Here is a 60277-nt window from a genome sequence, read left to right on the forward strand (position 1 = left end):
ATCTTAAATGTTTCCATTTTATGCCTTGTAAGTTTGTTTCGTAACGGAAGAAATGTAAATATATTTATAAAACTGACAAGTCAAATCAAGCAATCTGATTGGTCGATAGCGTTTTTGCAGACCTCTTTGATTACAGATTTGAAAACATCGTTGCTTGCTTTAAAAGTAGCACAATTCATTATGTTAAACCTTCAAAAGTATCTAGATATCCCTGCCCTAATGCCAAAGGAACTGCACACTGAATATGCCCTAATGCCAAAGGAACTGCACACTGAATATGTTTTGCCGTTTGATGTCTATGTCTGGGCCGCTGCGTAAAAAGGAGGGTTTCTGCCCCGTTACTTCTCCGCTGCTTTCTTGTTCCAGTCTGAAAAGCAAACTGCAGCAAGCAGTTTGCTTTTCAGCCCAACGGTATACTGTTTTTCTCAGACGCGGAGGGATACTGACTTGTTGTGAAAAGTAACTTACAATTCTACCCGTGGTATACGCTCAGTATATCACGGCTAAGAACCAATCAGATTGCTTGTTTTGACTTGTCCGTTTTATAAATATATATATACAATGACAAAACAGAACACTCACCGCAGAACTAGTCATGGAACAAGACGAACCGACCAAGACAGACAGAAAACCCAGAACTTAAATACACACAAGACTAATCACACAACAAGACACAGGTGAGGAGGGAGGAGAAAACACAGGGGCCCAGGTGAACATAATCAGACAATTAGACACACCAGGGAAACTAATGACAAGAGGAAAAACACAGGGAAAAGGACCAGACAATAACCCAGAGGAAAACATGACAGGGAAAACAGCAAAAACACCCAAACCTACGAAACTATAAACGTGACTGTGAGCCTCTCCGCTCATACAGGGTTCAAATCAGGACGGAAAGAGCAGGTTGGTGAAACACAGGCGTTTATTAACTCCAAACAATAATATGCGCGGGTCTCAAACGTTGCCCGGGTGGGAAACTTCACAGGTCCTTTGGCGACCTTCCAGGATCCCGCCTACTGCATAACAGAACAGAACCAGGTTACGACATGCTTTTCTTCCTGCACTGATTACCTGATTCCGATCAGCTGTCTGGCCTCCGGCCGAGCCACTCCCTTCACTCCAGCAGCCAGCGCCCAAACCACACCCCGCTGCCACAGTGACATAACATGAGAATCGTGACACAGTCCAGAGTGGAACAGTATTTTAAAACAGAGGGCAGCATTTCAGCTGAAGAAGTTCAATATGACATTGGTCAAAGTAATCTTGATTATGATTTGGCCGTAATTATACCGCCTGAAACCACTTGGTGATCAGTCAAAGAAATGACAGCAGGTACCTGCAACTGTGACCCATTTATACTAAAAGCATAGATCAGATTAAATAGAAAAGGTGAATGTATGAATACTGGTCCCTTAACAGCCTCTGTCTAATCTTTTCATCTTCCTCCCATCACTTATCATATTATTCAGTGACATGAAGAGCTTTTTTATCCGCCTGTCTTTTGAATATCAACAAAATGGAGGATACTTTTCATGTTGCATCAACTTGTCTTGTTTTTATTGGAAGGTGTCCTCAAGTGCTGTATTCCTATGCTGCTTGGCCTGCGAACCAATTACTGCTTTTTTAACATCACAAAGCACTAATTGGAGGACTCATACCAGGACGAGCTGCCTGTGACAGCTCGTGTAGCACAGTCAGCTCAAACAGGTGCCGACTGCATCTGTTGCCACTTCACCCACTCATCATTGAAGCGTAACATATAGTGAGATTGTGTTCATGGTGTCTTAAGACGAACCTGTGTGTGTTCTTACTGTTAAGTTGTCATTTGATAAGGTTTGAACATGTAAAGAGTAGGTTATAAAGGGGTGCAGCAAACATGTGTTGTCGTAGGCCCCCAACAATTTAGCATTGCATGGGAACCCTTGACTAAAAGCAATGATGTTTTTACCTTGTAGATTTTTAAATATTGCAGAAAATAAGTTCTATTGACATTTACAAGTGGGGTATAACTGACATAGTTCATGTTGTAGAAAAAAACGTGAAAACCTTTTAAGCTTGTGTTAAGTACAGACATTAATACAGGTATCTAACCAAAAACACTTTTTACAGCTGCTCCACCACATAATTATACATACTACGTAACATGTAATGCCCTCTGAATAACAAAACTAATTACAGTGATTATAAAGCTCTTTTATTAATTCCATGTTTTATAGCAGTTTATTTGCAGGTGCTAAGTAGGTCCACATTGCATTTCCTCTTCTTGCCATTATCCACTATAAAAGCCTCCTTAATTGGAGTGCACAGTGTAAACCAAAACTAGATTACTTTTTATGGAATGGCCTATAATTGTTTACCATGTGTACAGTATGTCTTAGGAAATTGGATCCAAGGTCAGTTTGAGAGCTTCCATTACATGCACATAACACAGACAGACACGATCACTCTCAACCGTACACACCATTGTTATTAAATCCTTCTTTTTTTTAACCCCTGTGGCCTCAAAACCAATTTGCCATATATCAATCAATCAATCAATCAATGTTTATTTATATAGCCCAATATCACAAATGTTACATTTGTCTCAGTGGACTTCACAGTTTGTACAGAATATCAGTATGACAATACGACACCCTCTGTCCTTAGACCTTCACATCGTACAAGGAAAAACTTCCAGAGAAAACCCACAGTTTAAAGGGTAACCCAGCTTCCCCAAATTTCTTTCTTTTTGGTGTCTATATACGCCGGGATCCGGAGTCATGGATGATCCTGCGGTCCTGTGTCATGGATTGCGAGTCCTGGATCTTGAGCCGTGGCTGTGGTCCTGGATCATAAGTCCTGGATGGATATACTCGTGGATTCATCTTCCTATTATACACACATGCATTTCCAAACATTTGGACTACCTATGTTGCAAATGTATTATCTTTTCAATTTACACACGGCATCTATTGCACGTCTGTCCGTCCTGGGAGAGGGATCCCTCCTCTGTTGCTCTCCCTGAGGTTGCTCCCATTTTTCCCTTTAAACTGTGGGTTTTCTCTGGAAGTTTTTCCTTGTACGATGTGAAGGTCTAAGGACAGAGGGTGTCGTATTGTCATACTGATATTCTGTACAAACNACATGTTTCATATGCAGATCTTATTTTCCTGTTCCATGTTAAAATAAACCATTTTCAGTGGTACCGCTGAGAAAGAGTAATTTTTTTGGTCATGGAAAATTAGGTAAAGGTCATGGAGAAGTCATTGAAAATCATTGGTGAAAAATTGTATGAACCCTGGATTAAGAAAAAGCAAGTGAAGCTAGGTTTAGGTGACTCAACAAACAGTGAACAAATAAGACACAATTACATTTCTAAAGCATCGAATAAAAACAGGCGTGTCCTTCTTGTCCAGTGGGATTTTGAGTCATTGGTTCACATGATATACAAATAAATGAATGACTCTTCCTTTTAAAACTTATAAAATTCAACAAGTGTAGTAATAATATCTGGTAAGTATCTGGAGACACTGGGTCGCATGATATTAAAGCATTTGATAAAATCAAGACTTTTCTATTAAAATGCAGACGTAAAACCTTTTTTTTTAAAGAAGCACTACAATCCAATAGTGAAAGGGGTTTTCATTTTGTAAGTGTACTAATTATATATGGTAAGGATTTGGAATCTTGGGGTAACATGGCATGGAAGCCGATTAAAAAAACCTGAAATTATGTTGATCACTAATTCAACATAAGTGATCAAAAACGTTGTGCGATAGTTCACATTTATATACAGTTGCAAGAAAAAGTATGTGAACCCTTTGGAACTACCTGGATTTCTGCATAAATTGGTCATAAAATGTGTTCTGATCTTCATCTAAGTCACAACAATAGACAAACACAGTCTGCTTAAGCTTAAACCACACAAACAATATGTTCTTATTGAAAACACCATGTAAACATTCACAGTGGAGGGTGGAAAAAGTATGTGAACCCTTGGATTTAATAACTGGTTGACCCTCCTTTGGCAGCAATAACCTCAACCAAACGTTTCCTATAGTTGCATATCAGACCTGCACAATGGTCAGGAGGAATTTTGGACCATTCCTCTTTACAAAACTGTTTCAGTTCAGCAATATTCTTGGGATGTCTGGTGTGAATCGCTCTCTTGAGGTCATGCCACAGCATCTCAATTGGGTTGAGGTCAGGACTCTGACTGGGCCACTCCAGAAGGCGTATTTTCTTCTGTTGAAGCCATTCTGTTGTTGATTTACTTCTGTACTTTGGGTCGTTGTCCTGTTGCATCACCCATCTTCTGTTGAGCTTCAGTTGGTGGACCGATGGCCTTAAGTTCTCCAGCAAAATGTCTTGATAAACTTGAGAAATCATTTTTCCTTCGATGATGGCAATCTGTCCAGGCCCTGAGGCAGCAAAGCAGCCCCAAACCATGATGCTCCCTCCACCATACTTCACAGTTGGGATGAGGTTTTGATGTTGGTGTGCTGTGCCTTTTTTTCTCCACACATAGCGTTGTGTGTTCCTTCCAAACAACTCAACTTTGGTTTCATCTGTCCACAGAATATTTTGCCAGTAGTGCTGTGGAACAGCCATGTGCTCTTTTGCAAACTTCAAACGTGCAGCAATGTTTTTTCTGGACAGCAGTGGCTTCCTCCATTTTATGACCAATTTATGCAGAAATCCAGGTAATTCCAAAGGGTTCACATACTTTTTCTTGCAACTGTACATAATTTTTTTTTGTTGCATTCTTTCCACCAGAAGGCGCAAGTTAAATGTATTTAAAATAATATTGGTGTTGTGGTCATTGATGGTGACTAAATTAAACCCTGTGGTCTGATTGCAGTGCAGAAGCTGGAGCAGCGCGAACCTGAAACGTACTTCACCGCGGTATTCAAAATTAGCCATGAGCGGGCACACTTAAAAGTCTCTACAAAGCACCAGCGCATAATGTGGACTAAGGTTAGATAAATCCACGATGTCGATGACAGCGCTATTCAAACCCATTGACGTTAGAGCCCATCCAATCTTGTTTTGAGAAACATTTACTTGCTCTGCCGTTCCAACTAGTTCACTTACGCTTAGTTTCACGAAGCAATTCAGCTTATTAGTTAGAGTTAGGGTTTGCTGGCGAGCTTTGTATCTACGCACTTACTTAGAGTTGCAATTGCTAAAAGATGTATATTTACCTCTTTAAACTTGTCCATAACAAGGTATTTCTTCACTGAAATCCAGTGCAACCTCAATACCTCAATACACGTGACTGACATCCACTGCTAAGGAGGGGCATTACAGCTCTGCTTTATAACCAAAGCATTAACGCTACCACTTTTTTAGAGTTTACACTTTAGGCTAATTGTATGAAGTGTTTAGTAGAAATAAGACCAATAACTTTCCACATACAAAAAGAAATGTATTTATTAAAAAAGGGTGAGAATGTGACATTCATTCACGTCATAACAATCAGACAATTAATTAACATTCTGAAAAATATTTGGCAGTATTTCAGATCTGAAGGGTTGCTGTGTATCTGGAACAAAGGAGTCCTCTTCAGCTTGGCCACAATTACCGGAGTTATAGTTCATCCTTCGCCTGAAAAACAGACACAAAGATTCATGTTGGGATCAATCTTTCCCTAAATCAATCTTGAACATTCACTTTGTAAAATTGTGTAACTTCACATAATTTCCAGCATAAAAACACCGGTATGTGCAGGGCTATATAGTATACATAAGTACATTACTGTCATTTTATGTTCACCCTGCATTTCATTTAGCAAGGTGTAGTGACAGAATGTAAACACCAGAGGGAGCCACACTCTGTACATTCATATTGTCCTTCATGAGGATGAGTGGTAACAAAGATTACATATTAATAGTTACCAGTATTTTTCCAATAAATGTGTTTTGTATTGAATGCCTTTACCAACCAATGCATTTGTTTGAAGCTATTGTGGTTTGCTCTGCTACACGCGTTTCCTCCTTTTATGTCCAGTGGTGTCTTAATTTCCCTCTTGATAATATACAGGCATTGATATCAAAGAGCTTGTAGCTAGAGACCCTTAATATATAGAGGTTAACTGCATCACTTGACATAACACTTGCAAACCAAATAATTTTTTTAAGAAGACATTTTTTCACAGTCGGGAGAGCACAGTTAAACATAATTCATGATAGCTGAATTCCATTTAGCTGTTTAATGTTCAGGGTTCTGCTTGTGTGTGCTTGCTGGCTCACTGTATGGCTTAGTCACTAAGCCTTAGTGGAACACTTGAAAAAACAGATCCTTGTCAATGTGATTAATAACATCTGTGCTTTTCCTACTATGACAAGCCAACATCGCTGCTGTGAGAGAGGCCTTTAACAGAACAGAACAACCATAATGATACACTTAAATATCTTTGTCTAGCCGGTTTGACCATTTAGATGGCCAGTACATATTGTAATGTTCTGGCTCTCATGAGGAATATGAATTTAAGTAATAACTAAAAACAGGCTCTATATACTGTTCTGACAAGAGGAAACTCAGATTTCATATGTGAGAATAATTGCAGTTCTGTCAATATCTTCCAGATATTGCTGCATGTTCCACATTTATTGGACATCTTTTAGACACTTGTGGTCAGTGTGTTTGGACTGTTCTGGTGGTACTCACACTGTCCCTCACCCTGGTCCTGTGGCAGGAACAGGGGAACAGGTCGTCACTGGGCTGCTCTACGAGCTCCATGCCTTCACGAACCTTGGGCTCTGTGACCTGGAGTTTGGCATAGCCCTATAAGAAGATCAGTGTACTTACACAGAGGACGACGGCAGGCGGAGAAGTTCATCAAGATGACAAATATGCAGGGATTTTTTTTTTCGCATTATGTTACCTGGTAAAGTTGGTAGTAGTAACAAAATATGCTGTTTCCCATTAGATTAGTGCGGGCAAACTGCTGACCCGCCAGTCCAATTTGTTTTGCCTGAAAGACATCAAGAATTATAGATACTTGGTTATTTATTTAATCACAACGACTATAGAAAATACTCCATTATGACCAAATGTTATAGATTTATGTATCATTGAAAAGAACCCACTAAAATACTCCAACACTTGTCACAGGATTTACTGCTCAGACATACTGTGCCTATAATCCTTATCATCTTCCTTACCTCTTCATCGTGGTCTCGAGCCCACTGGATCTTCTCCAGCAGGTCTCCCATGTCCGCCCTGACTGGGATGTAGTGCTCCCAGGGCCGCAGCCCGTAGTAGAAATGCTCGTAGTAGCTAGAGTCCTGCTTCAGGACCACACTGTTTCCTGCCAGAAGGTACGGCAGCCGGTACGCTGCCACAGTGCCGTCAATGTTTATCTGGTACTTATACTGGTGGGGAATAATAACATGGAATAGAATAATAATATAAGTATTGTTTGTTAGAACACTTATATCATATTTAATTGCATAAGGAGTAAGTCTTTGCACACTACCACAAACACATTCAGTTAATGCTAATGTGATACACATCCCATAGGAGATGCAAATACTGTAGGACAAGTATTTTAAGGAAATTGAGAGCTGGTTTGGTTCATAATCTTGTGAGAAAAGTATCCTTTTGTATCTACTTTTCTTAACAGACACTATATCTTTTCTGATCTTTTTTAAGCAAAGCAAATTGGGTCAAATCTGCTGGTCTGAGCTTGTTTGCTAAAATAAACTTTCCTATGGTTGTAAAATAATTAGCTAAAAGCTGCAAGGCCCCGCAGTGCTAAGTGTTTACTCTTACTGGGCCAGACAACACTAATATAACAGCCCTAGTCTCTTCTCATCTTACGCGGTAAAGTTTCAACCCATAGTGAGGAGATGTGTTTGTGCGGAGAACTCACTTTGAAAAAGTCAAAGAAAGACACGTGTTTGACCAGAGGCCCGTAGAGGCTCTCATCGTGTTTGAAGAAGAAGAAGTTGGTGAAAGCCGCGTTGATGCTGTCGGGGTGGGCTCTGGACAGTTTGACCAGCTCCAGGCGCTCCTGCCGACTGTCCCGGCCCCTCCAGAAGGCCGTGGAGTTCTTCTCCGTCCAGGGGGGCCCCGTGTTGGCCTGCACCGACAGCATGTCCAGACTCACTCTGTACATTGGAGGGAACACATGTCGTTATCTCAGCATCTGTCGTTATGTGATTGACTCATACATTGTATATAATGAGGCAGAGAATATGTATGCAGGTCAAAAAGTGAATGATTGAGTTGTATGGAAATCTGGTCTGGTAGCTACATTTAGATGTAAAATAAAATATTTGCGAGCAAACTTATTTTTGCTGTCGCACACCAATTGGCTATCTCGCACTGCATCAAAATGCATGAGCAACACTGAGGAAATAATGAGCACCCAGGCCCAGGCTTGTTGTGGAGCCACATTATTAAGTCTGTCTGTGACAGGGTGACACTGCCTACATGTCCCCGAGCAGTGAGTAGTTACATAACATAAAGAATATTATACAAAATATAACGAAACATGTTTTGCAAGGATATTATAAATAACTGTGACAAAATATGTGCAGTATGTCTTTATTTAAAGTTGAAGAAGTTTAAAATTGGTAGAATTGCACAATAATAATAGTGCTTACTATCTACAAATCGTCTGTATTTATCTTAAATGTCAATAATAAAAAAATAAAAAATACATTGTATTTAAATAGCGCTTTTCTTGGACTGAAAGTCGCTTTGCAATATAAGGCAGGGTTGGGTGGGTGGAGAACAAAACAAGAAGGACAAACAAAGACGATGATGGGGGTGGGGGCTTTGAATAGACAGAGGAGAAGAGATTAGTTTGAGGCTGGACTGAAAGAGTGTGGAGATCTTGGGGGAGGGAATTCCAGAGCCTGGGAGCTGCCACAGAAAGGCTCTGTCCCTGAAGCTGTGTAGTTTGGACTTACCTTCCCATGGTCTCAAGCACAGACTCTGTCAGGTCATAGGTTGGCATGACAATGTCTCTGGTGTTGTTGGAGCCACACCAGGAGAAGATGGGGTGAATCCTCTCACTGGGTTTCCTCTTCTCCAACGGCCAGTCGCCCAGGTTAACAAAGAACTCCAGATCAGGGAGCCGCACCTGGACGGATAATACACATTAAAGCATGCTGGTATTGATGGAAGGCATTAGAAAATATATATTTATTTTAAAAAAAAAGACAAAACACTACACTATTGTGGCTTGCAAATTCATGGAAATGTTGTGCATTCTTGCAGTGATTAAATATCTCTATATCCTTATAACCTCAGAATAAAAAAGTACATCTCACATGGAATTGGGAACAGAAAAGCAATGTCATATAAAGTAATGTCTAAGTGACAAATGAAATGTATTAATGAACAGTTAAAGATTCAAAATCTTAAACATTTTGGGGTTTACACATTTTTACGAACGTACCTTTCTGGTGATTGACAGGAGGATGGAATCCATAAAGATTCTGAAACCCACATGCTCTCCATAAGTTTGAACGTACACCTAAAGAAAATATAATAAAGCTTTATCAATATGAACAAATACTGGGGTATTCAGGAATTCCCCTATTCTTAATTGCAAATGTATTTTGGTGATGACGACGATGTGATGTGATAAGCTCAAAGCTCTGGATGCTCATAAGTGGACCTACAGTTGGGCTGGACTTTCAGACTAGCATTTCCATTACATATAGGAAAAAAGGATGAACTTAGTCAATAGTGAACCTAAAATTACGAAATGTTGTTTGGACTCAACCTGTTTCAAAACAGAATGTATCTATTACCATTTGATATTAAATGTCTGGCAAATGATACATTTCTGGATGCTCCCAAGTAATGCTTACATTTTGGCAACAGGACTTCAGAAGTATCACTATTACAGGAACCTGGGTGGATGTCCACAGTGGTATTTTGAGAAGATTGTACCCTTACACACCTGGTTTATAAACTGTTCTTCCTACAGGTGTGTCACATTGCTCCAGGCTCTCCTGGCCTACTTTACTATATCACAAGGACTTAGTTACTATTTGGCCTAAAGGATAGTATTTGAAAGAAAAAAAGAATATTGTCCGTTTGCTAAGAATGGTCCTAATCCTACTGTTCATCATATTGCCTATTTCTTCTGTGTTCCGGGTGTCATAGGTGGAGGCACCTTGTTGTCTTTGATAGTGTAGTGGCAGAGGCTTTGTCTCTGTCCGAATCGCTTGGGGATCTCATCCGCGTTACGATCAGGGTCCACAGCAGCATAGAGGGCCAGGTCCCTCTCTATCTGAGGGAAGGACTGAGGACACTGCATGTCGGCCTCCCACACAGAGCCACTGGTCTGGGGACAGTCACAACCCTCATGGTAGACTTGGCCTGCAGAGGAAAAAAAGAGAGTTTTTAGAGAGATCCTGAAAAATCTTATCCTAAAACACACCTTGTGGGAACTTTGATTGTGTTCTACCTTTGAGAATGAACGGTGACTTGGCCACGTGTTTGTTCTTGAGCAGAACGTTGATGTGAAGGTCCGTGTAGGTGGCATACATTCTGTAGCGGACCAGGAAGGAGCCATCATGACGATCCAGGACCTGGATCCAGATCCTTGTGAACTGCTCTGCTGGAGACTCGATCTTCACTTCAAAGGTCTTCTCACCAGGTGATGTTGTTAAACTGTGGAGGAGGATACATAAAGAGAGTGAGCTCCTGTTAATGGAGCTGGACAAACACTAACATGCTGGCACACCGAGTGAAACAAGAGTAACACCACACTAACTTAAGCTGTGATAAACTAAAAACACTACATTTACACACTAAGTTGTATAAATATGACCATCTGAAAAATATTTACATTATCTAAATCTAAGCATAATACTTTTTTTCTGATACTAATTTGACAGTTGGTTTAGTGTTACTTTCCCAGGGAACAGGGACAATAGCAATAGCTATTATTTAAAGCGCTCACATATTTAATTATAAGCCAGAGATGACTTGTAATACCCTGGTTACTTGCCAACATATTTTTGTCTCCAGATAAAGGTGATACATTAAACTCTAAAGGACCAGCATCTGACATTTTAATTGTAGAATATTAGCCTAATTGCTCCGACTGTAGTTCAGAGGAGAGATACATTCTCCTGACTTCCACAGTAAAGCTGACTTTAACCTACATGATTTGTTTTACCACTACTGAAATTAAAAATGCAATAACAATTATAATCACGGTAATATTGTGTGTACTTTAACCTCATAGCCATAGTTTGATTTCCTATGTTCCAAAGAAATTACGATTTTATATATTTATACTTTATGACTGTATTGCAATTACATTTGAAAAGTTGTGCATTAAAGACATAAGGTCTGTTCAAGCTGATATCATTCTGTATTATTATATTTTATTATCTTTTGTTGTGTACCAAAAGCCAACAACAATATAGTCCTATGTTGCAGTCATGAATGTAAGTGCTAAACCATCTTGAGAGGCAAAGCATGAATGTGACGCCCACTGAGTATGGTAACTCCCCAGAGTGGGATAGTCTTCGTTGGGCCCATGGGTGCTCTTTTACAAAAGGGGTTATTGGAGGTTGTATGACTCTTTCTCCCTGAGGTGAAGACTGTCTGCTCTCAATTTTGACTGTCTGCTCTCAATTTTGACTAGCAAATATCAGCATTGCTCAAAGCAGAAGACACTGCAGTTTAGGGGGTTATGGTTTGTACTGTAGGACCTCTCAAACAGAACAATACTAACCCTAACATAAGACCATATGTTCCTAGAAATTATATTCAAACAGTAGGGGTTATCATATTTGACTACATTTATTCCTGGGTGGGAAAAATCTACATCTGGGCATTCAAGCTCAAAAAGATAATTAATATTTTATGAGTAATTTAAGACCCTCTAAGAAATAAGGTAATTATTTTAAAAACAAACATAGAAAAGTCTAAACATTGTTGGGGTGTGTATCTTTTTATAATTGCAGAGTTGTTTAGCAATGATAAATGTTACTTTTTGTCACACACTTGTAATAATACAAATAGACAAAATGGCTCTTAGCACAACCACTTGTTACATATACAAAAGGAAACAAGCTCCCCAAAGTGTTTTCTGCCCCATCATGCCACCATAGAAACTCCAAAGTATGATGCTACGTGGAGCATATGAAAGCACCATTGATAGCCATTACAATTTAACAGATAGTTGCTCATGGAAACACGTCCAGAAGCGATTAGCAGGCCTGACGTTACTCACTTTGTGCCCGATCCATCCACCGCCTGAATGAAGAAGAACCGCGCCGGGAGGACGACGTCCGTCTCGAGCCCGGGTCCCCACACTAAAGTTTGGGCTGCACTTAGCACCGAGTCTGCCTGAGCCCCGAGAAGGACTTCATGTCTGAAGATATCCAGACAGAAAAGCAGCAGCAAACACGAAAATATCCGCAGAGACATACCTGTACAGAGCCCACTGTCCTCTAACGTTTGCCGTTACTTCTCTCCCCACAAATGTTCATTGCCCAGAAGTGCCATTGTTAAAAAAAATGCCGTAACATGAAGAAAATGGATATACTGTATACAGTCTGCAAGGCTAGCTTACGTTTTAATGTTGCGTTTCCATTAGTAACAACAACAACTCAGCGGTGGCATTGCTAATGGCTTATTCTTGGCTAATACTTGTGCATTATTGTGTTATTTGAATATGTTTTAGTGATAAAACAACGTTAACGCTAGCTAACTTCGACATTCCTGCACAGTTTTGTGAACTATCTGCTGCTCAATGAATAGGGGGTGGGATGACCATGTAGGATGCAGCAGTCTCATTGGCTAGCACTTCACCATATTTGGATCTGATTGGCTGAATGTGCAAAAGACTCTTGGTCTAATTCTGATTGCACAGAAATCCGGAAGTTGAAGCCCTTGCTACATGTTGGGCGTGATCCCATGCGTGATCCACATCCATGGGCGTAATACCGGCTATTTTTCATAGGTTTATTCCATAGACTGTAAATATATTATATAAAGGTTTATTCACTGGCAATTGTTTCTGGCTAAATCAATGGATGAATGGAAATGTATGAAATGATATGCTAACACATTTTTTCTTAAACCGCCAGATTCTCTCTGAATTACAACATTTTTAATGGTAGAAGTATTCATATTTAAACGTAATTCATTTAAAGTAGCAAATTAGAAATGCAATCATTTAAACTTAGTAAGTACTGAATGTACAGTAGACAAATACCACCTTTAATAGCTATGTATAAAATCTTATATTTGTTTTTTTTATTTGCCGATACCCTTATGTGTTAGTATTATTTTTACTGTTGTAGTTGCTGCTGGTGGAGCTCATTTGATAATGATTATGATATATTGCTGCATCATTTTAATTTGCACGATCATTTTAATTTTCAAATTAACTAGTCACAATAGCTGTCAAATAATGTAATATATTTGAGAAAAAGATACAATATTTTTCCTCAGAATTCTAGTGGATTAAAATAAGATAGTGGCTTTGAATTCAATTTAATCTCAAGTAAAATACTTGAGTAAATGAGTTGCTCTTTTACTACGCAGTGGCATGAGTGGATGCATTTAGAAATGTAATGGATATAACCTGCTTAAGATTTGTCAGCCCACAATTACAATCTATGTTGGATGCATAACACATTTTGACAATTGCTATAGGTTATTTAATAGGCAGCTACAACATATGTCCTATCATGTTAATGAAACGTCTTAGATTTTTTGTGAGATCATTTGCTCACTATTTTATGCTTCTTATAGTAAAAAAGCATCAACATTACACTGAAAGTAAAATAAACCTTTATTAACAAAAAATAAACAATAATAATAGTACCACGTTCAAGCTAGCATCCTTGATATGAGGATGTCAAGATCCTTAGTAATTCATAACGTCGTACTTTGTGCAAGTCAGAAAACACAGAGCTCTCAACTGTGTACATCAATCAATGTTTATTTCAGTTTGCTTTTGCATCAACATATTTTCAGTTCTTTTTTGTCAAGTAATTTCTATTACACTAATATAATATCAATAAGAACAAAAAGTGGTAGAATCCATTTAAATAAGACAAACTTTGCTGCCATCATTGAGAAAAACAGAGAAATGCTTTTCCAGAATACTACAGTGTTAGGAACTACAGAGTCCCAGTGATTTAGACAGAGCCAGAATACCAGAATACAGTACCAGCAGTAACAGGTACAACATATACAGAGAAAAATATCCCGAAAATGTCTTTATCTTTTATCATTTTTTGTTTCACCTTCCTCCCAAGATTGAACTGTACAGGTAATATAAAAACCAAAAACATACAAACCGAAAACATACTAACAAAACACCCTGTCAGTAGAAGTCAGAATTGTTTTGTTTTTATTTCCTTTTGTTTTAGTTTTTTTGCGATTTTTTTTCTCTGCCATTGAAAGAACTGCACTGAACACAAATCTCATTAACGGTACAGAGATAGGAGAGTCATTTATTTTTTCTGACATGTTTAAGACACCTCATTCAATCAAATCATGTGTAATTTCAAAAAATCTGCATGGCACTGCTTTAGGGATTTCAGGTCGGGTGTGGTGGAAGAAAAAATGGGTTTGAAGGCAATTTAAACTGAAGAAATGCCTCAGCAGAAATGACTAGCAATGCAGATAGATTATGCTAGTAAGTAATTAAGTATTATTTTTTCAGGTTTTGAGCGTATGTGTGGCTGTGCATATTTCATGTAGGAGTGACGTCAACATGGTCAAGGCGCAACGCTTTTTAAGTGTTAATGCTCGTGTTCATAAAGGCCTGATGTGTGAGAAATGGATATCAACAATCCTCTGTTTGGTTTTTCAGATCAAGTCAAGATACAGACATATACACAAGTACAAAATATCCTCCTCAGTTAATGCTGTTTGCCCGTGTCATGTGGCTACCCATTGACATGTACAACACAATCACAATATGATACACAACCATGTATCATGAAACATTTGTTGTTTTTAACATACAAGAGCCTTCAGCTGAGAGGCCATCACTATCAAATAGGACTGCGACGAGAGGATATCATAGTCATCAAGAACAATATTGAACGAAAATAAGAACATATTTGCCTTCGGATGAAATTACCGCAAATGTTTTACACATGTACATAGTTTTTTCACTGACTCACATCTGAACATCACTGAAAACAAAATACTGTTACTTCTCCTGAATCTTTTACTGATTAACGACTCACAAGGGAGTTGGTAGCGTGTGTGATTCCAACTCCTCTTCCGTCACAAAGACACTGACAATCATTGAAATTATTGTTTGTGATCATGAGAGGAGCTCAGGTAAAAACGCATAAACCACAACTTCCAGAAGACAGAGGGATAGAGAAATGGGAGGGTGTCATTCATGTTTATGGCACCCTTTCTCTGTCTCTCTCTCTCACACACACAAACACACACACCTAATGGCTCACTTGACTCATACGTCTGACAAAGGCAGCTAAAGACTAAAATGGTGAACCAGCAAAACCCCAAAAATAAAAAACACCCTCAATTTCTTTTCATAAAGATAACTGTGAGTCTGATAAATGCCCTCCAAGTCCAACTCAATGTCTCATCTGTTCTGATCAAACAGGAAACATGATGACTTTCACATGTTAGCTCTTTGTTAGTACGTTTTCCGTGAGTGGATCCACTCATCTTGTTTTTTTATGGCACGTGAATAGTATATAGGTTCATACTATAGCTATAAACACACTGTGTACAGAATATGCTTTTAGCCTCTCTCACAACAACCTGCTCTCTGTTTCCGTACAACTGTAGTTGGGTATGTGAGATATTACTCATCATTTAATCATTTTTTTAAGTAGCAGCCGAAAAAATGATATTAGCGTGGTTACACTGTGCGGAGGTAAGTGTAAATACAACAGATTTGTGTTTGCCCTGTGCAGCCCAGAGTAAGAACAGAGCATTATTCTAAGTGTGTGTATAGAAAGCGTACTATGTGCATCTATATTGTGGCATTACATATTGGCTGAGACTAAGAAAAAATTATTAAAAAAAACCAAAATTAAAGGGAAAGGAACACAAGTTTTGGCTTAATAGCAATGCAGGTATACATTTCCCTTTTTATATATAGTTTTCTGTCAATATTTCAAAAAATATAAAGTTTTTTATAGGTTCTGTTGTTGGCTTATATCATTAAATAAAACTTTTTTTTATTTGTGTATCTCCTGTTAAAGTAGCATGCTGCTTTATTATATGGCAGTTGGATATTTTTAATAGTCATCCATTTTGTTTCATGCATTTCATGTTGGTTTCTCATCTTGAGTATCTACACAGTGAGGTCCAGAAAACCCAACCACACAGACACAGACATACACACACACACCCGCACAACCACACACACACACCCGCACACGCACAGACAGACTTGTCGGATTATTCCAGTTCCATCTTCAGACCATCAAACATCGCCATTCCTTTCTGTCCTCATCACTACATGTCTAGACAAGGAACCAACACGTCCCCGTCCTTCAACAATGTGACAGTGCCGCAGCCAGTCCAGAAGCCGTAAAGACAAAGTCACTCCTGAGTCTCTCTTTTAATTGCTCTCATTTGTAGAGTGAAAGTCTCTGTACCGGCGTTAAGCTCCCAGCAGTCCGAGCGCAGCCTCAGATCTCCTCCCTGTTTTTAGAATTGGTACCACTTCTTGTCCTTGCACTTTAGCATCAGCTGTAGAAAGGCAAAGACACAAACAGTCAAACAGTCAGTTACTGCATTATGTTAATTTAGAAAAGTACTGTTTTGCTTTTCTTTTAAGCTTCTGTATATAGCATTTTAAATATCAGTATCTATATGTAGAATTCAAAATAAATAAATGTTGGAGCCACCAGGAGCTGTTCTTCACAAATAAGATTGAATAAAATAGGATTCCTTGCCAGATTACTGTAAATTGATATGAAAATTACATTTTAGAAATGTACTGAATGATGTATTTTAATCTACAATTTCAAATCAACTGAAAAAATTGTATACATATTAAATAAAAAATGTATTCTGCAATACAAAAAACAAACGGTGCATTTTTTCCTGTATCCATATCCTCAATACAATTTAATTTCAGTTTACAACATCTTTCCAACATTAATTTTTTTATTAAATATTGAAAGATTGAAAATAAATCATCTTCCTGGTTATATTTGGTTTTGTGCCACATGAATCTTGCTTTCACCTCATGAGCGTGTTTGGAGAAGACGTCTGCACTGGTCATCATGAGGGCGGTGCGTTCCTCCAGCTCCCCCAGCCGCTGGCCTCTCTCGTCTAGAGCGATGCGCGCCCGGGCCAGGTCCCCCACCACCCCGCTCGCTGCCACCTTCATGCCCTCCATGCCCGCCTGCCCGGGGATGTGCTGGGCCAGGCTGCGCGAAGCCTTCCCAGCTGATGCCTCGCCAACTGTCAACAACATCAGGCGAAGGAAAGGTGACGGGAGGCATAGAAATAAAGATCCTCTGGGTAGTGCTTAGCTGTGGTGGAGTCATATGGTTCTTTTTAGATGTATTAGTTACATGAGACATTGTTTTAAGTGGATTAGTACACACATGAAACAAGAGAGTAAAGAGAATTAACGCACATAGCTCTTCTCTGTCGAAGTTATGAGAGTTTCCTCCGAAGAAGCCCTTTAGGAAGCCTCTATTCTGGGCCTCTGGTGTTTCTATAGGTGTAAACAGCTCCCCCAGCATCTCCTGAAATAAATGAGGAAAACAATTCTTTAATACAATGTTTCTAATTATGCACCCGACATGTATTGCTTGTTTTTTTCATCATATATTTATCATACTCGTAGGATCCTATTTTTATTCCTTTTCTCTTCCCTTTCTCAACTTCTTGACACATTTTCAGTAACGGTTGTTGCCTTTAGGTGGCACTATGGCAGCATCATGTGAGCTCCACTGAGCCGATTATCATTAGTCACAAACACTGTAAAACTATATCCACACAATCAACCCAGTGGAGTTCAAACCCCACATGTCAAGTGTGACATTTCACTTCAACGGCCTCTGTCAGCTTGCAGAGGGTGGGAATAATGAGAACCTGTTTATTTACTGCTGCTCCAATACATTTCTTTGTTCCAAACTAAAATGTGATATCAAAAAGCGAAATTGAGAGATGATGCATGTCACAGATAAAGGGATAAACACTCTTGTAGATAAAAAAGCAAGATAAGAGTGACAGATGGATAGATAGCACACTGCAGTACTAACCTGCAGGTTGTCACACATCTCCTGGCTGTATGTAATTCTCTGGATCTCTGTGGGGGAGCTGAGGTATAGAGCCTGCCCCCCGTTGGTGAAGCAAAAGGTTCTTGCAATGCGCATATCAGTCAGAGGCAGGTAATTAACATCCATCAGCGGTCTTAGGCTGGGCAAACTGCGGAAGAATAATAGACAGATTCAGGACGAGGAACACATTGTAACTACTCCACTGCGTAAATCACAAAAAAAGGAAATCCTTATTCAGTAATCTCATACCTGCATTGTATATATATCTTTAAAAGCTGTCTTTAATGTTGAAATGTACCTATTACTACTATAAGTACATCTCCTTTAGAAAACAAAAAAATCTCAAGATATTTCCGTATTAACATGACAGTCAAATATTTTCTGCATTAAAAACATTATTTCCAGAGTTGTGTTTAAATTAAATACTCATCATTTGATTACAATATGAACAGCTTACCCGTGATAAGGACGCATGTTATTAAATGCATCATCAGTGCAGGCACTCTCAACGCAAACGGTCAATATAGCAGGCAAAATAACTCTAATTAATTGTCTAAGCTAAAGTGGTGTTATCGAAGTTATTGTATTATTCATTTTTTTAGCTCCGATTCAAGCCAACGTTATAGCGGCAGAAAAAAAACATAAATAACGAGTAAGCCGTGTTCATTTCAGGTAAATTGTAGGTAATTAGACGGTTTACCTGAGAGTCATGATGTGCCCGTTGGCACAGAAGCAGGCCAGGCACACACTGTTGCTCACAGACACCACGTCGGCGCGCAGCACGAAGGACGACTCGGTGATGTTGTGGACGAAGAGGACGGACTGCGAGGGCATCAGGATAACTTTGGCCTGCCTCTCGGAGCACACCACAGCCAGATGTCCCTCTCCGCAGGAGTCCTGGGAGGACGACGGCGAGAAGTGGACCAGCTTGCGCTTCCGCACGCGGTCAGGGTCCTCGGGCCCGTTGAGGTCCCGCCAAACCTCGTAGGGGCTCTGAATGAGCGATCCCATGCAGTCCAAGAAGCCAAATCGTAAAACTGAGCCCTTCAGCATCAGCACCGTGCCTTTGGGTAGAGTCAACAGAGGGAAGGCATGAAGTAAAATACCAGTTTCAAATATCAGGCACAGGCCGAGATGGTCCCAAAGGCTAAGAAATGAAGTTAAATACAACATTTACTGCAGAAAAAACAATACACAGGAAGGGGTTCAACAATACCTGACGTTCTATTCACCTCTATTTCCTTGAAACTGAGTGTGTGACCTTCAAGTTATAAACTTTGTTCTTGCACGCTCAGTCTCAAGAGAATGGCTGCTGCTTCAAAGAGCCTGGATTTTAAGGTCTATTGATGTTTTAACTGCGATTACAAAGAGAGACCTTTTCCATCACACAGCAGGGTTTCTGGAGGACTAAGGCATGTTCGAGTGGCTCACCTTTCTCTAGTCAGATTGTTTAGTCAATGGGGCTGCAAAATGTATCCATGCAAGACCACGCATGATCAATGCCTGAAGTTCTCCATGACAACACTTCTTATCTTATCACAATAAATATGGTTTTTAGAAGCCTTTGGTATAACTAAATCAGGGTATGTTAGATGCTGCTCACACAGCTTCACAAAGTGCACTTAACTCCTGGGGAAATTACCTGCTCTTATTTTCAAAGCCTTGCATTGCATCACCACTTCTCAAATGTCCGAGTGGGTGTTTTGTGTCAAACGCACAAGTGGTGTTGAGATGAAAGGTAATGTTCCTGTACTCAGATCAGTGTAGTGTGTTTTAAAAGTGAGTGTTTCCTAGCATTGTTTGTGAAATTGCTAGTTCACATCATAGTAATATGACTTTCAAAAGTATTACACTTGCAGCAGGCAACTGATTTCAGATCAAATGAGCTTGGATAAACACATTGCTGTTCAGCAGGGAACGGAAGACAGAAGCTGTTAGCAACTAGCTGCTGAACAAAGTGGAGATTTACGCAGCCAAAGAGACTACTATCTTCCTCAGGAGCTGGCTGAGACTAAAATAGGACAAATACAACAATATGTCCATACTGTGTTTCAAAAAATAAATAAAGTAACTATGAATGCAAGGCTTAAGTTCGATGGTACAGTTATTGTTTACAAAGTACCTAAAAATGAGCCTGACAAAACTTTGGACATTTTGTGCCAGTTAAATTGATCATTATTTTGACTTTTGCCAGCAGTTACTCCATTATAATCCCTAACACACTTTGCAACAGGGAAATGTAGAACATAAAGTACAGTTTTATTATTCTATTTTTATCAGGCAAATTCAAGCATTCAAAATCTCCATTAGACTTCTTGTCCGTCATGTGGAGCTTCAAACCAATCATCACAGCTTCAAACCCACAGGAAGCATGTTTAATAAAAAAGGCCCTGAATTGAAAATGCAATACCACTGAATAGGATTATGGCTTGGTTGTATAAGTGAGTGAATAGTTTAAAGTGATCATATTTTGATTTTATTTTGAGGTCTTTCTTCCTAACGTGTGATTTATTGTGTCTTGTCTTTTTTTTTACAAGACCTAAATCAGTTTTAAGTGGTTCAATGTATAATGTAGGCCAATGATTTGATGTTTTGTTGATATATTTGATTATTATCACAACTAATTACCAAGCCCAAAGTTTAGCCAGATCATTCAAATCTCATCATTTTGTGGAAAACCGTCTTCAGCCCCCTTACCTTTGTCAGTCCAGTTGTAGGGGGGGGGCTGTGATGCTCGTCATGGGAGTACACAGTGACTCTGTGAAACTGCTGAAGCATTGCCCTCCTGGACGCATAACCTACTACAACAGGTATCCCTGTTGTTGCATGAAATAGTGCGACTAAGAGCCGTACAGGTAAAAACACCCTTTGGATGAAATCTCGTCTCACTGGGACTTACCGCTGGGGCCCATGGTCACTGGTACCTCCATCCTCTCCTCGTGGTCTGTGGGAATGGACATTGGGATGACCAGGGCCACGCCTAAGCTGGTGCCCACCCACAGACATGGGTTGGGCAGGGCGTCGTTCTTGCGCCCGTAGGACTCTCCAAACTGCAGCGTGGTGATCGCCTCTTTGGTGTCCCGGTCGATGCTCGACACGCTGGAACTGCGTGAGCGGCTGAAGGAGTTTTCACGACTCTCTGTAGCGGCAGCGGACAAACACAGAGGCACGGCACAGGTGGACAAGATGCAAAAAGAGGAGGAGAGGGTCGTAAGGGCAAGAGGAAGGGGGAACGAGAGAGGAAACAGGAGAGAGAAAGGTCGATTTATGGAAGGGAACAGCAATGTGGGGGGAGAAGAAGAAAGAATGTAGGTATGAGAGGACAAGCCGTTAAAAGAAAAACATAGTAAGGAGGAGTAATAACAAGCGTGGAAGACAGATATTCTGAAGGTCACATTTATCTGCAAATTGTATCAAATGTGAAACACTGGAACACATAGGAAAAGGCCACTGAAACAATTTCATACACTGATAAGCAAAATGATTTTCATTACAAAGAGACCACTCAACAGAAACATATTTTCACAGCAGATCCTGCAAATACACACACACACACACACACACACACACACCAGATTATTGCACACACATACAACACGTTCAAAGAGTCCTTTAGCTCTGTTAGAGTGCTACCCATTCAGGTCCTCTATTGTGTACTTCAAGCCTCCATCATAAAAGTATTTCTGTATTGCTGCATTTCTGAATTATTCAGAGCCAGGCAATGTGCAGTACTGCATGCCCAGCCTAATGTTACACAGAGTGCAGACTTTACGTAACGACAAACTACAGATGGGTGCAAAGCCCGGCGAGCACACGTCAGGCAAAAAGGAAACCAGATGAGACGGATGTTCGATGTATGCTTTTCCCAGAAGAATTTGCACAGGCTTAAAAAAGACATCCACTTTTTATTGGGGGGAGCGTACTCCATCTGTCTGAACATTGTACACTTAACACTGCTGTATAAGATGGATTTACACCCCTGCTACTTTCTGGTACAAGCACTTTAGACGGAAAAGGGCCACAGGACGGACTGACATACTGACGGACGGACGGACTGACGTGGAATCATTAGCAGGACAGCAGTTGATGGTTTTTGGGCCGAAGCCCCCTTACCTTTGTCAGTCCAGCTGTAGGGGGGGGTGCTGTGATGCTCGTCATGGGAGTACATAGTGACTCCGTGAAACTGCTGAAGCATTGCCCTCCTGGACGCATAACCTACTAGTACCCCACAACATGAACCGACATATATAACAGACCACACCCCGCCATGCCCGAAAACACACAATCCCACACACACGCACGCACGCACGCACGCACGCACGCACGCACGCACGCACACACGCACACACACACACACACACACACACACACACACACACACACACACACACACACACACACACAAGTACAGCCGCCCAGCCAAAAACAGACAAGACGGACATATGAACAGCAGAACCAGAGAATGACAGAAGGAGAAAGAGAGAAACAGAAGCAACTGAGTGGGGAGAGATTGCTTCAAATATATTCAGAGACAGAAAAGGAGAGTGAGACTGAAAAAGTTTCCTCCCATCTATAATTCTCGTGGCCACACAACCTCTACGTGCTTATCCATCTTCTATCCAAACCCTTTTCAAGCACCATCTGCTCAGATAAACACTGCTGGCAGGAGTCCATGTTGTGAAAACTCTGATAAAGCATCCTTTAGTCCAGTGTGGTCGTTGAGGAGCTACAGTAATGTGCAGCACTGTTGCACAACATCATTTGCATACTGCTTTCTTTGACACTGCTGTTGAGATGATCCAAGTTTAACTCTCTGTAAAACCAAATATGTAACAAATTAAATCCGGCTCAAAACGTACTTCAAAGGACATCGTTAAAAAATGGAAATTCAGTTTTTTTCTTGTTTACCACAGAGGGAGAGCAGTATTACTATCAACACACTGTATTAAGAAATGTTTAAGTCCGGTGTCGTGACAACACTGCTGGACAATGCCACGGGCAGGAAGGAAAGAGAAAATAGCCTTTTTGCTGTAAGTCTCGGCAGCAGCAGCTCGGTTTTGCCGTGTGTTGCTGGGGTGTGTTTACGCTGTGTGAGCGACCCTTTGGGGGGCTGGCTAATGAAAGTCAGGCACGGTGGTTCTCTGACAGGACACAGGGACCCCTGGAGGGGCCCTGACAGGGAGCTAGAAGCAGGCGAGGCAGTGTCAGGGAGGTGATAAGGGACGGCATACAATCTGAAGAGGTGAGACAGACAGTTCCAGATTTATACAGCGGTACACGCACATACACCCACACAAGTGTAGAGAGACAAGGACAGACACCTGGAGACTTCACAGCGGTTTCTTTCTATCTACCACCAAAGAACGGGTACATGACTGTGCCAGGTGATGCTTTAATGCCAAGACACATCAATATATTTACTGTGCCAGATACATTTTCTAGGATTTAATTGTGTGGTTTATAGGGAATTGAAAAGATCTTTAATTCACAAAATGTAACATTTATTCGATTATGATAAGGTAGTTAATTGCATATATCCGTCAGGGACATTTTTTATCATTAAATCTTTAGAAAAGAAGGTTCTCCGCAGTTTTTTTCATCCCGTCAAACATTATTCTTTGTGTGTGAGAGTGGACCCGAGCGCCTTTAGAAAAAGCCTCAGCTATGTACAGTAAAAACACATTTCATTTATTGTAATATGATGTGAATCTGGAAAATTGAACGTTATACTTCATTTACGGCTAACACTGCGAGGAAATATCAATTCCTCTCTCTCACTAGGTAAAAAGAAAAAAAAACACGCTCTCTTTTTCATGGATTTTTAAATTCTTAAACAACCACTCCCGGTTTTTATAACCAAATTCGCAGGGAACGCTAACAGTATCATACACTCTGTCTTCAATATTTAATAGGTGTGCAGCCTCACCAAGATGGAAGTATTTACTGTACATTGAGTGTGGCTTCCCATGCCATTTCCCTCCTCTGTCTCCTCGCCTGGCATGCAGGCCTCATTAACATCGGCCTCATCTCTTGCAACGCTTGCTGACCTTTAATTATTCCAGTGATCCTGCTGGCTCTTCAGTCTTCACCGTGTGTCACTCTGTGGTAACCCAGTGAAACTGATAAACAACAGTGCCAAGGGTAGGACACAGATCGAAAATATCCAACGGTCTGCTGAGAAAAGCAACTGTTTACGCATAATAACGACAAACTGCGGTCTGGGTTGGGACTAAGGATGTTGTCAGTTTTGCCATTTGATTCGTACTTGTATCACATGCAGCTCTTATTGCTTACACATCTGATTCATGGCATGTCATTTGGCTGCATCATACATTCTAAAGTGATGGATGCGGTGGATCCTACAAACTATCGGAATTCTTCTAAAGCAGATTCAAAAGCTGTAGAGTGCTTAAATGAAACACAGCAACACATTTAAATATTGATATATAGTTCTGGATATTCCATTATATAAGAGGCGGATGTTTCTATCGATTGATACAGCATACATGTGTCAATGAATCTGAAACACATACAGTCTGCAGGTAATGTGTTACGCTGGCCAAGGGAAGAACAACTGTATTATCATTCATTATTGTTCTAGAGCCTGCGAGTGGTGCCTGGTTGGAAGAATATCCATTATACTCACAGTATGTGTTGGAAGCAGGAGTGTGCTCAGAAAACTTCACAGCAAGTTGCTTTCTAAATTATGCAATATCATGCGTGCCGGGTTGATATTTTGGTCAGAAGTTAGTGTGTCCAGTGGGAAAGGTTTAACCCAATGCCATCCACAGGGGTTATTAGAAAGATTATTACAATGAATCAGCTATTTCTTTGGAACACAGGAGGATTTTGTAGGGTCAAATTAAATATAATGCTGGATTTGGTGTATAGAAAATAAAACGACCAAAAACGGGCTTGAGATGACCACTGCCAATTGATTTAGGCCAGAGTTTTTCAGCACTATAAGAGTAGGAGACTGTGGAGGTTAACCCTCAAACACACAACTACATGATGCTTTAGTGTCAGACAGGAGCCGCAGAGCTTTCTCTAATAGAGTTCCTTTTAACTCAGCTAGCTGAGCAACACACAGTGCTGAGTGAAACAATACACTACGTTGCAATAACTTGATGTATTTTAGGAACATGGCAATACTAACTGACCAGAACCAATGATACTAATCGCACGATTGAGATGCCAAAACAGGCTATTTTACAATGCAGTACTCCATTTGTAAGTAAGTTTAATGGCCTATCAGGTACATCAATCCGTATACCTGTGTGAGATTCTCTATTTTGCTACTTCAAATATTAAGACGCTATGCTGCAAAATCTCATCTAAGTTTCATGTTAAATTACCTAAAAAGTCAGTTTAATAAATGTGTTTTAAGAGGTTTTAGAGCATTTAATCAACTGTGAAAAAAATAATTCTGCTATTGTCTGCATTTATTTGCTTGGTAGAGCAGCTGCAGCCCAGGCGGTGTGCTTTAATAAAACATTCAGCTTGTGCTAATGAAAAACTACTTCCCTCTCGGCGCCAGGTCAGTGTTGTATAATGAGGTCGATGAAGAATGCTGTGTGAATCTAATTGCAGAATTGGTGTAAAAGGGTCAACTCTGACAACAGCACTGCAACTATCGTGTTTATTACTTAGCATAGATACTCTGCATGTGTTAAAACCCTCCAAAGACAATATGTGTGTTGACTCAAATTGAAACTCATGCAACATGCTCTTAACCCCAACTGCCAAGATTGTGGATGAGCTTGCAGGGCGGCTACAGTAACTGGGACACTTTGGGATCTGTCACAGTGTTAAAGCCTCCCAGATTAGCCTTTTGTGACCAGAGACTTTCGGTTAATCTGACAGAGCAAACACATACTGGACCATGAGTGAGGGACCTGCACAGCGAGAGCCTACTAGAAGTGTTCTCTCCTTAGTGACACAACTTAATTTATGTATGATGCCTCAGCACAAAATCAAGGCAATGCAGTGCTGATGGTGCACCAGGTTGATAAGTCAGCAACATAATGTTGTTGATAGTGCAGCGTGGCTAAAGTTTGATCGATTGTGAAAACCTTTACTGGAGTACATGGACATTTTCTCCCATACCATATTCTGTTTGACAATCTGCTGCTTTAAGGCGGCAGAATCATTTTTCATTTTCTAACTTTAAATTAGAGCATGTCCGTGGTGCTAAACAGCTTCTTTGCCTCTCGGGCCAATCATCATTTCTGTCACTTTTTATAGTTTATAAGTGGTTCCGAAACCTAAGTGTCTTTGGGCGGTGTCTGCCATTTCATTTCCACTACCCTCAGAAAATCCTCCAGCATCATTAATCATTGTGTACATGTAAAGTTCAGCTTCTGAAAATGCCAATTGATATTTTGCAGTGGCTTATTCCACTTAAAGAAAATATCTAGTTTGGAGTGCAAGAGGGAGAAATGAAATGTCCAAAATGGCAAGAGAATGTCAGAATTCCTATTAAGATGAAAGAATGAACGTCTCATCTCTGTCTGGGGAGGATGTTGTTTATTCAGAGTCGCCTGGCGGTGACAGACTAAGTGCCAGATTTCATACATACTGTACTGTGTGATTAAATATTGATGTAGAATCCTGACAGGGCCCATTTCTGTGTCAGTTCTGAGGTCAATAGCTTAAAATTACACCGTTGAGAGTCTCATTTTATGTTGCAACTTTTCTTCTGTTTTCGCTATCCATTGTTGTGAAGAAAGATGGATTATATCAAACAAAAAGGCTTAAGTGTAAACCATGTTTCTTCCTATTTCAAGTCTACAAGGAAGAGCCAATGTAATCTCTTTTGAAAATGAGGAAGGTGTTTTATCATGTTAGGCTTAAATCAGATGAATGGGTAATATTAGCTATAAAAGCACAGAAACACCTCTTTGCACCACACACACACAGAAATAGAAACATACATGGACCATTGAAGGAAAATAACAAAACCAACACAAATAATGGATGTTAATTGCAGTATAAAAAAGGTGTTCTCAATAACAAACAAATTAACTATAGGAGGACTGTATAATAGTTTTTCTCGAATATGTAGATTGTTAGAAGGTCAGGAGGTGTGGCCACACTAGATAAACAGCAAGATTTTTACCTAAAAAACTGAAAAAAATGCAGAAATCTTCCCTTGGTGGGAGAAAATTCATTGTGAGATTCATGGCTAACACATCAGCGCTGCTATAAAAGTTACTTTGAAGGTCATTTTGATGCAGATGTGGAAAAAACAATAGAAAAAAGACACTGGAGGAGTAACAATTAATTGGTTAAAAGACTCAATATTGCACCCACCTACAGGCCAAGGACACAGTCCACACAAGCAACATTGGTAAGGGACACAATGCAAGGGCCGTTTCTTGCATTCAAGAGAAGCAGAACCTCTGGTCCAAATGTTGAAAGGGGATGCTAATGCAAGTTGCAGAGTTCATCTCTTTAAAGAAATATCAATTTAAACAATCAAAAAACAACATGGATGGCAGGAATGTTTCATGTTCATCATGTATTCTTTTTTCAGGTTAACAATTTATTGTTCCGCTTACTCATTATAAAAAAGTTAATCTTGTAGGGCTTTACAGTTAATATGCACTGGTTACTGTGTGTGTAGCTGACTACTGTAGGTGGTAAGTTATGTGACCATGCTAACAGTTACAACTTACATAAGATCGGACAGACAGATGGTTTACACAATTCCTAACACATGAGCTTGGGTTTATTTATTGGAAAATCTAAATCGATGATTGAAATACCAGCATTAGCTTCCTAGCTAGTAATGATGATACTTACTAAGGAACTTGTGTCTGACTTAATTACAACTGTCCCTTTTGGATTTTGCCAGCAGTAACTTCCTAGCTAGCTAAATGGACACTAATGGCTAAGAAATGTACATCACAAACTCCACGTATTGCGTGTACTACAGCGAAAGCCAAAGTGTCAAAAGACCTGGTGTGTTTGGTCCCTGCTAAGGAAAGATTGAGCAATCACTGTTTGTTGAAGGGCTTTAGCGAGCAAAACATAAAATGAGTATATTGAACCTAGTTGTTAAGTTTCTATGCTGCTAACTTGCATTAGCATAAACTTGTCTTGTGTTAACTTTATATCAAGCTTTAATCCACTTACCCCAGGGAGGGAGGATGGCATGCACTTGTTATGAGGGAGGGTATGTTGAAGAGGTTAAGGGATGGGAGTTGGGAAGACAAGCACACACCTTCAGTGTGGGACACAGGCAAAGAGATCTCCATGCAAGCAGCAGACTGGGCCTTGCGGAAGGGCGGTCGGCCAGGGCCTCTGCGGGTAAGCCGTGGCCCCTCGGAACCCATCGGGACACGAGGCTTCCCTGCCGATGGCTGGGAGGTGGGGCTAGTGCAATGTCCATTGACATGATCTGTAACAACGGCAAAGCATTAGCAAACAATGCAAGGAGGGAAAGAAAACATTCAAAAATATTCCTATCCACTGCCGCAATATCCATCTCCATCTGTCCTTACAAGTCTTCAAATAAGGGGAGAGATTTTTTTACTTATTCATAATGCAGCTTTCAATGACACGTACGGATCGCTCTCACCCTATTTGGAGTTCGGCTATCTTTTAAAAAATGCCAACTTAATATCTAATCTTTTCCGTATTATACTACTTGACCTATGAAGATGGATATTTTTGCAGTGTAAGAAGAGCAAGCTGATGTTAGGAATTAGATTGTTATTAAGAAATATGCAGGTGACAGAGAAAGGTAAAGCGAGTGAGTGAAACAGGGCTGGAGAGTGGTCTGAAGTAAGTATGAGTAGGGAAGAGAAAGAGATGCTGGGGCAACAGTAAAGGGAGCAAAATGCAAAGGCAAATCGTGAATGCAGTTTCATCTGTTCAGTGCCGGGAGCGAAAATCAATCAAAAACAGGCTTGTTTCATCTCCACTTCGCGTCTTCTTTGATTATTTTGTATTGTTGTTCATTTTCAAGAAACTATTTATTTTTAAGAATGATAGCTGTACAACATTCGTATTACCACATGTTGATTCATGGCAAAAGGCTACAAGTATAGTTCAAGTAATAGAGCAAGAAAACAAAAATAATCTAATGTCCGCTTCTTTAAAAAAAGAAATTCAAATTAGCACACCAGTTAACTGGTCTGGCCACACAATCAGCCACAGATGGTGGTGACAGGAAACACTTGTTACTTTCTGGAATTGTATCCTTGCATGGCCTCCCCTCGGGGAGTGAGTTTGTTGGCGGCTTTGTTCTTAATGTACAGTGTGTGTGGGCACAATAATTAGTTTAGAGCCAAACCTTATTAACGAGACAAGGGAAAGAAAGGCAGGATTGGGAGCACTCTGCGGTTCTTTGTTGTCCGCAGTTTGGACAAAAGCGCTGCCAAAACAGCCGTAATTAAAACCTAATGATACCTACTGCCTCAGTACTCTTCTCACTTGTCTTCAGAGACGAGTAAATAAAACAGTGCCCTTTTCTTTAATGGCATTCTTGTGGCAGAAAACCAAATTGAAAACAGTTTAGCGTTGACAGGCCCATCTGATGAAACCCTTCCTCACATAAATGTTCTTTTATTAAAACTCATGAAGCAAAAGGATAATTAGCATTATGATAATTAGTAGAAACAAGGATTAATACTCTCTTGTCGATGTCTGCCCAGTGTTTGGCACAGATCATACGTCTGTCACATCAAATATGTCTCCTGTTCAGCCAGTTGATGCACAAATTATTACATTTCAAAGTGTAGATGAAAAACTCCGGGGTGTCTCCCAGTACGCGTGCAACACTCGCCCAGTCTCACAGCAGGACAAGGTGAGGCAATGCAGGGATTGAACACTACAGAACAGACCAATACAGGCGCTATGTATCTGTCTTAATGTTTTGTAACTGTGAATTTCAATGAGGCAGGCAGCACATTATTCATTCGCCTCAAAATGTTCTGCAGGAAACTGGTAACACAAAGAATGTACACACTCCCCAACAAACAGTTTACTGCACTTATCCATCAGAGTGCACACACTATTGCGCATATACACAGACACACACACTTCAGAGTCATACTCTCTGTAACACCCTGTTCTGACAACAAAGATCATTTGCATAACCCAAAGCTTTCCATATTGCTTTCATTTTTTCCACAAATATACATTTTAGTGCGGAACAGGTTAATCTTCTCAAAATTGGATTTAGAAGTTTAGTTAATGTTCTCATTGTCAACATTGCCTGAACTAGCTATAACAAGTTTCAAAAAGAAAAGCATTTGGTGTACCTGTCAGGTAAAAGAAAGTCATTAAATGAGGTAAGTCACAGGAATAATTAGGCACTGGCACATTGCGTGTTAGAGAAGCAGAAGTTGGAATAGGGGGAAGCATGTGTGAAGCAGCGGTCTGCAGAAGCAGAGCGAAGGAACCTGAGATCAAGATGTGTCAGCAGATGAGATGTATGGGAGGAGACCCTCAGTTTCTGGAATGCAGATGATCCAGTCAAAAGACGGTTTAAGAGATAAATGATCCAGTAACAATGACAAAGGAAGCGAGTGATCCAACCACTGTAGAGCAAGGCTGTCAATGAAGGAAAGGTTGTGTAAAATCAGAAGATGGTCCAATCATGATAAAGCCATAGAAAACCTCAAATTTAAATATGGGCATGATTTACAAATCACCTTTATAAACACTTGCAAAATGTAGAGAAAGGAATACAGAAGGTTTAAATCAAATCAAAATACATTAAAGGGCAAAATGGACAAACACTTCAGTCCAACAGTCTCATGGGCTGGTAGAACAGGAGAAGAAGTGACAAGTAAACTGAAGGGAGAAAGTTTGAGTGAGAATAAAAACCACTAAAGCAACATAAAAGCCTTGAAAACATGACAAAAGCAGAAACTAAATGACTCAAAGGAAATTAAGTGAAAACTGCTGGCTTTCGCCTACCGTACCAAGATCAGTCTTAAGATCTGTCGGCAGACTTAACTTTCTGCCGGGTCCCTTTACTGAAACAAAAGAATAGGAAACAAAGCACCAGTTAATCCCTTCAAATAAAAAATAAAAAATGATAAAAAATAAAGTAGGAGTAATCTAAGTAAAACAATGACAAACCAAGGTGCAAAAAATAAATAAAAAACCTCAAACAAAACAAAATGGAAATCACTCAAATGAACTAAGAAACAGAACATGCAAATTGTTTTAGTTGAACACGGCAGGCATGTTTACAAAACACATGCTCCGTTCTTGTCCCAGGCCAGTATTCCCAGCTATCTCTACAATACCTATAGTGGGTCAACTTAACTGACCTAGATATCAACATTCTGAGAATGTATTTCTTAAAACTAAACGGTAATGGTTTTGTTGGACTGCAGCAAGGCAAGAAAAATATATTAGATGTAATTGCTTATTAATAGCATACATCAACAATCTGAATGACTCTGCTAAAGGTCTTTCCTGAAAAAATAAACAGGGTGACACCACAGGGTGTCAATACAAAATCACAGTCAGACAGTGAGGATAACAAAATAACTTTTTGAAAACACATTTTGCAAGCATTTTGCAGTAAGTAAAAAACTGCAAAGGTCGAACTTGAGATGTTATGGTTCGGTTTCCCCCTCAAAAAGAAGGCAATATTTCATTGTTTCTTTGTGTTGAATGATTAACTTGACATGTGGGAGACAAGGGATGGTGTTTACATGACTTCTGATACAATTCATGACACCAAGGAAAACAGCATGATCATGAATTTGCATTATTTATTATTCTGACCACTTAAGAATCAAGGAATCAATGAGGATTCCTAAAAAAAAAAAAACCGTTGACTCAGGGTTTCAATCCTTTCTCCATACAGTACCATAAAAAGAAGTACAGCAGAATACATTGGGCCTACTGGATGGAAATACTAGTATCTTTTTTATCTACTGTAATTCCATTGATAGTTTATTTTCTCTGAAGGACCATGTTGTAGGATGCTCATTTTCAAAGGCAATTTTGAGGAACAATGCATATCCTTTATTGAGGAAAATGCGGTGTTATGGTGCTCTAACTTAATTTCTCAATCAATGAATTCCTGTTTCCATTTTTTCCCGGAGTAAGTATAGCCATTCCAATTAGTGTTGCTAATGAGATAATAGATGAGCTCTGTGCGTGTGTGTTTTCATAATAATCTGCGGTGGCCAGATGCTGCCTCCCTCAACCACATGAAACGTGCAGTGTTAGGGATACAGTAACAGAAAAAAATAAACTCATCATAAACCTGTTACACACAGATGTTCCTCTGTTTAATAGCTCAGTGGCTGCATTAATGCTTCATAAATGGGTGGTCTATTGTGAATATGAACAATAACTAACCAAACAATTATAGCCGTTGTTTTTGCAGCTGCTGTCCCGCCTTATACGACATGCTCACTAAACATACAGCCTAACTTTGGCCGGTTGAGCAACATTACAATAATGTACCTAAATATGGCAACATTTTCTACTTAAATAATATTTTCTATAATTCATGTGCTTTATTTCATGGTTGGAGTACCTTTAACTCCATATGGGTATCTTGTTAGTATCTTATGTGACAATATAAAACACTTTACACAACACTTTATGTTAGACTAACCCCATGTGTGAACTTAGCAGTGTGTCCAATAAACAAATCTGTGATTAGTCACATATCACTCGTAACCACGTATTAAGCAGTGTGTTTCACCTTCAAAAGTGCTTTTATGATCCCACAGATGTCTACTGTGTTTCTACAATCGATGCCAGTGAGATCAAGGCCTTTGAAAATAAAACCCACTGTTAGATTAAGGGGTTAACAAGATTAAGAATCTAGATCCATGCTAGCAGCTCTGTGAGGCGGTGCTTTCAGTTAAATGTTAATGTCAGCATACTAACATGTTAATCATGGTGACGATACAACCGTGCTGATGTGTAGCAGGTATGACGTTTCATAATCTAAGGTGAGCTTTTTAGCGTTTGACCATTTTCCATCCCAAAGATGTCAAGATATTTAAATAAAAAACATCACATTTTAAACTCATGCTGTTGCTAGTTGAAACATCAGGGGAACACCAAGGTCAGTAGGGTTCATCCTATAGGGATCATGAATGTTTTGACATCACTGTAAATCACAGTCTGTAAATCATGGCAATCCATCCTATAATTTTGATATCAGTCTGGACCAAAATGATGAACCCGACGAATCAACTTATAGACACTTTGCTATTTGTATAGGGGAGTTTATGAGACTGAATCATAGTAATGCACAAAGTGCTAAGGTCATATATGGGGGTAATGTTGGACACCAACACTGATAAACGTACAAAGCAAGTTGCAGTCATATTAAAAGGCACTGCTGCCAGCCAAATATTGGATACCATGCAGTTAGTTAGACGAGACAGCGATGAATGTTAGCCAAGCTGATAATGAGATGGGTTTATCGACACACAGTAAGAGAGACACAATAAGAGAGACTCTGACATGTAAAGTAGCATGTTGCTTTTTACGGTAAAGAAATGTAGTTCCAGTGGAGGCACAATGATTGACGTCACAGAGAATGAATCACAAGGGTCCGAGACAATTGAGGAGGAGAGGTACCCGGCTGGAATACAACCCCTCACCCTTCCCAAGCCCGTCTGCCTTGCAGTGTATTGGCCAATGATGATTGAAGTTCAAAGCCAGCATCTGGCACGTATACAACAAACAACACAATGTCAAACCCCCTGCAGCCTGAGCAGAGAGATAATGCAACACCAGCAGTCTCACAAACGCATTGAACATTTTGACAAGGCAGCGACAGATAGTCTACTCCTAAAAACACACACTTTCTGTCAGCTTGTTTACACTGCAAGCAACTCTGTCATTGTATTGTGAACGTTTCAGGGTTAGAATGTGTTTCGTTGTATTTGAACATATTCATAGTGACTTTTTGAAAGCTATGTTGCTATTTGTGGGATTTTCCCAGGCGTTTTTCCCAAATAGTTATTTGTAAGCCCAAACTGCTAACTGCTAACTATCTAGCTAGCAAACATAGGGGTTACCAGTGAAGCCTCAAGAACTTGCACATTTTAATGTAGGATACATCCAACACCTAGCTATGGATTTCTGTTATTCATGAGGTGTTGGTCAACAAGTAAGCGTTATTTGCCCTTGACATAAACTTAATATGATAGTTTTTTGGTTTGGTTGTGTAAGGTATGAATGTGCCTCTGATTGTGTTGCTCACAGTGTGGAAGCAGAGTTAGCATGCAAGGTGCAACATTGAACCAACCACCTGCCAAAAAAACAAACCAATACTCCCATCGCCCCTCCCTTGCTGCATCAAAACACAAGCAGATGTTCATGAAGAGGCTGAGATCCGTGACACATCCCTCCTCTTACCATTGTCCAGCAAGTAAAAGACTGGACTGCAGTGGCTGGCTCTCAGACTGGCCACAGGCTCGGGCAGGACGCGTGGGTCATTGTGAAGGGAGGTTGGGTAATGAACTGGAATAGGAGATCCAACAGAACAGACACAGACTTTTCAGGGCAACAGGGGAGAGACATACACAATGGGTGAACTGGGGAGAAGAGAGACTTGCAGGTAACAGGAAGGAAAACAGGTTATGAAAAGTATTAGTTGGAAACCCACTATTCCGACAGCAATTATACTAGAACCTTGTAAAAAGATAATCTGTCACTATCACAAATCACACCAATACTACTACTGCTACTAGCTGACTACACAGGAACACCACTACTCTTAACATCACCACAATTACTAGTCAAGTATGTCTCTACCAAATCCATAGAGGCAGTCAGTCATCCAGGTTTATTACACACATGTCACTGTGACCCGCCTTGATATCTCAAGGCAATTTATTTTTCACTCCCAAATATACACAACCTCACCTAAGTTCCCGACTTTCTTTTTAACATTTCAATACATCTATTTCAAACAGACAACATATAATATATCATTTCCATGTCGCTGTGAAGTACCTGATTATTGTTAAATATAAATGTTGGTTGCAAATGTAAACTCAATCAAGTTTCACAAAAAATATGGCCCATAAGTTACCAATGTCAAATGACGTGCAAAAAGAGGCACGTGTAATAAACACATACTTAACACATTTATTGTAAACAGTACTTGTCCATTTAATTAATTTTATTAGCAAAAGTAGCAACACAATTCATGGGTTTTTACTATGTAATATAAATGGTAGTGCACCAGCAGGGCTTAGTTGAATAAGCAGACCTATTTTAAGTTTTCTGAAGCCACCTTGAGATGCATGGTGACACCAGTTCAACACACTGTGAAGTTTCACCTCTTCCCTTTCTCCCCTGACAAGCCCACCTCTAAAAATATCCTGCCAGGTCAGGCAGTGCTCACTGGCATCCGAGCTTGTTAGTCCATCTTACAAACAGGGCCTGGTCAAGTAAGCATTGCTACAGCCACCTGTGGCATAAAGCTCCCTGTGGAAATGTAACACATGACCCAAAACCCAAAACAACAGTCTTCAGGACATAAAACGGAAGACAATGGGTAGGATGTGAAGGGAGACAGCTTTCAGACAGGAGAAGGGCCAATTACTGGGCCTAATGACAAAGGGAAGATAGGAAAAGGGTCGGGTAAAACAGAGGGAACGATGTGCGGAGAGAGAGTCTGCTGCAGTTATTGACACATGGGGTGAATCGGCACGATAGCTGGTTTCCTTAATAAGCTGTCCACAGCCTGTATAGGGCTAAGAACAGACACAATGCACATGGTGTGCCAGGGACAGTGAGACAGCCTCTAATGGCCATAGAGAAAGGTGGAAGTTAATATTCAGAAGGAAGAAATAAAATGTTCGCCTATTCAGCAGAGCAAAGCTGCGTTTCCTCATTTCCAAACTTAACTTCTTTCATTTTAAATCCAAATGATTGGAATACACGCCATTTATTTAAAAATATTCAATTTAGGTCACACTGCTATTAACAACTCCTAACATTTCCATCTTTATTGAAACTGCACTCAGATCAATTGCTCCATAGCTGCTGCCTTTTTGTCCACTCTCCGGCAAAGAGACTCAGACACTTGATCATGCTGTGTCTTTGCTTTTTTCCATCCCCACAAGATTCTCTAATTAGCAAATGAAAGGCTTTTGAAGGGACAGGATGACCATGACCTAGTCCACATCACAATACCGAAAAACTCCCGGCAAGGATAGCAAAGAACATCTTGTCCTGGCTTTATTATTCTGTTCGTATGCTCTCCTTATGAAGCCTACTGGCAAAGCTGGAGAGCACAAAGGAACAGACAAAAAGGACAGATTTTCAAAAGACAAGCTCAACAGGTGATAAAACCAATTCTGTATCATGGACAGAACCTGCAAGACATTTAACAAAATCATTTGTAGTGAACTAGCATTCATACCGTATGTCTTTAGAAGTTACGTTTTTCAAGTCAGGTCCAGGTTATTTGCATAGCCTGTAATTACTGCTCGTACAATTGTCCCAAAGCCATTCATAAATGCCCACTTAGCACAGTCCATCCCGAAGTGGCTACATGTTTTGAAAAAGCTACAGAAGAAGTAATACAGAAGGCTGGTTTCACGCAGCACCACTAGATCCAATGAATCCATTACACTAAACAAGGGTTAGTGCAATGAACTTTGCATATCTAGGTCTATTTATCCATCAATGTTCAGCTGTTTGTTAGGATGTGATGGCATACAGCTAACAAAACAACTTAGCCGTCCTCCGTTCCAGCCACATCTCATAGGTCCTTCTGGGTTAACACAATATATTATCCCTCTATTGTGTTCAAGGTCAGCCCAATGGTCATCTCCCGGTTGGTCCTCCACAGCGAGGCTTCTAGGAGTCATCACAGTTATCGTTCCTTCCAAGATCCTTCTGGATGCCAAAGATGCCTGGCTCTCAAGTAAAGCTCAAACAAGAAATGCTTATTATTGGGCAGAAGGGATTCTACCTGTGACTCTAGGCGGATTTCCCTTGGACATTGTCTAAGGTGAATATGAGTAATTCAAAGGCTTTGACCTATGAGGCCAACATGGGCACAGTCGGACAAAGCAACATGGAGCAAAGTGAGCTCATTACCTCTAAGAACTGAGGCATTGCCAGATGGAAAGTGGGAAACAGCCGCGCCCTTGGTGGCCTGAATCCTGTCACATTATGTTTTTCCTGAAGCATATGAAGTGCCTTGGTGCTGGCACAAATCCCCAAAGCTTTTATTCTCTGTAAAACACATCAGACTAATTGAATACTTGCAAACAGTGGCACTTCACTCAGGTCCTAGCATTCCCACACTACTGGGAATAAATGCAGAGATTTCTAACTGGCTAATGATGTGTTACTACACAAAGATCACATCCACAGCTTGTTAATGAAAAAATACAGTTTACCTGTACCTCTGCTTGGTTCAAATAAATACTATTTCGAGTGCTTTAACAATCTCCACTTAACCCCTTGGATCCCATTTTCCCAGATCTTGTTTCAAATGTCTGTTATTCTGTTGGCTTCATGCTATTCGTGGAAGTTCAAAAGGATACTGTACATTTGTTCTTTCTTTCCTCGCAAAGCACACTTTTGCCATAAAGGCAAACATTAGAAAGTGATGTCATAGAGTATGACAGCTGATATTGAAAGATTACTGGAATAAATGTTGCTTGTTTTTTTGTAGAAGAATACCAGTACGTGGTAGTCTTTTCATAACGTTTAGAAAAAAATTGTTGAACTCAAGAAATTATTCAACTTTATTTTAAATGGAATAGACTTTTAAAATAAATCAACTAGTATCATATAATAGCTTTTACATTTAGTGGGTTCGGTAAAGCCTAACTAAGCACTCTGAGCCCCGAGGACACAGCAGGATTGCTTGGCAGTGTCTCAAGCACAGATTTACATACTTACACACTCTCTCATTTGACCTTTAAGTCTTGAATTTGCTGAGATAAAATGATTTCCCACCACAGATACAAAAGCGGCGGCAGGGAAATGTTCTAACTTCTCTCTCCCTCCATTACACATCTGTTTCCTTTTTTTTTGCAAGCTTTCGACTGCCCTGTATAAATGATGTCATAGTTTAAACGTCATTCATAGTGTCCAAATGTTACTCCGTACCAACAAATGATCTTCTAATCTATGACAGCTAGCCAATGCAGCTTATCTCTTGCACTCAACTTCAAACCTCCATCTATCAAACTGTTTCTGTGATCCTGAAACCCAAAAAAGGTGACAAGATTATGAATAAAGCTTTTACCGCAAATATTAAGGACATTTATATATAAGCCTCATCATTTCCCTTTAAACAGGCAAGTCCATTTCCTCATCCTATAACATTTAATACAAGTCAAGAGCTGCACACTACACACTAACATGCCAGAACATATTTAACTGCAAGCAGTGTACAGGAGGTTTTTATAATATATTATGGATGATACAAATAAATAATTTAACCAGCAGCGAGAAGTTTTCTGACCTCAGATATTTTAAGACTTTATTCTGTAAGATATAGCCGGTTAGTATCACATGTTTTCAGCTGCAGGTCATCACCACTGCTGCCAGCTGATGTATGGGCAATGTTTTAAGGTAAACATGTTATTGGGCCTGCTCATTTGAGAAGGTCCTCAGTTTCGCTTTCTATATATTTGACTCTCTATGTCTGTAAATACAATCTCCTGGCTACTTTCTTCTATTCCTTCACAACAGTGTCAGGACAGAGTCTAAGAGTATAAGAAGAGTTGGGAAATCAACAACGTCAACAAAAGGATAAAGAGGAAGAGCATATGATACGTCAACTCTTTTCACTGGCTTACCTTTGTGAAATAATACAATCAGCTATGACCAAATGCTTCAGAAAGAGCACATGGAGCTGCTGTGATGACATCGAGCTGCTGTGACGCAAGTCAAATTTCAGACTTGATCTGACAAATAAATTAATATCGTATCGTATCGTACAATATAAAGAGCACTCAAATTGTCTGACCACCAACTTCTTTTCAAAGACAACTCTCATATATTTTCAGCACGCCCTGCACTTCTTTAAAATATTGACTGAAATAGAATAGTGCAGTGTTGACATCTTTTTGTAAACAACCAAAAGTAAGAATCACAAAAGGCTTTCTTTGCCAAAAGTGGAAAGGATTTTTCCATTGGACTTTGGAATACTGCACACATTTATTATACCGGTACTTACAACTTTTGCAATACAATTGATATAAGTAAATAGCTAACTGTTACCACCTGTCATTTTTTTTAAGACTCTTAATAGCTTCAGACAACCAATAATTGGGTGTTTTCGAGCAAATTTAATGACACATGAAAATCTCAGATTTGTGTGTCAACCATAAACTTTATCTAACCAAAAATCCATTGAAAAAACAATTGACTTCAAGCCTCGCTAACCGCACAAGCTTAAATGCTATCTCATTTATGGATTTAGGACTCATTCCTGAACCACTCTATATGTCCACACTCAAACCTCAAACACTGAGTTGCAATTTGCATCAGCTGCCATTCAGATCAGGTGAAGATGCTCTGGTGAAGGGTGAAGTGTCCACAGGCTGCATCCTGGAGGTATATCTCGCACTCAAAGACAAAGGCATCCCAGCAAAGCTTCACAGTGCCAATCACAGAACATATTTCCATATAGGGAGGGTGCTCTCTGCTGTGTGTGTGTGTGTGTCTGCAGGTTACCTGAGGTGGGCGACTTGCTTCTCTCCATGTCAATGGACTGCTGGTTGTCAGAGAGTTCCGTAAGGCCTGTCGCAGCCAATGGCAGCCAGGAGGAAGAAAGGTAGAATGCACAAAGACTGTCAGATCACTTTGACCTCGTCACTCAGATGGGATTTCAAAGAAGTTGGTTGTCAGCCACGCAGAACCAAAAAAATCGAATTCAGTTCTTCAATGTTCTACAATCAACTAGTTCTGAATGAGCATTTGTGAAAGTGTAATTTAATGGGGATTTCATATCTCTCTTAATATGTGACGTTTGTTATTTACCCTTCCACTGTTAATATTTCTAAGGATTCTTTTTCCGGGAGCAGAGTGGCTGAAACCTGATGAAACCTGCACTACAATCTGTTCCATCTACAGTAACTTTTATTTAAAATTCCCCACTAGATTCCATAACAAATTTCACCATGACACTAATTAGGGATGTACAGTGTGTAGTGCAAATATCATGATAAAAAGTCATATACAATCAAAATACACAACAGAACAAACACACATTTGATCAAAACTGATCACATGCAGCAAGCACAGGCAGGAGGAGAAGTCATACCTACTTCCACTTTAAATCCACCACAAATGCGCAAATATCTAATTATTTTCCCTTTCTGTCTGACGACCAAAGCCTGGTGTTTAAGCAACGTTCATTAGTGCTTCATTAACAGCCTCACTGATTCGTCACAGTTCAAAAATGTTTGATTCGTTTAATTATTTCTCTGCAGCAAGTTTCCAGCAAAACCTCCTAATGAACGTTTCCTTTAATCATTTACACTGGCTTTGAAGACCTTGAAAACATTATTTTAGTATAAAACTAAGATTTCCTCTGTAATCATCAACCAGAAGCAGACATGTTGGTTTGCCTAGGCCTAGTGGGTCACGAGGAAGGCTTTATTCCCCCCATTTTGCTTCAGTTAAAATATACATCACATGGATCATATACTATTTATAACTGCCCTTACTTAAAAGACTTGAGGGAGTGGCTGTGCAAAGGACACACCATTGGACATGACTGGAATAGGGCAGTTCTGTTTTATAAGGCCAAATGAAGATAGGAAACAAGCACTTAGTTCCAATCATATCTTTAGTTTGTCCCTTGGCTTTCAGTCCACATCATACCTTCTTGGCCATCTCCATGTTGTTCAAGTATGTTCCCCACAACACTGACCCAACCCCACCTCCCCCCGCACACAAACACAGAGTCCCCCAGCCTTTAGTAAGGCCCGACTTACTCTGATAGGATGTACGGAACCTTTTCTTTGAATCTGAATAAAAGTTAGACAGGCCACGCATGCTAAAGTCTGTCAGGCAGGCCCACATGCCCACAGCAGTAGCAGCCACAGAGTCCCCGAAAGGGAGGGGGAGGAGAGGGAAGGAATGAGTAGTGGATGGGATGGTGGGCAGGAATAATGAGTGAAGGGTGAGTGGAGGAGGACAAGAAGGTGGGAAAGAGAAAAACAGGTGATAAGGTTGGAAGGAAGAAAAGTAGAGGAGGAGGAAACAAGGGTGAAGAGTAAGGAAGAATGTGAGGGGAAGGTGAGGGAGGATTGATGAATGCAGTTTAGACATTTTAGGACCGAGGCAAGGGAGGGGAGGAAAAGGGAAGGGAGGGGGAGAGAGAAGAACACACAGGCTTAGAGTGGAGAGAGCAAGCAGCAACCAAGTTAGTGTCAGGGGGGGGGGCAGACAGGAAATACCCGCTACAGCTGATGTGATCGGTCATTTGCACAAGAGGTAGCTACTGTGCTAGCGGGGAACATAACATTACCTTTAAACAGCATTAAAATAAATCTCTTGTTGCATCAAATCATTGCTTTACATGACATGTTGTTTGTATACTTTTTAACATAAGCCTCGAGTCCTAACAAGGTATCAATAGTTCATTAGAGAATAAGAAACACACCTATAATTATCAATATCATTTAATGAGATGAATAGACTAAATTTGATTGACATATATATATATACATACAAATATGTGTGGCAACAACAGCTAGAAATGTTGTGGAAAGGACAGCAAACTATGTTCTAAAAGTTGGTAAAAAGTTATAAAAAGTCAAGCTTAAAGACAGATTAGCAAGTGTCCTTTTGGCCTTTTAAGAGTTGTGTCTTTAGTGTTATATCAACTCCAGCAGAGCACAGGCTAGAAATCATAACACCACCACCTGGGGTGGAGAAAAGGGCACGCTCGCCCGTTTCTATTTTCCCTTCGGTCTCCAAATTGATTTTAAAGACCTGACACATGAAGACTTTTACAAAAGATGAAGTTGGGAACAATAAGTGCTGTGGCCGTCAATAAAAAGCACTTATGTAACAGCAAAACGATTTTGAAGGCCATTTCCTATTCTACGTTAATATTCCCCTTCACAAAAACCTGAATACCTGTAAAACTTTCTCAGCTATACTTCTGGGAATTATGTAATACGAGAGCTGTGTACTCTACAGTAAATTGCCTAAAGGGTCTTAGACATCTAAAATATTAAACCACTTGAGCTGCTTAGTTCTCAAATGCAGAGGTTACTGTAGGGTCAGCCAAGATCAGTAGCCTGAATAAGAGCCTTTGGAGACCATCACCAGCTAGGTTTCAGTAGCAGAGAGAAGGGAGGCAGGGGTCAGGACAACAACACCTCTGTGGCTTTAGACTACAGATCTATGCTCAAGCAAGACTAAAAACAGAAAGGACAGAGATAAACAAAGGACAACATGCATAACAATGCCAATGTGGAATGACACGCAGCCTGTTAACATGCACTTCATATCATAGTACAGATTTGTGGCAGGCATAGTGAGGTGGTGTTTTGGTCTTTGTATGTTAATGTGCGAGAAAAAGAGAAAGAAGTAAGGTTTGACTGATACAGGTTTTTGACTGCTGATACAGATACATATCATTGATGTAACTCAGGGGTGCCCATTACATTGATCGCAAAGGTAGTGTGGGTAGATCGCATGGCATTGAAAAAAAAAAATATATATATATAATTTTTTATTTAAAAAAAAAGTTAGCCTATCATCCATCCTTACTATGGCATTTGCAACTTGATTGACGTACAGGTAAGCCAGTCTGAGTTGTATTGTGCCATACAGGTTCATGCAGTTATGAGGGGGCCTCACCTCCTCATCTGAAGCGCAAATGCGGCGCAGTATTATGCGCTTATGCGGCGCAATTAGTGTAAGCGGCGCGCGCCACAGTTTATCCGCCGTTTACTCCACTAGCACCCCCCTCGCGCTCGCGACACAGATTGGGCCTGTAGGTACTGTACATCTTTTGGGCTTGGTCATTTTAAAAGTAGCTCCCAAGCTGAAAAAGTGTGGGCACCCCTGAATAACTTGTCAATGGTCTACATTTTGTACAAATGGCCAATTTGACCTTACTCTGAATCATTTTGTTAAAAACATATCTGATAGAGATTTAAGCCCATTTTCCATTAACACTAAAACACGGAGGACGTTTTAAGATCCTGTATTGAAGGAAAATACTCTGAAGTATGCAGCAGCATCCAAACCTTCACTTAAGTAAAAATACTTTTGTGCTACCACTAAATTCTAAGTATCAAAAGCAAACATACTCTTGGTCTCTGTAACAATGTAATATATTCATATATTTTATAGTATTGACCTTTTGTAGAAGCATTATTCAAATATGTCTATGCAAGAGCAGTACAATTACCTGAATGCAAAATATTACTTGTGTAAATATAAAGTTGTGCGTTGTCTGGAAAGTGCATTCAATGTAAATGAAAAGTATCTAGCCAAATGGCCCCTTTCAGAGTTTTTTTTCAATGCTGAATTTGGTAGTAGTTAAGTCTAACTACCATATATATTGCTGGCCAGTTTACATTTTCAATATATGAAACATTTATTAATTCTACATTCATATTTTTACATCATTTGATAACCTCAACATGTGATCACAATTAGTGAACCTTAGTTACCTTAACTCTTAAAAATAAGAATAATATTGAACAACTGCCATCCTTGTGTGAAGTCCTTTATCTAAGGGAAGCACATGTCTGATCAATTTGAGAGCAGAGGTATTGATTGAATTGGCACGAAATCTAAATAAAGGAAGTATAGATCAGTCTAACCTCAGAAAGATAAGAGATACAGAGGAAGAGACAGTAGGTATAGGAAGAAAAAACAGTAGTAGAGATAGAGGGAGGACAGGAGAATAGATGGTAGTCTGGATGTAGCAACAACATTATCGACACGTTATCGTATGGCTGCCCAGTGAGTTGTATACGTGCATGTGCGTGTGGGCAGTTGTGTGTGTGTGGGTTTGTGTGTGTGTGCTACCTGAGGTGGACTGTCTGTTCCTGCGGGGGGAGCGGGTAAGGCGCTGGTAAGGGTCCGCGCCTCCATACAGATCCAGTGTGGACATACACAACAGGATGGTTTTCTGCAAGTAGTCCACCACTGCTAGGCCATTACAGTTCCCAAACGCCAAGCTGGAGACAAACACAGACATTTTTCATTTATACGGAGAAAGGGTGCGTCATTCAGCTGAGGTGATGTTTTGAATAGTATTTCTCCAGGTTATTCCCATTGACATTAAAGGTGCTACAAGTAACACTATCAAACACTGGCAAATAAACGGTGACATTTTGGTGTAATTACTGTCTACGAAACCCTGTCTTTATCTCGAGCTGCTGTTTTTGAATATTAACACTGGATTTCCCATAAGCCCCATCACCACCTGCTACCACTGGCTGCTGTAGATCCTCTGGTTTAACTGATCAAGGGAAACTCAATGGCAGTCAATGATTCTGTTTGTTTTCACACACTAAAGATGTTCCAGTGGATCAGACGCTGACCAGAATTAGATGATGTTGACAACACATGGCTCTATGGTGGTTTTTCAATCCAGCAATCATAACAAAAAAGCCAAAACAAATTATGCAAATACATAGATGTCACTCAAATGTGCAGCTGAGCCAGTCAATCACTGCTGACCGGTATCAAAGATGCAGATATCTGGTTCACTTTAAATCACTGTAACATGGTCAGATGGTTTAGGAGGCGACAGCCACCACAATGTCTGATAGGCTGTTTGTCATCATGTCTGAACAACAATTTCAATAACACAAACAAGATTTAGAATTTGAATACACATCACTCATGTTACACTCAAAGACCAACAATTGAAAAAGCAGCAGTGGCCAAACCGTACGCGTATCCAGCCTTTCAGTATGTGCCACTTAAACACAGCTTGAGTCTTACTACACAAAATAAAAGACATCACAGGGCAGCGTGACATTCCTTGATAAAAGCTTAAGGCTGAAACAATGCCAATAAAGAAAAAACTCCTGTTACAGGCCATTATCTGTGTTACTGTTACAACTTCACATTATTTAAAGTGGACCTATCATGCTATATTTGAAACATATATTGTAGGGCCATACCTATATAAAACATGTTTGTGAAGTTTTTTTTTCACCCATTGTAGCCATGCCTCATACTGCTCAAACCCCTCATTTGCAGCCCTGTTGGAGAAACGCGGATCTTGGGTCCTTAGCTTGAAAAAAAATAAAGAAGAGGAGGCGGAGCTAATGCCTGATCAGAATTCTACCGGAGAAAAAGTTAAATTCGGTTGTGATAAAACGCCATCCTGTTTAAACCACGTCAAGGATTATTTCTGAAATAGTATGGAGCTCAAATGCTTTTTCTCCTGCAGGTTTATCACAAGGTGAGTTATTTTTTTATTTCCTGCTTTTTTAACACATGTGCTCTACACAGTACAGGTTAGCTCTGAGTGTTAGCGAGGCTTGCTAATGTAAAGAAATACGTCCAAAACACGTCAGGCATTGTTTCTGATAGCAACTTTCTGTGGGTCCGCCGCCGCTATGACGTCACAGCGGATGGAATCTGTATCCGCTCGTTGTACACCCATTTTTAAAAGATTTGGGTACGGAGGAAAAGAGAGAGGGTTTTATTTTCTGACGCTGCGTGAGTTCCCCGACGCACCGGGGACACATATTTATGTATAAAAGACATCACAAAGTGAATTTTGCATGATAGGTCACCTTTAATGTCAGAATGTCAGTCAGTCAGTCAAATGCAAACAGAAGGCTTAACCCAGTGAACATAAGCAATTATTTTTCTTTAAACATTTAAACACAGCTGTCGGTGAATTCTCTTTTCGCACTATGCAGATTTAAAAACAATAACACATCTTAAGGGAAAAAACACAGTTTTAGTTCACTTTATGATATCAAGGTGACAAGAGGAGACAGCCTTGTGCCTTTAGGTACCTGTAAACATATTCATATAGCAGGGATGTAATGCCTTTTAAAATATTCTTGAAGAGCCTTTGGGTAATATCTTTTTTGTTGCTGTTCACCAATTTGTTGTAGTTTAATACTTCCTTTGCGTGTTAACGACACATATTGCATTCCGCTTGCACATATATGATCATAATTCATCAATACATTATTTACTTTAATGAAGTGCAAAAAAACTTGTGGGATGAGTGTTTTAGGTATGTGGGTTCAGGAGGAAACAGGGTATATGCATGAATCCTGAAGTCAAATGTAATTCCTTTTAAGACCCTTTCCATACATTTAAGTTTAACTCATCGCCACTTCGAGTTTTAACCGGTTACATTGGCGACACACTTTACCTCACATTTACTATATACAGTATTGATTGTCCCTCCTCCTTATCTTCCAACCATTTGGACGCATACTTGCATTTCCCCATAACGATGTTGTTTAACAACCGGCGTAAACAGAGCTTTGTGCGCTAATCAAGCAGTCAGCGTGCGATGTCCTATTAAGATGACGTCAAACCCAACGGGATGCCATAAATAAACTACACAGAATCACACTACACACCTATGCAATGATTACATTCAGGCAGACTGTAGAATACATCCTCTTTGGACAATTTATATACTTATGGAAAACAAGCTACAACATGTAATACCTTGGAAAATGCCGTTTAATACTTTTTAATACTTTTTGATATCCTTAATTTTCGCTAAATTGATTTATCAACTTTTAATACTTTTTAAGACCCCGCGGACACCCTGAGAAAAAACAAAATAAATGAAACAAAAAAACAAATCAATTCCCACAATCTATTCAAGCTGTGAGTAGCTTTAGAGGACAGAGGAAAATACTGCCCTTCCTTGAACCATATAGATCTTTTTTGAAAGAGCTGTGATTTTAATGGTTTCTGCCAACGGAACTTCCTTTGACAGCAAACATATAAAAGCACTCTAAGTTCAGAAGGTCAATCAACTCAGACACGCATCACTTTTGAATTATGAAGGCTGAAATATTTATACAAATGTAATGTGATACAAATATTCCTGGAGTAAACACCAGGACAGAGACAGAAATGATGAGGTGTGGTTGGGCACAATCTCAGGGGTGCAATGTACCATTTTATAATAACTTTGGCAAATTCTGACAGCAGTGATAAAAGCTCAATGCGAGTAATCTCTGTGATCTAATAACTGCACTAGACCGTACCCATATCCCAATTTCCAGAAGCCTTTAAGCCCTCACTCTTTATAAACACTCACCTATATTCATGAATACATAATAAACACAAACATAACCAGTTGGTGTTATCTGCAGGTGTGTACTGCTCTTTCTACAGGGAACAATACGCACACTTTCATATGACAGATTAGCCTTTTCAACCTTGCATCACCATGTACCCTGTCGCTACTGCTCCTGAAAGCTGCTATTCACTGGCCAACACGCTGACCTTCACATGCTTTATTTAGTGTAACACCTGAGGCCACAGAAAAAAAAGTGGGGTTGTTTTGGCTGGCAAAGGTAACATTTGCATGTCATGATACCTCAAACCGACTTTTAAATACCACCCTAAACCTGTGCATGGGGTCTATTACTCCACAAATATAAACTGAGAGATAGGCCAATGTAGAAAAAGTTACAGGCAGGCAGATGGATGGAAATACAATACTGTGTGTGTTTGAGAGTCAGTGTATTAGCTGATTTCGGCAGGTTGAACTTTGAACCACTTGCTGCCATCTGAAACCATTCAATGCAATGTTTCTTACAACTTCAATAAAGAAGACAAAGACAATAAAAAAACAAAACATCTTGGTCTCTAAGGTGGAATCCTGGTGACACTTCCTCTATCTGCTTTACTTCATATAGTGCAGCGCGGACAGCACTATAAAGCTGAAGGATGGTGTTAAGTTTAAGCTACTGTCGCAAAATAAAATAAGAAAAGATAGACAAAGCTTTGTCCTTATATATATCTTTATATCATGACTAGTTATAACAGGGATTGCCTTCCTGAGTGCGGACGAGCAAAGATATGTAATCAATTATGGACAAATTATGTAAGCAATGCCTTGCCATATTCAAAATGAGATGGATACCTAGATAAACCAGCTGATTTGCATACTATATCTATATGCATGTTCAACTGCCTCTTATAGCACAACTCCTTACTTTCCTCAAACATGCTGCGGCACACCTGTACCATTTTCAGGCGATTTGTAATCTATAAAAGAAATATATTATACAGGGTTTCTTAGAGACTTAATGGAGCTTATAAATGGATACGTGGGCATGGTGTTGGGCAAAGAATTACGATCATTTATAACATGATGCGTTGGATGAAGTCTGATGAGGAATCAGAGTTATCTAGAGACCAGCAGACAGAGAGACTGACATTTATCTGCAGACTTACAGGCCATAGGCAGAGTTGATGTCCAGGCTGGTGATCTGTTGTGGAGGTTCTCCATCGACCCACAGCAGCTGGATGACCAGCTCTGCCTGGTAGCCAGGAGGGACCCTGACCATCCGCTCCTTCACCCTGAAACAGACATAAAGAAGAGTTGAAATACTAATATTCATACAGTAGTCAGTGAGAAAGAGACATGTTTGGTGGAAATATGAAAAATCACTTTTAATGTGTAAATAAATAACTATAAAGATCAAAGAATTCATAAAAAATATATTTGTTTTGTCATTTGTTGCAGAAACTGTGTTGTGTGAGAGGGGATCTCACTTAAGGCAGGGGATGGTGTCTTTGTTCCCCTCAGGGGTCTTGCTGCCGGGGCTGGCTGGGTGATAGTGGTGGGTCTGCGGGGAGTGGGAGCCGGACTCAGAGAAGCACGGGTTGTTTTCATTGTCGGACGGAGAGATGACATCCTCCGACTCACACTGTAGGCGCACCTCCAATGACTGAGGATGATACAACAATAGGGATTATTTACATTAGATCTTCCTTGGAAAGAAAACGGACAAGGCTAAGTTTAAGAGAATTTCAGAGAGGAGTTTCTCATCATTTCCTTTACTCTGCTTCTCCCCCCTCTCACCGTAATCTGAGTGTTGGCATCATATTTGCTGAAGCGATACAGAATGATGTGAGCTGATATGCCGACCACACAGAGGATACGACTCTGGGGGCACCAGCTGACCATCTGGACAGCGAAGGGGTCTTCCTCCATCAAGTCAGCTGCCCTGCCTTCTACTGGCTTTGGCTTCTCAAAGGCTTTGGAGGTCTTCAGCTTGTACAACATCTGTAGTGTGACTGTAAGACAACATACCAAAAAAGGCTGTAAACATGTTTCCATTAAATGCACTGAAGACTTGCTCTGTCATTGGTTTTGCAGGGGAGTTAAAGGATCTGACTTGAGTCATTTATTGATTTATTTGATCATAAATATATGTTAAGTAGTAGAAACAAAGATGGAACAAAGAAGAAAATAAAGAAGATATTAGAAAATGAATGACAAAACATTAGATGATGGTACAAAAACACAACCTTATTTTGACTTGGAAACACATTGAGGTTCAGACCCAATGTGCAATATAGCACAGAGTACACATACAAATAAAATTGTTTAATGTGTCCGTCTTATTATCATGGAAGGTTATCATTCTTAATAACTAGCATGGCGAGATTCACAGATAACAGCTGTCAAATGTCTTTGCAAAGATTTTGAAAAAAACCCCACATATTTACATGCTGTTTTTTAGTGTGTATCCATCTGTGAAAGTGCCAAGTCCCTTATTGTTTGTAGACCGTCTCCTATGACAATGGCGCTTTTAATTAGTTGTGAGCTCAAAGACCATGGCAAATCTGAAATGACTTACCCTGGGATTCATGAAACAGTATTGTTCATTTGAGCAAGCTGTGTAACAAAAGCCTGAGATGAACACAATAAGTCCCTTCGGTATAGCTCACAAATATGGACAGCTTAAAGAGTGGACTTACTTGCAGATGCGTCCCAAAACTTAATTGATCCATCAGCATGTCTAAAGAAAGAGGAAGACAAGATCATTTGTCTATTAGGAGAACTAGCTAATAGGCTTAATTACTCTGGGAATTAATCAGGAAAGGATGGTAAAGTGTAAGGCATTCCATGTTGCTGCTTGCTTTAATGGCAGATATATGTATCTTAGATCTTAAAAGTCTGACAGGTGTTATTACATATTTCAAATGTTAAACTGTGCAGGGTTTGAGATTGCCTAAAAGCAGACAACTCCCAATGCATCTGTTGAGAAGAGGTTAAGATCCCTATCAAGCATATACACTTATTTCCCAACAGCTTATGCTAATGGCCGCCATGTGTATGGACTTGTAAAGTCTCTATTATGTCTGACTTACCCTGTGAGAATGATCTCTGGGTAGGTGTTGCAACCTAACGTCCACAATCCTCCGGCAATCGGCCACTCCTGACACGGTAACAGAGAGAGTGATGAATCTTTTCAAAACCCAACGTCAATCATCTATAGTTTTTTCTGATAATGTAAAGATTGAATGATATTCCAAAACATATATTCCATTAGAAAACACAGAGAGATCATGCTGAGGATTTTAGCTTTGGTTTCCAACAGCACACGCTTTCATCCACAGATACAAAACTGATTACACTGATTCATACGGTAATGATAACCCATTATTTATTTCAAGTTCATTGCAGTCATTATTTTCTGCAATTGAACATTTTTCATACATTGTGAAGATTCAGTAACCTTGAGAAGCTAAAGGAGTGATATGAAAACACTATTAGAAAACCGCCTTTATGACTTCTATTGTAGTATCTTTCAATAAAGTATAGAGAAATCACTCGATAAAAGTTTTTTTTTAATGATCCTTTTACTTTTGACTTGCTCAGGCACTCACATCTCCCCTCCCCTACTCACATCTCCCCTCCCCTACTCACATCTCCCCTCCCCTACTCACATCTCCCCTCCCCTACTCTCATCTCCCCTCCCCTACTCTCATCTCCCTCCCCTACTCACATCTCCCCTCCCCTACTCACATCTCCCCTCCCCTACCTTTTGGCTATAGCCGGTCTTCTTGTGTTTAGCTCCTATGGAGTAGAGGATGGGGATAAGGTTGGGCGGACAGTCCGCAAAATAGGCCGTGCAGGTGACTGGAGACTCGTGGATGTCCATGGGGTAAGGATTCTCACAGACAGGGTAGCTGCAACACATGTGAATTTGACATGTTTTTGCATTCAAGATTCTAAATCCACTCTTTGATATGCACAGTAGCCACAGTAGTTCTCAATTCCTAGGCACCGCCAACAGTGCCTAGGAAATATAATTAAGACCTAAAAGAGCAAGTGAAACATATTAGATAGAACTTTATTAAGGGATACAATTGTGCAAGTAAAATGCACAAACAAGTCAACTTTGTACAAGATGAGGTAAAGTAGAATGTAACATAAAATACTGTACAGTAGAATAATTACTGTGTGTTGTTAATTCAATACATCAGAGGAATACCCATATAGCTCTATGAACCTTTATGTATTTATGTAAACAAATTACAATTGCAACTGAATTATGGGTTGGACTGACTAAATGCATCACAATTAGCAAAACGTCATCTTTATCAACACTTTACCTCACTTTAATTCAAGCTGCGGCTGAGGTAGAAGTGACACTACCATGTAATTGCATAGAAATATAAAAGGTTCTGTACAAAATGTATAAATGACATTACAAAAGTCCTTGATCAGTGAACTTAATGAAGTGGGGGTTACTTTGCATTTAATCTACACCCTCACTCACTTAGTTATAATTAAAATGTCAATTTGATTAGCAGCTAATCAATAAACTGACAATGTGGACAAAATCTTGATAAAATAGAGGTACATTAAGCCATCAGGCAATATTTATATCTGGCACTTTTAATTGGGTTACCTAATTAACTAGGCAACCTCATTTAAAACCTCCTACTTACTATATAGGCCTCATTTGTTTTGCGTTGCTGCAATTGAACTGTATTCCCTTGCCTTAGGTGTTAGTCTGCCACAAGCGCACCATATCAGCATAAGAGTAAAGTGACATGTCTTTATTCTCTCCCTAAAGTAGAGATTTTAGTGACAGGTTAGATCCTTAACTCTTGTATGTGTTATTGAATGTAACATAGGGCTTATGTATAAATGATATAAGTCGTATTTTACTCTTGTATGATGTCAGGTGATATCATTTAAATTCAAAAGTGGATTTTGATATCCGCCACAAGCAGCTTAGCAGCTTTAAGGTACTTTTCTGTGGAACACGTACTTGCTCTGTGTCAGATCCACCACGATTAAGTCTTTCTCCAAAAGCACCACCACTGCATAAGGCTCCTGGACCTCTGCGGGATATAAAGCCAAGCTGTCAGGTTCATGCTTTTTCCATACTCACATCAGTTACAACCACACAGGATAAAACAATCTTTAGAGTGTTGTTAGGATACTATTTCATTTATCTACAGCCTTATTTGAACCTCAGAAATGTTTTAAAACCAAAACGAGTTTCTGACGCTAAAGTTGAATATTGTACATTCGAGTCACATTCACTGAATAGCTGAACGTTGTTTCCAAACACTTGCTGCTGTTTTGGAGACATTTACATAATGTTCTTTAGGTATGAAATATATTCAACCTGAATCACAAAGAACAAACATTTGAAAAAACATTTGAATACAGAATGTTTTTCATCTACCAGAGGTAGAGAAGGGCTTTGAGGACTTCGAACATGTCTTTCTTGAGTGTCAAATCTTTTGGATCTGTTACTTTGCAACTGTTATGGTTACATCAGCAGAACAACTCCAAACTTGTACTAAATCTGGTTGGCTTTAACACTGAGCTAAACCCAGAAGGTAGGACCCGTTCTATCATTGTCATCGCCTTCACTCACCGTTGTTGTAAGGAGTCTCGCAGAGTGCCATGAACTCCACTATAGGATAGTCCATCTCCAGCACGGTGATGGCCTTGCCGTGCATGATGGTTAGCGTTGGCCGCCGCCCCGCCTTGTCATACGAAAGCCCCCCCGAGAAGATGACAAAAGGTTCGCTGTAGTGGTGAAAGAACAGAAATGAATAAATCAACTACTTTAGAAAATATTATAAAAAATGTATTTGGATTTAAATTACAGTTCTATGCCAATAACCATAAGCAAACAACTAAATCAAAAGAGTTAGTAAAATAATGAAAAGATAAAAATATGATTTTAAACAGTTGTATTTCAACTAACGTGTTATTTCCCCTACTACTCCCCATGAGTCAATTACAAAATAATATTTTGCCAAAATCACAGAATCGTTTTGTTTCTGTAGTAAGTGCTTTATGATTATTAACTTGTCAAGAGCAACTTTCTTTTTACTTCACTAATTGATGATAAAACCACAGGATTTCCATTGATTATAACCCATTTAGAGTTTAGTTCCACTGGTACACATAATGAACTCATGCAGTTTTAATATTCAGTTAAAAAGCACACACCTGCTCCTCGAGGTCTTGTACTCCACTTTGAGGATGGGTTTACAGGACTCCTTTCTTCCATCCTTCTGTATCTTTCCTGAATTAGAGGAAACATAACACGAATGGACAACATTAAATAAGACAAAGGCACTGAAAATAAAACCTTTGTTGCCATGTAAGGAACTGTTTGGGTCACGTTTCTGTGTAACACTGTAGTGAGCTGCTTTTATGTGTGGCAGATCAATTGCTCAAATCAGAACACTGTAGTTAATGTGAATAAAAAAAAAACACAAGATAAGAGAATTAAAGGGAAACTGCCGCCTGACAACAGGAAGTTGTGTCCTTGACAGAAAAAGCACTGCCAGGTTTTAAAAAATCCAATAAGAAAACACAAAATACAATATTTCTCACAATGTACCAACAGAAGATTTAACAAATGTTAATATAAACATACAACTCTGTTTCAAGAATCTTCTTTTCTTGCATTTTATTTTGCATAAAACCTCCCTAACGGCTATATTCAATGAATCAATGCAACACTTAAAGCTCATGATTGTACAGCTGTAATTATATTGTAAGTTCTAACAGCAACTAATATGTCTCATTTTACAACAAACCCTGGCATAGTCAGAGAATATAGAGTGCTCTCCCGTATCTTTTCAATTTTCATCTGTACTAACAAAGGCAGACATTGTTTTGTTTCTTTTCTATTTTCCTCTTTCGTTCTGATTACTGTGAACTGTGTTTCCACTTCTTTTCTGGGAATGGCAGATCATTATCAGAGTTAGCGCATTACAGAGAATGATTTTTTCTCCTGCTTCGCATAATGAAATGATTATGCCTTTGATATAAAGAGGACGTCTCTCAGCCGGAAAGCCAGAGGGACCTTGGGTTTTACCTCGTAGGCGCAGTGCTCTTAACAAAGCCCTTTTTTAAAGTGAAACAACATGAAAGGAATAAAGTCTTCAAACTGGGAGACTTCACAAATGAAATACAGACATTTCAATTATCGCTATCACACTGGATTATACGGGTACCGGTAACACAGAGGGAGGCCGAAAGTCAATCATTGGCACACATCGTCCACATTGCAACGATTCAAAGCCAGTAGATCAGCACATTGTCCCTTAAGAAAACAAAAATATGTAATGTGTGTGGGAGCGAAACAACCGGAGGGAACTTGGGGATTTTAGCCTTTGAAGACCATTTACATGCACAAAAACCTATATTACACACTACAGGAAATGGAACACTCCCAAAAGCAAAATAGAGCTCCTTTAAGTCAAAATAAAAAGTTTTGTCATCATATGATACAATCTTGGCGACATTATATTTTCTACATAAACTTGTAGAAAGTGTGATTTTCAGCTGTTCATGCATTGCTTCTCATGCGGAAAACTCTATCAGCCAGCCAAAGCTCTGGGTGACGGTGACTTATCATCACAGATAAGGCTCAAAGGTGCTGGATTACACACTGAAAGGTTTCAGCAGGAACAGGGAATATCAGGAATAAACTATTGTAAGCCTTTTTATTGGACAAGCACATGGCTATACATACACGTAACATGTGATTCCAGTCTCACTATATGACCATTATAGTTGCATTTACAAAATGTATTGCACCCTGTCTATTATAAATGTCATTTTTTGTTTCCACGTTTTCAGTTCAGTCTATCCTTTTTAAATAAATGTCACTGCTCAATGTTCTGCTCTCAGCATCGTTGGTGTCCTTTCCCCTTGTGGACATCGCTCTACTCCTCCTTTCCTCTAGGTTTTATAGTAGCCCACATTCATTCATGCAAGCACTTAAAAAAACACAGTTTGTTCCTTTCCTCAGGGACACACATGACCCACAGCCTTGAATGCTGTCTTCCAATCCTGACCCGGTGTTTGTTAAAACTAAAGTGACAAAGAATACAATAGCTTCTAATAGGAAAGTTATAGTTCAGACTTTTCTTTTCCGTCAAGTATTTCCAACATGGCAATAAAGATACAGTTATATATAAATATACTAATAGTTTACTTTGAAAGGTGCATAGACTCCCTATCTCTGGTTAGGTAATTATATGCAAAATACTAAAACATATGATAACGTTGATGAATCGTTAAATCATTAAAATTGCGACTGCTGCTGATTTATTGTCATGACAAAAACATACGTGTCTTTATGTATACAAAAAGGGATGTAAGGCTGGATAATTGATATGGCTTATGGTTGTTTTGCTCATGGTAGTGCAATGTTTTGATGTTGCTCCCACAGTAAGTTCAGATCGAGGTCTCCCTCTAGCTAAGATGCCTGACCGAGCACGACCGGTGACATCAGCATCCAGGAAGCAAACGCCACGATTACCAAGTTAATGTGAGCACTGAGGGATTTGAATGAGAAATCACAACTCTCTACAGATGTGATGGTTGTGGTGGTGTGATGATTAGCTTACAGTGCAAGAATCAGCAAGTTTTTTAAATAATGTAATAATAAATGTGTTTATTTACTACTTTCAAATAGGGTGATTGCACTACTGCCAGGTGATACCATGTTTACTGTCTCTGATGTTTCAGCTTTCTCTCCCCTCGCTCTTCCCCTTCCTTTCACTGTCACCCTGTGCGATACCACATATCTGACACATATCTGGCAAATAAAGCATCTGCTGGCATTTAACCACGCCATCAGGCCTGTTGCCCCGTTCCTATCATTCAATCGCCCACATCCTTCCCTCTTGCCTTCCTGTTTTTTGATTTAGCCTCAGATCACAGCTAACATCAAGTGACTATTCATCACCAGAGATATGACACGGTCAGGATACCCTGCCAGTGCTCAAAGCACGCCAGAGGAGGAGACAAACAGACGGGGGATCAGTCAGAGGCAGAGCTCATGGAGATGCATGTGGTGTGAAAGTCGTTCATCGAAACCAGTGTACCAGTTTTCTTACCTGACAGCCAAATTGCGGCCGTGACAAAAAACACAGTCATTTTTACATTAGCTTTATCATGTATTCTAAGTGCTGATACCTGGCAATAAGATAGGTTGAAAAATACATAGTTGGTGGCTGGTTAGATTCAGAAAAAGCATTTCTGTATGTCAGGTTAAAACACCAGGGAACAATCCCTTTATTATTAACTAAACTTTTCTGTTACAAATTGCAGTTATTACAGCTGACAAATCTGAAATACTTTTCAGGCAGTAAGGGGTACAGTACAATTTTACCTTTTTCATTATGCTTTTTTTGAAGAAAAAGCCTTTCTGTGGGTTCACAGGTTAAAGTAATGTTTTTTTCCATACATAAAACAGAAACATTTGCATAGACTTTTCTTTTTGCGGCTGCTTTTAATTGATATATTCATATCTCACACTGCACTGTAACCTTTATTCTTGTACCTGTGTTATTCATGTATTATTATCTTTGCTTTTAAATGTATTTAAATGCCATTTTATAATATGTTCCTCTTAATGTCTTTCATTTTTAGTAAAGCACTTTGAAGTGCCTTGTGTTGAAAGGTGCTATTTAAATAAACTTGCCTTGCCTAAATAACAATACAAAACATGAAGCTGGATTTATTGTCTGCTTAGATTTCCTGAAGGTGTTTGAAAAGCAACCCATGAAGTATTCATTTTAGCTTAAATTCATGAAATTAGAGGTTGATGCTCAAGGATATTCAATTTGTGTCGCTGAATTGCAGTTGCTTACAGCCCAAGGTCCACGTTTTTACAGCAAAGGATTATCAAAGTTTCATTTTGTTAAGTAACTAAAGAAAAACATGTACACTGTGGGCGTGTTCTCACCATGAGGGAAGGTGACCTGGAATGGCTTGAGGGTGTTTCTGAGGTTCCACATGGACAGGCTGCCGTCTGAGTGACTACACATGAACTGCTTCCCTTCGTGATGCCAGCCGGCTGAATGGATGGCCTGGACAGATAAAACATTGGAAAAACATTAAAACAAGCATGCGATGAACATTACACAGTGTGTCAACATATTCAAGATTAGTTTCAGAATCTCTTATTTATTTGAATAAAGGGACAAAGGTTAAAATGCCTTTTCCAAATACAGAAATGTACTTTATAAGCCAAACATCTGCCAAACAACCTGTTGCTCTATTACGCTCCTATAAAAAAATACTATAGAAGCCACTCTCTGCGGTTCTTATGTAGAAACAGAAAGATCTTAAGGTTAGGGTTGTACTGCAAGTAACATAATAACAACATATCCACAGGGAATTGAAATGCTTTATATGTATGGCTCTGTGGCAGTGTTCAAGCTTTGAAAACTGACTTTCAGTCCTGTGATGTGCATGCTGAGAGACCCCAGTTAAGTGCAGCAACAAATGATGCAATTTCTGAGCCAAAACAACAATAACAAAGCAGTAATGAGGCTCAGAGCAGAAGCCTGCTTTCCTTTCTTTGCCCTGCACTCACTGTGTATCTGATGTTGCCTTCTAAGCACTCAGTGTACTCGTCGCACAATTCATCAAACAGCCACAGAATCTATAATCTGCCTATTTAAACCTGATGCTTCCTTTTTCCTGTCATTTCAGTGTTATTTCAGTACCCTTTACACCCACCACTGTCAAAGCCATGTTCCCAAGAGGAGCCATTGGGGTCATTAGGAGATATGTCACAGAAAACCAATAAAACACATTCTCGGCTGCACACAATGTGAACATCTACAACAAAAAGGAAAATCCTGCTTCAATTTTCTTTTGGCCAAACATCAGAATAATGTAGTTATTGCCCTTGCTGGAGATAATGCACATCATTAACATTGCTTCTACATTTAAATGTATGGAGTGTATCCTAGAAAGAAGACCTCCTTTAAAACATATTTGACTGCTTGTTATGTCAAATGCATAGAGGTTATTATAAAGTTATGCTGTGAGGGCATTCATTTGGCATTACATTATTTGAATTAATTTTTCCCAATATGCACCAGCTTTCAGTATTTAAAATATGTGATTAAGACTTAGGTGCATGACCTTAAATGTTTTAATGTGCAACATTTTGTTTCCAGATAAAGTTAATGTCAAGTAAAGCCAGATCACAATTTTAGATGTTTTTTTTCGCTTTTTAGAGAGCTTCAAGCCTACATAGTTAGTTTCCTTCACCAACTGTACATTTGAAGCAGTGCTTTTTGAAAAAAAAATGATACAGACCTTTGTAATGTTTGATTTATGAGCAGGAGCATATAAAGGTTTCCAATTACACCAGAAAGAAGCTATGACGCTGTACTTCCTCCCTTTTGTCTTTGGGATATAGTCGTTTTCTGTGTACTCTGCTGAAGAGGTGTGAGACATGATGCTGTGCAGGAGGTGAAGCACATAAAACAACATTAATGAATGTGAGCAGGATGTGACTCTTCACAGGAGACGGGACAGGAGATGAGAGGTGGCAGCGGATGCAGAGGATAAGTGCCATGAGGTGAAAATGTCTATACATAATTGGACAGCCTTCTGGGGAAAACCTGGTCTGATTAAGAGAGACGGCATTCATCCTACTTTGGAAGGTGCAAATCTCATTTCGGCAAACATTTCAGGGCTTTGTGGACTTAATCCATGACAAACTGGAGTTGAGACCAGGAGGCAGAGTCGCAGTCTTACACGCTTCTCTGCGCTCTCTCCTAGGCAGTCATCCATAGGAATCCCGAACCCAATAAAATACCCAATATTAACGGTGTGTGTGTCTGCCCAAGGACAATTTAAGGTAAAACCTAATAGAGGTGTCATACATAATAACCTAATAAAAGTAAATGTAACAACTACTACAGTGCAACAAAACAGGAAGATTAAATGTGGTCTCTTAAACATAAGATCTCTAGCATCTAAAGCAATATTGGTAAATGATTTAATATCAGATTATAATATTGATATATGCTGTCTCACTGAAACTTGGTTGAGACATGAAGAATATGTCAGCATAAATGAGTTGCAGCAATCTTTGACTCAAGTTTACTTATCAATACTAAACAAAAATTAAATGATACCTCCTTTGAAAGCCTCATTTTCAGTCTTACGCATCCGACCTGGAAAACTTTGCAGCCAATCTTATTTGTTACAGTGTACCGTGCACCAGGTCCTTATTCAGAATTTTTATCAGAATTCTCTGAGTTTTTATCAACTTTGGTACTTAAAACAGATAAAGTAATTATCGTAGGTGACTTTAATATTCATGTTGACGATGATAAAAATAGCCTTACTGTTGCATTTAACTCTATATTAGATTCTGTTGGTTTCTGTCAGAGTGTAAATAAACCAACCCACTGCTATAATCACACTCTTGACCTTGTTCTGACTTATGGTATTGAAATTGAGCAACTATTAGTCGAACCGCATAATCCTGCTTTATCCGACCATTTCTTAGTAACTTTTGAAGTACTGTTACTAGACTACAAAGCATTAGCCAAAAGCTCCTGCAGCAGAAACCTATCTGTTAGTGCTATAGCCAAATTTAAGGAAGAGATTCCACCAATACTTAACTCGATAGCATGTCTGCATGTAGGGGAGGAAACTTATACAAAATGTACACCACCCCAAATTGATCATGTTGTTGATAGTGCTACAGATGCGCTGCGAATAAAATTAGACTCTGTTGCTCCTTTGAAAAAGAAGAAAATAAAACAACATAGATTAGCTCCATGGCATAATGCCGAAACCCGCAAAATAAAGCAAAAGTCGAGACAACTTGAAAGGATATGGC

General features: G+C 39.6%; 2 protein-coding genes across 2 annotated transcripts; both read right to left on the bottom strand.

Moving 5' to 3' along the window:
• Positions 1-5386: 5386 nt before the first annotated feature.
• On the bottom strand, positions 5387-12700 carry poglut2 (protein O-glucosyltransferase 2). The gene is made up of 10 exons (XM_010768943.1): positions 12194-12700; positions 10412-10617; positions 10118-10323; positions 9392-9469; positions 8901-9073; positions 7856-8093; positions 7146-7355; positions 6866-6955; positions 6649-6765; positions 5387-5586 (listed from the first exon to the last, which is right to left on the bottom strand). Exons 1-10 carry the CDS (start codon positions 12388-12390, stop codon positions 5569-5571), a joined length of 1533 nt encoding a protein of 510 aa, XP_010767245.1. The 5' UTR covers positions 12391-12700; the 3' UTR covers positions 5387-5568.
• Positions 12701-13801: 1101 nt separating this feature from the next.
• On the bottom strand, positions 13802-58164 carry stxbp5l (syntaxin binding protein 5L). Its single transcript, XM_010768944.1, has 24 exons — positions 58150-58164; positions 57371-57494; positions 53611-53686; positions 53027-53181; positions 52409-52481; positions 51170-51317; positions 50496-50563; positions 50103-50143; positions 49201-49415; positions 48891-49066; positions 48570-48695; positions 44193-44344; positions 41132-41200; positions 39867-39932; positions 34569-34673; positions 31145-31198; positions 28435-28611; positions 22323-22424; positions 21109-21348; positions 18910-19273; positions 18192-18357; positions 17561-17672; positions 17162-17382; positions 13802-16662 (listed from the first exon to the last, which is right to left on the bottom strand). Exons 1-24 carry the CDS (start codon positions 58162-58164, stop codon positions 16621-16623), a joined length of 3087 nt encoding a protein of 1028 aa, XP_010767246.1. The 3' UTR covers positions 13802-16620.
• Positions 58165-60277: the final 2113 nt, after the last annotated feature.

The sequence above is a fragment of the Notothenia coriiceps genome, unplaced genomic scaffold, assembly GCF_000735185.1.
Source record: "Notothenia coriiceps isolate Sejong01 unplaced genomic scaffold, NC01 NC01_scaffold00006121, whole genome shotgun sequence".
NCBI classification, from domain to species: domain Eukaryota; kingdom Metazoa; phylum Chordata; class Actinopteri; order Perciformes; family Nototheniidae; genus Notothenia; species Notothenia coriiceps.

What these genes read in the sequence shown, in the direction of transcription:
- poglut2 (XM_010768943.1), bottom strand. Translation starts at nt 12,390, where the DNA reads ATGTCTCTGCGGATATTTTCGTGTTTGCTGCTGCTTTTCTGTCTGGAT. An exon ending in ACACTATCAAAGACAACAAG is followed by an intron (nt 9,470 to 10,117) that starts GTGCCTCCACCT and finishes TATTTTCTTTAG; the next exon opens with GTGTACGTTCAAACTTATGG. An exon ending in CTCGAGACCACGATGAAGAG is followed by an intron (nt 6,956 to 7,145) that starts GTAAGGAAGATG and finishes GATGTCTTTCAG; the next exon opens with GCAAAACAAATTGGACTGGC.
- stxbp5l (XM_010768944.1), bottom strand. An exon ending in ATCAACTCTGCCTATGGCCT is followed by an intron (nt 44,345 to 48,569) that starts GTAAGTCTGCAG and finishes GTTTGTCTCCAG; the next exon opens with CTTGGCGTTTGGGAACTGTA. An exon ending in GCCTGTGTCCCACACTGAAG is followed by an intron (nt 22,425 to 28,434) that starts GTGTGTGCTTGT and finishes GGGTACTAGTAG; the next exon opens with GTTATGCGTCCAGGAGGGCA.